The sequence below is a fragment of the Salvelinus namaycush genome, chromosome 12 (genome assembly GCF_016432855.1).
Source record: "Salvelinus namaycush isolate Seneca chromosome 12, SaNama_1.0, whole genome shotgun sequence".
In the NCBI taxonomy this organism is placed as follows: domain Eukaryota; kingdom Metazoa; phylum Chordata; class Actinopteri; order Salmoniformes; family Salmonidae; genus Salvelinus; species Salvelinus namaycush.
The window spans coordinates 14615435-14687523 of record NC_052318.1 but is presented as its reverse complement, the minus strand read 5'-3'; the positions used below and the strand labels follow the sequence as shown (position 1 = coordinate 14687523).

The window sequence follows — 72089 nt, the reverse complement described above, 5'->3', positions numbered from 1 at the left end:
TTTCCCCACTGTTCCGTAAGGTGTATTTTTCCCCACTGTTCCATAAGGTGTATTTTTCCCCACTGTTCCGTAAGGTGTATTTTTCCCCACTGTTCCGTAAGGTGTATTTTTCCCCACTGTTCCGTAAGGTGTATTTTTCCCCACTGTTCCATAAGGTGTATTTTTCCCCACTGTTCCATAAGGTGTATTTTTCCCCACTGTTCCATAAGGTGTATTTTTCCCCACTGTTCCGTAAGGTGTATTTTTCCCCACTGTTCCATAAGGTGTATTTTTCCCCACTGTTCCGTAAGGTGTATTTTTCCCCACTGTTCCATAAGGTGTATTTTCCCCCACTGTTCCGTAAGGTGTATTTTTCCCCACTGTTCCATAAGGTGTATTTTTCCCCACTGTTCCGTAAGGTGTATTTTTCCCCACTGTTCCGTAAGGTGTATTTTTCCCCACTGTTCCGTAAGGTGTATTTTTCCCCGCACACCTATTTAGGGGAGATGCTGGCTAGCGGAATAGAATGATTCATGACCAAAGCCCTCTTTAATAGTTACTGTACCTAGAACAATAGTTACTGTTTGTATGTCACAACCCACTTGGCACAGACGTTAATTCACCATCTATTCCAGTTGGTTTATTGAAATTACGTGGAAACAACGTTGATTCAACCAGTGGGAATGGTGCTTTGATTTGATACTTTTAAACTCGGACAAAACAGAGATGCTAGTTCTAGATCCCAAGAAACAAAGAGACCTTCTGTTGAATCTGACAATTAATCTTGATGGTTGTACAGTTGTCTCAAATAAAACTGTGAAGGACCTCGGCGTTACTCTGGACCCTGAACTCTCTTTTGACGAACATATCAAGACTGTTTCAAGGACAGCTTTTTTCCCCCATCTACGTCACATTGCAAAAATCAGAAACTCTCTGTCCAGAAATTATGCGGAAAAATGTATCCATACTTTTGTCACTTCTAGGTTAGACTACTGCAGTACTCTACTTTCCGGCTACCCGGATAAAGCACTAAATAAACTTCAGTTAGCGCTAAACGGCTGCTAGAATCTTGACTAGAACCCCAAAATTGTATCATACTACTCCAGTGCTAGCCTCTCTACACTGGCTTCCTGTTAAAGCTAAGCTAACCTACAAAGCATTACATGGGCTTGCTCCTACCTATCTTTCCGATTTGGTCCTGCCGTACATACCTACACGTACGCTACGGTCACAAGATGCAGGCCTCCTTACTGTCCCTAGAATTTCTAAGCAAAAAGCTGGAGGCATGGCTTTCTCTTATAGAGCTCCATTTTTATGGAATGGTCTGCCTATTCATGTGAGAGACGCAGACTCGGTCTCAACCTTTAAGTCTTTATTGAAGACTCATCTCTTCAGTAGGTCCTATGATTGAGTGTAGTCTGGCCCAGGAGTGTGAAGGTGAACGAAAGGCACTGGAGCTGTCTCTGCCTGGCTGGTTCCCCTCTCTCCACTGGGATACTCTGCCTCAAACCCTATTACAGGGGCTGAGTCACTGGCTTACTGGTGCTCTTCCATGCCGTCCCTAGGAGGGGTGCGTCACTTGAGTGGGTTGAGTCATTGACGTGATCTTCCTGTCCGGGTTGGCGCACCCCCTTGGGTTCGTGCCGTAAGGGAGATATACGTGGGCTATACTCAGCCTTGTCTCAGGATAGTAAGTTGGTGGTTTGAAGATATCCCTCTAGTGATGTGGGGGCTGTGCTTCGGCAAAGTGGGTGGGGTTATACCCTGCCTGTTTGGCCCTGTCTGGGGGTATCGTCGGACGGGGCCACAGTGTCTCCCGACCCCTCCTGTCTCAGCCTCCATTATTTATGCTGCAATAGTTTGTGTGTCGGGGGGCTTGGGTCAGTCTGTTATATCTGGACTATTTCTCCTGTCTTATCCGGTGTCCTGTGTGAATTTAAATATGCTCTCTCTAATTTGCTCTCTCTCTCTCTCTCTCTCTCTCTCTCTCTCTCTCTCTCTCTCTCTCTCTCTCTCTCTCGGAGGAGGACCTGAGCCCTAGCACCATGCCTCAGGACTACCTGGCCTGATGACTCCTTGCTGTCCCCAGTCCACCTGGTTGTGCTGCTGCTCCAGTTTCAACTGTTCTGCCTGCGGGTATGGAACCCTGATCTGTTTTCAACTGCTGTTTTCAACTCTCTAGAGACAGCAGGAGCGGTAGAGATACTCTGGATGATCGGCTATGAAAAGCCAACTTGAGGTGTTGACCTGTTGCACCCTCTACAACCACTGTTATTATTATTATTTGACCCTGCTGGTCATCTATGAACATTTGAACATCTTGGCCATGTTCTGTTATAATCTCCACCCGGCACAGCCAGAAGAGGACTGGCCACCCCTCATAGCCTGGTTCCTCTCTAGGTTTTTTCCTAGGTTCTGGCCTTTCTAGGGAGTTCTTCCTAGCCACTGTGCTTCTACACCTGCATTGCTTGCTGTGTGTGGTTTAGGCTGGGTTTCTGTACAGCACTTTGTGACATCAGCTGATGTAAGAAGGACTTTATAAATACATTTGATTTATTGTAATGAGCTGTTTTTACCAACACCTTAGCTCCTACCGTGGCTACCTGCTCATCGTCTATGACTCAGTATGAGCCCCTGACCACAAAATTTGCCTTCCGGACTGACAATCTATAGAGAGGACCTGACTACTTTCATAAACAAGAGTTTAACCCACATTTTTCTCCCTGACCCATGTCCCACATCCTGGGGGCTGCTGTCTGTCTGTGGTTTACACTGGAACATTTCCTCCAGCTCACATTTTTGTGACATCCATTGTGTCTTGAATGTCCATCACCTTGAATCCTGGGTTGTCAATACCCAGCTTCTTGTGGTGGTTGTTTTGGTTATTGTTGCTGTTGCATTGGCCTAAATTACTCTGAAAGTAGTGGACAGTGTGGGGTAGTCATCGGCACGGTTCTGGAGAAGTTGGAAAAGTCTGCGCGGTACTTGCCCATCTTGTTGCGGGAGATAATGGGCAGGAAGCTCTATCCCCACTGGACCTCCTGGGGGATGAAGGACGTCCGTACCTGGCAGGCGGAGCTGGTGGACTCGGCCGTCCCGTCCAGAAAGACCACCAGCTCAAAGTTCTGCTGCTGGAGGGTGTCTGCTGTCATGTCGTAGAATGGACTGGCCTTGTCAATGACATGGTACAATGTCAACAGGCAGACAAAAAACAGGTTGTCCTTGCCAGCGTCCACTGCAAAGTCAATGCCTACCTGGTCCAGAATTATAGTTTCGCTGTCCGGCGTGACAGTTGTCCTAAGCAGCTTGCCGTAGATTTGGCTCCCGATGAGTAAGGTCTTACGGAGGTTGGCCACTCGAATCACCAGGCACAGGCGGCCCTTGTTCAGGCAGATGACTACTGTATCACTGAAAGTCACTGTCTTTGCCCTCTTCTTGGGAAGGGAGATCTTGGCCAGGATCACACCACACATGAAGCAGTTGATAAAGACCCCAATAAGGGATTGGATGACGATGATGGCCACGGTGCCAGGGCAGTGCCCGGTGAGTGCCCGTACACCAACTTCTTATGGCTGGGGGCAGTATTGAGTAGCTTGGATGAATAAGGTGCCCAGAGTAAACTGCCTGCTACTCAGGCCCAGAAGCTAAGATATGCATATTATTATAAAACTGTTTGAATTATGTCTGTGAGTATAACAGAACTCATATGGCTGGCAAAAACCTGAGAAGAAATCCAACCAGGAAGTGGGAAATCTGAGGTTTGTAGGTTTGCCTATCCAATATAGAGTGTCTATGAGGTTATATTGCACTTCCTAAGGCTTCCACTAGATGTCAACAGTCTTTAGAACCTTGTTTCAGGCTTCTACTGTGAAGGATGAGGGAATGAGAGCTGTTTCAACCAGGTGTCTGGCAGAGTGCCATGAGCTCAATCAGGCGCGCCCCCGTGAAAGGTAGCTGCGTTCCTTTTCGTTTCTAAAGACAAAGGAATTCTCCGGTTGAAACAGTATTGAAGATTTATGTTAAAAACATCCTAAATATTGATTCTATACATCGTTTGACATGTTTCTACAAACTGTAATGGAATTTTTTGACTTTTTTCATCTGGCCTGCGCGTCATGAATTTGGATTTTTTAACTAAACGCGAACAAAAAGAAGGTATTTGGACATAAATTATGGACTTTATCGAACAAAACAAACATTTATTGTCGAACTGGGATTCCTGGGAGTGCATTCTGATGAAGATCATCAAAGGTAAGTGAATATTTATAATGCTATTTCTGACTTCTGTTGACTCCACAACATGGCGGGTACCTGTATGGCTTGTTTTTGTGTCTGAGCGCCGTACTCAGATTATTGCATGGTGTGCTTTTTCGAAATCTGACACAGCAGTTGCATTAAGGAGAAGTTTATCTGAAGTTCCATGTGTAACACTTGTATCTTTTATCAATGTTTATTATGAGTATTTCTGTAAATTGATGTGGCTCTCTGCAAAATCCCCGGATGTTTTGGAGGCAAAACATTACTGAACATAACACGCCAATGTAAACTAAGATTTTGGGATGTAAATATGAACTTTATCGAACAAAACATACATGTATTGTGTAAGATGAAGTCCTATGAGTGTCATCTGATGAAGATCATCAAAGGTTAGTGACTCATTTTATCTCTATTTCTGCTTTTTGTGACTCCTCTCTTTGGCTAGAAAAATGGCTGTTTTTCTGTGACTAGGTACTGACCTAACATAATCAGATGGTGTGCTTTCGTCGTAAAGCCTTTTTGAAATCGGACACTGTGGTGGGATTAAGAACAAGTTTATCTTTAAAATGGTGTAAAATACTTGTATGTTTGAGGAATTTTAATGATGAGATTTCTGTTGTTTGAATTTGGCGCCCTGCACTTTCACTGGCTGTTGTCAAGTCGATCCCATTAACGGGATCTCAGCCGATCTCAGCCTTAAGAAGATAACCAATGGTGGTCTCGGTCTCTAAGGAGTACAGGAAAGCCGTGGTGAGATCATTAACATTGACTATACAGTGGGCATGGCTGGCTGTGAAGTTCTGTCCAATTAGTTCCCCATTGCTCTTGGCGATCCAGTGCCATAGAAGGCTGAAGATGAACCAGCTGACTGTGAAGGAGGCAATGAAGAGGAGGAGGACGAAATAACAGTGGATCTCCACAATCGTCGTAAAGAAGTCCAACAGGAAAGCAAAGTGGTTGTGGTACTTGATGTTGCCAAACTCAATGTTGCAGCGGCCATCTTTGGTCACCAACCGGGTCCGGCGGATTCTGCTCTCTGTCAGGTAGTCATGGATGGGCCTCTGGACGAACTGAAACATCCTGGAGCTTTGGGGAAAAAACAATAACAATTGTGTAAGGCCAGGATAAACCGCAATGGAGGAACCACTAAGTGGTCAATTAGCTGGCAGACTAGTTTTATTTGGTTATACAAAATGAACATCAATAAAATGAATATAGATAGATAATCAGATAATCTTTTGAAAAAACTCATCCCCCATTTATATTGTTCACTAACCTTGTTCATAAAACAGCTCGTCAGCAATAGATTTGAAATGTGTCTTTGATATTCCACAAATGTTTCTTCCCGTAACAGGACATATTTTATTTGCCTTAGATACAGGAGATAAAACACAACATTTTGTGTTCTATTATGTTTTCAGTGCCTTAGGAGATTAAATAGTTGATCAAAGTTACATTTGATATTTCACAGTTACCCACCCTACAAAGTGGCATGAGTACATTTGTGGTTCTCATTGTTCCCCTGTTATGTAATTGACTAAACAAATCCCTGGCAGCAGTTCCACTGAAGGGAAACCGGACAATAGTGATGCCCTTGCACTTTACGATCTCTGTCTTAAATAACTATGGCAACCTCTCCCCAAGTAACCGTTCAACATAAGTCACTCGTCCTCTAATAAAACTCAATGAGGCAACACTATTTCTGCCCTTAAAAAGACAACAGCCTTTTTTCACAATTTCCTATTCAGCAAACATACACACAAAACTTTGCACTTATAAAAATGTCAATAGCACTAAAGAAATAGATCACTGTCACACTGTTGGTCTGTCTATCTAAACAGTGGAAAATACACTTCACATACCTGCTAAGTGAAACCATGGGCCAAACTGCAGAGACAGGATCAATTCGGGAACTCCTTCTCTGAGCAAGTTGCCATGAAGGCGTTGCAAAGGTTTTAATCTACAGTGAAATGTCCTAATCCCAGTCACATGACATGGTGTACACAGCCCTCAAACAGACAGACAAGAGAGGCAGGTTGGAATGTTCCGACAGTGCATCACTATTTTAGCCTTACTAGACCCCTGTCAACACCCCACCACACTCCTCCGGAGTCCCTAGTACAGCCACTCACTCCATCCCCAGCCAGGGTGTCGTGGTTGGCTGTGGCTCTCCCTGACATGGTGGCCCATTGCACATGGTCTCCACCACCACCATATGTGAAGCCTCAATTCCAGAAATGGAATATTCTGGATTCAGTCGCCGCACAGTTTGCCAGAAAGCACACAATAACTATGACAGGCAGAAGGTGCACCTATTGAAGATGGGACAACGTGACCACTGCAGCATCCATGCTGGTTTTATTTTCAACTGAAACCATTAGTCAATGAAATAGGGAGAAAAAAATACAAAGACATGACTCATTGATGTCTTTTCTTCTCAATTGTTCTTTAAATACAGCAGATGCTTCTAGGAAGGTGCAGTATCATTGGTTTTAGGGACCCTATTCAATCCAACGCTTGTTTCCTATGATTGTTGCTGTACCATCAAGTGTATGGTACTGTCTTATATAATTTTGATGTCAATTTTTAGATCTGTGTTTAAATACACGTTCAAAACACTTTCATTTTCATAAAATTGGGGCACGTAACCTCAGTTCGCAGATTTACTCAACTATTTAGTCTGACCACACGCACCTGTTTCTTTGGTTTATGTAATATTTGTGTTGTGGAGAAATGACCAGGCAGGAGACGGAGTACAGTTAGTTTTCGTTTAGTCAAAACCTCTCGTGCTCTACAGTTTTTCCTGGGCACACTAGTGCGCATGTGCATTTCCTATTAGGTGTAGTAACGTAACACTGTCGTAATAATCACTGCTTAGTAACAGCATAGTAACTAATATAAACAGATGTAGATCCCAGATACTACACTCCTCCCCCCATAGTTTTTAACTCCCAGAGAACAAGGTAAATATGTTAGGGAACTACTAATGCAATATTTGAACAATGCATTCTTAACATTTTTCAACTACTGGGTTGAAGCAGACTTTTCAGAGCCCAGCACAAATCCAGGGGATTATTCTGCCCCGAAGATGGAGTTTGTGTCCTAATAACTAACCCAGGTAATGTCCGTTTTCTTTCCTTTTATCTAGGACATATTAAAGTGTTTGTTTGTTTTACTGTCTGTTACCTTAAACAGTTCAACTCACAGGTCAAGCTTTTGAGGTGCCCTTCGCTGTCGAATAGGATATCTCCGCTCCTCCTGGGCTTCCGGTAGTGGGCCAGGTTCGGGTGGAAGGTCAGGCTCTGTCTCTCCCGTACGTCCACAGTCAGGAGAATAGTCCTGGGGGTCGTTATTGTTCTCTCGGCGTGTCTCTGCTGGGGCGTTGGACCGTAGCAGATGATCCACATGAACGTTGACCTGGCGATGACCAATTTGGACTTGGTAAGTCAAAGGTCCTTTGCGTTGCAAGATCACACCTGAGTTCCACAGGCTCTTGGGGTGTCTGAAATCACGTACCATCACCCTCTCTCCCTCTTTGAATCCTCTGACAGTCTTTGAGTGTCTGTCATGAGCTTTCTTCTGCTGTAGCTGGTGCTTTGCCACAGTGCTTGACAAGTCTGGTTTCAACAATGTCAGGCGGGTACGTGGTTGGCGTCTCAGAAACAGTTCAGCTGGTGTACATTCCGTTACTGTGTGTGGTGTGTTGCGGTAAGTAAACAGGAACCGGGGAAGCCTTAGGTGGGTGGGCACAGACTGAACCTCGAGTTTAGTCCAGGCCTTCTTAAAGGTTTGCACGGATCTTTCCGCTGCTCCGTTTGATGCCGGATGGTAAGGTGGTGACCGGATGTGCCTTACCCCATTGTTCTTGAGAAACATTTCAAAATCGTTTGACGTGAAAGGAGGGCCATTGTCCGATACGAGCTCCTTGACTAGTCCAAAGGATGCGAACAGGTGTCTGAGAAGATTGATGGTCTTCTCAGCTGTGGTCAGTTGAGTAGGGAACACTTCCATCCACTTGGAATGGACATCGACGACAACAAGGAAATGTTGCTTGTCAATCTCGGCGTAATCCACATGGATGCGTTCCCAAGGTGTAGCAGCCCAGGACCATGGATGAAGAGGTGCAGCAGCAGGCTTGTTGCGAACAGCTTCACAAGGTGAGCAGTGGCCTACATGCTGTTGAATGTCCTGATCCAGTCCAGGCCACCACAGATAACTGCGAGCGAGTGCTTTCATTCGAGTGATCCCTGGATGTCCCTCATGCAGGTCAGATAGCAGTCTCCTCTGGAATTTGTGAGGTACCACCACCCTTGATCCCCACAGAACACATCCTTGATCAGTGGACAACTGGTCTTTCTTGTCGATGAATGGACGAAGGTTATCGTCATTTACGAAGTTTGGCCAACCTCCTAATGTTAAGTCCAAGACTTTGGAAAGCACTGGATCTTTCCTTGTTTCCTCTGCTATGTCTGAAGCAGATATGGGCAGTTCGTCAATGAGAGAGATCTGGAAGACTGCTCTATCATCTTCACTGTCGGAGTCACTATTGCATGGTAGTCTTGATAGTGCATCTGCATTTGCGTGATCACTGGATCGTCTGTACTCAATCTCGTAGTCGTAGGCTAACAATATCAGAGCCCAACGTTGCATTCGAAGTGCAGCAAGGGTTGGTATAGCTGATTTTGGTCCAAGGATGGCCAACAGAGGCTTGTGATCTGTCAGCAGTTGGAACTTCCTTCCGTACAGGTATTTGTGAAACTTCTTCACTCCGAATATTATGCTCAGGGCTTCCTTCTCAATTTGAGCATAATTTCTCTCACTTGGTGACAGAGTCCGTGATGCAAATGCAATAGGGTGTTCTTCACCTGACGATAGAACATGTGAGATGACGGCTCCTACTCCGTATGGAGATGCATCACACGCGAGTCTCAGCTTCATCTCTGTGTTGTAGTGGGCAAGCCACTTGCTCTTTAGCAGACGCTGTTTGCAAGTCTTGAATGCTTCTTCGCATTGTGGGGACCAATTCCACTTTGTATCGGCCTGCAGCAGTTGGTGAAGCGGATGCAACAATGTGGACAAGTTTGCCACAAACTTTCCGTAATAGTTCAGGAGCCCCAAAAATGACCTCAGCTCTGAGATATTTGTGGGTGCTGGTGCGTTTACGATTGCTTCCACCTTGCTGTTGGTTGGGTGCAGGCCTTGTGCATCAATCTTGTATCCGAGATACTCCACTGAGTCCTGGAGGAACTCACACTTGCTGCGTTTCATTCTCACTCCGTATTTCTCCAGTCTTGACATCACTTTGTCCAGCACTACAAGGTGCTCTCCAATGGTTGGTGCTGACACGAGGATGTCGTCCATGAAGCACACAACGTTGTCTATACCGTCCAAGATCTGATCCATTGTGTGTTGGAATATCGCTGGAGCTGTCGAGATTCCATAGGCCAAGCGATTGAATCTGAATAGCCCCTTGTGTGTATTGATGGTCAGATACTGTTCTGACTCCGGATCCAGCTTCAGTTGCTGATAAGCGAATGCCAGGTCCAGCTTACTGAAAACCTTCCCACCAGCTAGAGTGGCAAACAGATCTTCAGCGTTTGGTAGTGGATATTCCTCTGGTAGTATGCAGCGATTTACTGTGACCTTGTAGTCACCACACATTCTGACGGTCTTGTCTTTCTTTGGGACTACAACAATCGGAGCGGCCCAGTCGCTCCTCGCTACTTTCGTGATTATGTTATTCTTCTGTAGGCGGTCCAGTTCCTTCTCTACTGCTTCCTTAAGAGCATAGGGAACTGGACGTGGTTTGTGAAAGATAGGCTTGGTTCCTTCTTGCACTCTGACTTTTGCTGTGAAGTCTTGTATTTCGCCGTAGCCATCTTTGAAAAGTTCTTTGTGCTTCTCCAGCATGTTAGTGAGTGTAGCTTGACTCACTGGTTTGTCCTTTCTCAGACTGAAGATTTCTCCCCAGTTCAACTTGATCTTTTGTAGCCAGTTTCTGCCTAGCAAGGCTGATTTTTCTCCTTTAACAATGACAAGCGGTAGCGTCCACTCCTTCCCCTCATACCGGACTGGTACCTGGATCTGCCCTAACACAGGAATAGTGTCACCAGTGTATGAAGAAAGGCGGATGGACGCTGGCTGAAGAGGGCACTCTTTCAGTTTTTCTTTGTAGAGTCTCTCTGGAACCAGAGATACAGACGCTCCGGTGTCCAGCTGCATTTTTACCGGTTTTCCCGCTAACTCCATGTTGAGATAGATTCCATCTTTTTGTTGTTGAGCTGTGTACACTGTGGACAGTACTTTGTGCGCTCTTGCTGTGCGTTTTGAGGCTTTACACACTTTCTGTAAATGTCCAACCTTTCCACAATTGTGGCACTTTACATTTTGGAATCGACATTCACTGTGCTGATGATTATCTCCCCCACATCTGTAGCAACTTGGCTTAGACCTTTGAGATGTGGGCTGCTTTGTTCTTGTGTAACCTTGAGGACGGGACTGAGAAAAGTGTGACTTTTGTGAGCCTTTTTCACCACGTGCATCACTGACCTTGTGAACACCTTTTTGACGTTCTGCATATCCCGATAGCTCAATAGTATCCCTGTGGGCAAGCTCGAGTCCAAGTGCAATATCACAGGCTTTCCGAAAGGTCAGGTCCTTCTCTGACAGAAGCCTTCTGTGATATGCTTCACCTGTGAGACCACATACAAACTTGTCTCGAAGAGCATCATCAAGAAATTGTGCAAACTCACATGTACTAGCCAGCCTTTTCAAAGCAAGGATGTAGTCAGCCACGGTTTCCCCTTGACTCTGGTGACGTTGGTAAAATCTGAAACGTTCTGCAATGAGAATTGGCTTAGGCTTGAAATGCCTTGAAAGAGTATCAGTCAGTTCTGCATAGGTCAACTCCACTGCTTTTATTGGTTCAATGAGACCTTTCAGCAATCCATACTCAGTTGGACCCAAAACACTGAGAAATACGTCTGCTTTCTTTTCATCTTTGATTTCATTTGCAGCCAGCCAACGCTCAAAACGCTCCAAATAGGAATCAAAATCCTCTTTTGTAGCCTCAAACTCTGGTACTCGACCAATGGTTGCCATTTTCACAGTTAATTGTTCAGTTTCCTTATTCCTTGTATTCCTTAATTTGCATCTAATTCTTCACTTCAGAAGTTTCTGCAATTTCTTCGTTCACTGCACTCATTTGTAATAATGTACACACCGTGTTACGTTCCTTCTTCCTTTTTTTTCTTTCTTGATAATATTTCTCCACTGAGATCGCCTAATTTCAATGGGTTCAATGACAGTTTTTTTTTATTTAACCACCAGAGGGCAGTGTCGCTATTCTGGACTCCAATAGTCTTGCTACTTGGCAGCTCCTGAACACTGTACCTGCTAGCAGTGCTTAGCCTTTTTTTTACTGGCGAAAGAAAATAAAAAATAACTGACGAATTACGTAATTATTTTGAGTTTCATTACTCACGCAACATTCTTCCCTTCAAGCAATGTCCGTTAAAGAAGTTCAATCACCTCGTCGCCACTGTAATATTTGTGTTGTGGAGAAATGACCAGGCAGGAGACGGAGTACAGTTAGTTTTCGTTTAGTCAAAACCTCTCGTGCTCTACAGTTTTTCCTGGGCACACTAGTGCGCATGTGCATTTCCTATTAGGTGTAGTAACGTAACACTGTCGTAATAATCACTGCTTAGTAACAGCATAGTAACTAATATAAACAGATGTAGATCCCAGATACTACAGTTTACATAACTATTACTGAGAAATGCCCTAGATAATTTATTTCTTTGCTTTTACCAAATAGATATAAACATGATACTGCCCTGTAAAAGTCTGTATTTTGCAAACAGATTTGAGTGTACATTAAATATAATGTCTTACAATTACACCATGCTTGTATTGGCAATATCAGAGGTAGGCTTGTTATGTAAATCAAATGATACAAACCCCCCAAAAAAGTATTTTAAATCAAGGTTGTAAGGCAACAAAATAGGAAAAATGCCAAGTGGGTGACTACTTTCGCAAGCGTCACGTTCTGACCTTAGTTCCTTTTTTATGTCTTTATTTTAGTTTGGTCAAGGTGTGAGTTGGGGTGGGCATTCTATGTTGTTGTTTCTATGTTTTGTTCTGTGGTTATATTTCTATGTGTTTGGCCTAGTATGGTTCTCATTCAGAGGCAGGTGTCGATCGTTGTCTCTTCATTGAGAATCATACTTAGGTAACCTGTTTTCCCACTATGGGTTGTGGGTAGTTGTTTTCCATTTTAGTGTTTGCACCATTCGGGACTGTTTCGGTTTTCATTTTGATTCTCTTGTTTTTTTTGTATTTTGTATTCATTCTCATTAAAAGTTATTATGGATACGTACCACGCTGCATTTTGGTCCTCCTCTCCTTCCACCAACGAAATCCGTTACAGCAACACGCATAACCACCAAACCAGACAGGCAAATTCAGTGCAGCTAAGACAAATCGCCTTAAATCTCCAGTTTTATATAGAGCCAATGCTGAATGGAACTCTTTACCAATCCATATTTCTCAGGCAAAAAGTAACTACACCTTCAAGAAAAAAAGAAAAGAATGTGAAAGACCATATGATTGGACAGCAAATAGAAAGCATCAACTGAATGTTAAATGTGTTTCCTGTCAGGTATTTTAATTATCTGTATTGTCTACTTGTTGAATGTTTGTGAAGTCTTGATTGTGGTTGTTTATAATGTCTTGATAATTGGTGTTGGACCCCAGGAAGATTAGCTAGCGTTACAGGGTTAGCTAATGGGGATCCTAATAAAAGTTACACATTGAAATAGTGCACCAGGAATCATTTTCTTCTGTATAACATTTTCATTTAAACAAATGTCATTTCCATCCCTTCATATGCTAGAAACGTGCTACTTTGATGTTTGCTGAATGTCATGAACATACAAATGTCACTATATTATTAAAACCTGGGGGGGCGGGGAATGGAGAAACAAGATGTCTCAAGCTGAAACCATTAGAGTCAATGGGGTAGAGAGAAAAAAATACAAAAACATGACTTATCGATGTCTTTTCTTCTGTTCTTCAAATACTTCTAGGAAGGTACAGTATCATTGGGTTTAGTGACCATATTCAATCCAACTCTTGTTTCCTATGATTGTAGCTGTACCATCCAGTGCAGGGTACTGTAGATTTTTAGATCAGTGTTCAAAATACTTTAATTTTCATAAAATTGGGGCATGTAACCTCGCGCATTCGCAGATTTACTCAACACTTTAGCCTGACCACATATTCCTTTTTGTTGGGGTTTACAGAAGCATTACTGAGAAATGCCCTAGATAATTTATTTATTTGCTTTTACCAAATAGATTTAAACATGATACTGCCCTGTAAAAGTCTGTATTTTGCAAACAGATTTGAGTGTACATTAAATAAAATGTCTTACAATTACACCATAGTTCATATTGAAATAGTTCACCAGGAATCTTTTTCTTCTGTATCACATTTTCATTTAAACAAATTTGATTACCATCCCTTCATATGATAGAAACTTGATAATTTAATGTTTGCTGAATGTCATGAACATACACGTTTCATTATGCTATTAAAACCTGTCTGCCTGTGTTAAGTCTATTTTAATTTAACTATTATTTTTACGAGCCGTTATAAGCTATAATGCCGACTACATCTCAAGGACAGTTTTGCTACATAAATAAAATGACTTATGTTAATATATGAAATACAATTCTGATTGAATGTGCCATGATAAACAATGACATCATAAGTATATAATAACTTACTCTTAAAATTTAGTTAGGCAACACAAAATGGCCACACTGAATTATTGGCCGACGATGTCGACGAAATTCTCAAATTATTTTTCTGTAATTAATAATAACTCAATTGGGACAACCAAATTATGAACTTACCTCTTTCTGACTAAGAACTTTTTGAAACTACCGAGAACAAGGCAGCTCTGCACATAGATATACATTACCAGTCAAAAGTTTGGACACACCTACTCATTCAAGGGTTTTATTTATTTTTACTATTGTCTACATTGTAGAAAAATTGTGAAGACTTCAAACTATGAAATAACACATATGGAATCATGTGAGGACTTGTGAGGTGTCACTCTGCGGTCCAACTCATCCCAAACCATCTCAATTGAGTTGAGGTTGGATGATTGTGGAGGCCAGGTCATCTGATGCAGCACTCTCCACTCTTCTTCTTGGTCAAATCGCCCTTACACAGCCTGTAGGTGTATTGCGTCATTGTCCTGTTGAAAAACAAATTATAGTCCCACTAAGCGCAAACCAGATGGGATGGCATATCGCTGCAGAATGCTGTGGTAGACATGCTGGTTAAGTGTGCCTTGAATTCTAAATAAATGACAGTGTCACCAGCAAAGCACTCCCACACCATCACCTCCTCCTCCATGCTTCATGGTGGGAACCACACATGCAGAGTTCATCCGTTCACCTACTCTGTGGTTTGCAAACCAGTATTTCTACTTGCATATCCTCATCTGCACATCTATCACTCCAGTGTTAATTGCTAAATTGTAATTACTATGGCCTATTTATTGCCTTACCTCCTTCATTTGCACACACTGTATACAGATTTTTCTATTGTGTTATTGACTGTACGTTTGTTTATCCCATGCGTAACTCTGTGTTGTTGTTTTGTCGCACTGCTTTGCTTTATCTTGGTCAGGTCGCAGTTGTAAATGAGAACTTGTTCTCAACTGGCCTACCTGGTTAAATAAAGGTGAAATTAAAAAAATACAAATATGTATCTATTGTAATTCCTAGGATACAACAGTGAATAATGTAGAACAAATAAATACCATCAAAGGGCACCTTACAACTTACAATAATGAACACCTTGTAAAACAGCTTTGAAAACCAACCTGGCAATGTTTAAGATCGTTAATACAACTTTAATATTTTTTTGGTACAGTTGTGTCATTCATTTATTTTCACAGATGTTTTGTACACTCACATGACAATCAGACTAAAATACTGAATTCTGGCATGTGGAATATTCCGGAGGTGGTTGTTCTGTGGTTGGGAGGTTCTACCTGTCATTTGTTCTCAACAGCTAGCCAGTCTCGGAAGGGGAACTTGAAGAGGTAGACTGCTCTCTTTGTTCTGAGTGTTTGCAGTGCTAGTGTTTTTAGTTAATCTGGGTATGTCACATATTATGTGCCCAGTATGATAGAGAAATACAAGTTTCTTAGCAGATAATGACAACATGTCAATAACAGTAGCTGTAGATGATGTAATGAAAAGTTGGAGGGTGGTTGGTAATTGAGAACATCAGTTGGACCCACGTCTAGGTGTTGGGCAGAACCCCTAGGTTCTGGAGAACAGGAGCAGAGTTAAAGGGAACAGGGTAGGCGACAGAGATGTAAATAAGCAAACACGCAGGTTACACTTTACTGTGAGACATTTTGAGTGCAGTGTTATAAATGTGAGATATGTACGTTTCAACACTTGTGGAAGGTATAGCCTACCTATAGCTGGTCCCCCTCCGACTCAGAGCACAAAGAATCAGACTGATCCGAACTCACTGGTTCTGGTAGATGGGGTACCTCCTGGGGGGCTCGGACAGTCGATGGTCCTAAAGTCATGTGGAGAGGTAAATTGAAGAGGTACATTTTTAGAAGCTCAGCATAACTACCATTTCTTGCTTTCTCAAATGTCAACCAAAGCCTAACATACTTTGTCTATTGGGCTTCGCCGCAGTGTAGGGTGTCAGTGCTTTCAGTGGTCGACCGTCCAACTGCTCCAACTGGAGAAGATTGTTGGCTTCCACCAAGGTAACCCTAGGAAGACAAATAGAAAAATATCAGTGCTAGGGAAACTAACACTAGCTTCAGGTTATTTTGTGTGCACATTGTGTGCTCTCTGATATGACATTCATTGAAATCATAATAATTTCAGATATACTGTAATAGAATGTGATTGATAAACAGAAGGTTATTTCACTTGCCCAGCTGTCCAACTCCTTGACAATTCCCCGTCAGAAGAAGTGTAGGTTGATTTTGGCAATCATGCGCTTCACTCCGAAATGGCCAGCACGGCCTCCTTCTCCTCCTTAGTAAAAATCACCCTCCCTCCTCACAAGTTGGAAGAGAAGAGTTGCTGAAATACTCAAGTCTAAGTACATTTGCACTGCTGTCTTTCTCTCTCTGTTTCTCTCTGTCTGTCTTCCACTCTCTTCCCACCTCTCTCACTTTCATCCTTTCTTTCTTACTCCCTCCCCTCTGTCTGTCTAGCGAAGACACCTAGTTAATGGCATTTGAAATTACCATAATTGCTTACACCTATCCATTTGATTTATCAGGTTTAACTTAAAGCTAGATACCTCAATATGACATGTATAACTAGCAACATGTAGATGACCAACTAGCTAGATGGAAAATGGTTGTTGAAAAATGGTTGTACATGGTTAAATCCGTCCAGTTATCTAATAGAAGTTAATTGCTTAACATTACTCTGAATGTCTCTGAATGTTGTTGCGCCTCTACTGTAGCTGGCTATCTGACTAGGCAAGCTGAGGTAAATAAATAATACACTAGCTAGCAACGTCAATCTAAAAACAGCTTAAATTATTTCCTCCTATTTAACAATATTTTCTTATATAAAAACAATGATATGGTAAAGAAAGTGTTCTCTTTCCAGTCTTTTCACTCCTTTGAGGCAGCAGGTTGTCACTGTCAAAAACACCATCCTTGGAGAGCAATTCTGAGGTAATACATTTGCACGGACTGAGCGAGTGTTTTGAGGTGAAATAGAACAAGAACTGCCCGCGTCCTCCTTCCTTCGTGACCGCTACAAGGTAAAATAGAGCCATGAACCAGCATAGCAACAGATGCTTTGGTTCATTACGTAATCCGGTCAAAATTTTGCAAGTTCTAGCAACAGCCCTAGCAATAGAAGCTAGAACTCATCGAATCCCATTTTGACGCAGGGGGGGAACACTTTTTGGCAGGGGGACATTATTTGGCATGACATGCCCTAGGTGAGATCTTGCTTGAGGGAAATAAAAATAAATTCAATTGGGCTCCCGAGTGGCACAGCGGTCTAAGGCACTGCATCTCAGTGCAAGAGGCGGCAGGTAGCCTAGTGGTTAGAGCGTTGGACGAGTAACCGAAAGGTTGTAAGATCGAATCTCTGAGCTGACAAGACAAAAATCTGTCGTTCTGCCCCTGAACAAAGCAGTTTACCACACTGTTCCTAGGCCGTCATTGAAAGTAATACAGTGTTCTTAACTGACTTGCCTAGTTAAATAAATAAAATAAAAAGAGGCATCACTACAGTCCCTGGTTTGAATCCAGGCTGTATCACATTTGGCTGTGATTGGGAGTCCTATAGGGTGGTGCACAATTGGCCCAGCATCATCCTGGTTTGGGCGGGGTAGGCCATCATTAGTAAATAAGAATTTGTTCTTAACTGACTTGCCTAGTTAAATTAAGGTTAAAAAATGTTTTTAAAACACACCTCCTCAGAGATGCTGCAGGATGCCATGCTTTCAACAGGAGAAAGGCACTTCCATTTTATTTTTCTCATTGGGTACATCATGGGCTATACAATAGGGTACATCATATGCTATACAATAAATATGTTATCAGACTGTCATCTGATGAAGTTGTTTCTTGGTTAGTGACTATTTATATCTTTATTTAGTCGAATGTGTGATAGCTACCTATGCGGTAAAAAAATGGTGAAAATATGCGGTTGAGTCTTTTGCTATCGTGGTTAGCTAATAGAAATACATAGTGTTTTCGCTGTAAAACATTTTAAAAATCAGAAATGATGGCTGGATTCACAAGATGTGTATCTTTCATCTGGTGTCTTGGACTTGTGATTTCATGATATTTAGATGCTAGTATTTACTTGTGGCGCTATGCTAGGCTATGCTAGTCAGCTTTTTTACTGATGAGGGTGCTCCCGGATCCGGGATTGTGACCAAGTAGAAGTTAAGCTGCCATGCTCTGTTGAATGTAATTTGAGAAACACAATAGCTAACTAGTTCAATGTATGCATTTGTGGCTTTTATAATGTGTGTATTTCAAATTCTTCACTAGAGTGAATCACAAACTAATACTAAAATTGATGTACATCTGCAAATGGTCCACATTGTTGAATGGCCTCCAAAGAAATCAAATTCAAATGTGTTGTAAAAGGAAGGAAGGCATTGTGACAATCCTTGTTAGCCTAGAATAAACCAACATGGTATTGTTTTAATGCTATTCAGTTCCTCAATCAACCTGGTTACAGATTTTGTGCAATGGCCAGACACAAGCACTGAGCTCTGATTTGTTTGAGTGATATCCAGGGCCACAAGCCTACATTGTTATAGAAATGTAACATATACAAATGATTGCCTTTAGGAGCTGGTTTTCCGGACACATACTGTATTAAAACAACTCCTGTCTCCTGACTAAAAAGACATTTCAATGGAGATTCTCCATTGAGCATGGGTTTTTCGTCCAGGAGTAGGCTTAACTTCTAACAAAAATCCAATGTTATGAATTACATACATACAGTGCATTCAGAAAGTATTTAGACCCCCTGACTTTTTCCACGTTTTGTGACGTTACACCCTTATTCTAAAATGGATTTAAAAAATAATACATTTCATCAATCTACACACAATACTCCATAATTAAAAAGCTAAAACAGGTTTTTCGAGTTTTTGGGAAAAAACAGAAATACCTTTTTTACATAAGTATTCAGACCCTTTGCTATTTGAGTCGATATTGAGCTCAGGTGCATCCTGTTTCCATTGATCATCCTTGAGATGTGTCTACAACTTTATTGGAGTCCCCCGGTGGTAAATTCAATTGATTGGACATGATTTGGAAAGGCACACACCTGTCTATATAAGGTCCCACAGTTGACAGTGCATGTCAGAGCAAAAAACAAGCCATGAGTTCGAAGGAATTGTCCGTAGAGCGCCGAGACAAGGTTGTGTCAAGGCACAGATCTGGGGAATATTACTCAAAAGATTCTGCAGCATTGAGGGTCCCCAACAACACAGTGGCCTACATCATTATTAAATGGAAGAAGTTAAGAATCACCAAGACTCTTTCTAGAGCTGACCGCCCGGCCAAACTGAGCAAGTGGCTGTCATCAATGTGACAGTCACTTTTCAGCTATGGTGTATTTTCTCAAATTAATATCTTATATTGTCGCATAATTTCTCTACTATACTTTCTCTACCATGTGAAGTAATGAATTAATGGCTCTATTCAATCTGTAGCACTGAAAATCCGCTTTATAGAGCGATTGAGAATTAAAGGCAATGTTTCTGTGGTCCGGGAGACTGCATTCACGGTAAAAGCTGAATATATGTTGGCTCAATCGGAAAATTAGTCTACCTTTACATTTTAACACGGATCTTCGGCGATAGGTCATTGAATCCAGCCCTAAATAAATGTTCTTTAATTGCAAAATAGGACAAAGGTTTCCAGAGTGAAAAGCAATAAGATGCTATGTGCAAAGGTCACCTACAGGACAGGGAGGAATGTGTTGGAAATCTGTAGCAGTTTTATGAGAACATGGCAAGTGTCTAGTTTTTTGTGGGTTAGGTAAATATTCCATCAACATCCCACCAAACATACACAGAACATGGTTGCCATGTTATCAGAATATAAGATAATGTTCTAGACATTTTAGTACTGGCCAATGATTATAAAGGTGAATCTGATCCAACCATAAATTCATACATTGTGCATCTGGCCTGAGAGGATGGAAGTTCAATATGTAGCTAGGTAGGCAAATGTTAATTAGCTGGCTAATCGTTGCCCATGAACGGAAGTTAGGCTAGCGAGCAAGCATTTTAGCCAGGTAGCCTAGGATAACAAAACTAAAAGTGTGTACTGTACAGAGTCATAGACCGTTTTGGCAACATGAAGAGAGGAGGATGGCATTGGCATTTCTCTACAAGTAGGGTGTCAACATGTTTTTTCAACTTACAGTGGGGCAAAAAAGTATTTAGTCAGCCACAATTTGTGCAAGTTCTCCCACTTAAAAAGATGAGAGGCCTGTAATTTTCATCATAGGTACACTTCAACTATGACAGACAAAATGAGAAGAAAGAAATCCAGAAAATCACATTGTAGGATTTTTTATGAATTTATTTGCAAATTATGGTGGAAAATAAGTATTTGGTCAATAACAAAAGTTTATCTCAATACTTTGTTATATACCCTTTGTTGGCAATGACAGAGGTCAAACGTTTTCTGTAAGTCTTCACAAGGTTTTCACACACTGTTGCTGGTATTTTGGCCCATTCCTCCATACAGATCTCTTCTAGAGCAGTAATGTTTTGGGGCTGTTGCTGGGCAACACGGACTTTCAACTCCCTCCAAAGATTTTCTATGGGGTTGAGATCTGGAGACTGGCTAGGCCACTCCAGGACCTTGAAATGCTTCTTACGAAGCCACTCCTTCGTTGCCCGGGCGGTGTGTTTGGGATCATTGTCATGCTGAAAGACCCAGCCACGTTTCATCTTCAATGCCCTTGCTGATGGAAGGAGGTTTTCACTCAAAATCTCACGATACATGGCCCCATTCATTCTTTCCTTTACATGGATCAGTCGTCCTGGTCCCTTTGCAGAAAAACAGCCCCAAAGCATGATGTTTCCACCCCCATGCTTCACAGTAGGTATGGTGTTCTTTGGATGCAACTCAGCATTCTTTGTCCTCCAAACACGACGAGTTGAGTTTTTACCAAAAAGTTATATTTTGGTTTCATCTGACCATATGACATTCTCCCAATCTTCTTCTGGATCATCCAAATGCTCTCTAGCAAACTTCAGACGGGCCTGGACATGTACTGGCTTAAGCAGGGGGACACATCTGGCACTGCAGAATTTGAGTCCCTGGCGACGTAGTGTGTTACTGATGGTAGGCTTTGTTACTTTGGTCCCAGCTCTCTGCAGGTCATTCACTAGGTCCCGCCGTGTGGTTCTGGGATTTTTGCTCACCGTTCTTGTGATCATTTTGACCCCACGGGGTGAGATCTTGCGTGGAGCCCCAGATCGAGGGAGATTATCAGTGGTCTTGTATGTCTTCCATTTCCTAATAATTGCTCCCACAGTTGATTTCTTCAAACCAAGCTGCTTACCTATTGCACATTCAGTCTTCCCAGCCTGGTGCAGGTCTACAATTTTGTTTCTGGTGTCCTTTGACAGCTCTTTGGTCTTGGCCATAGTGGAGTTTGGAGTGTGACTGTTTGAGGTTGTGGACAGGTGTCTTTTATACTGATAACAAGTTCAAACAGGTGCCATTAATACAGGTAACGAGTGGAGGACAGAGGAGCCTCTTAAAGAAGAAGTTACAGGTCTGTGAAAGCCAGAAATCTTGCTTGTAGGTGACTAAATACTTATTTTACACCATAATTTGCAAATACATTCATTAAAAATCCTACAATGTGATTTTCTGGATTTTCTTTTCTCATTTTGTCTGTCATAGTTGAAGTATACCTATGATGAAAATTACAGGCCTCTCTCATCTTTTTAAGTGGGAAAACTTGCACAATTGGTGGCTGACTAAATACTTTTTTGCCCCACTGTACACACACAAAAATCAGTACCATGGACAACCACATGATATTTATCTTATGTTGATTGGACGAAATAGTTTTTGGAATCTTTTAGTTGGCACTGTACTTTAACTTTCCGGTGTTCTAAATCAATAGCTTTTTAGTAGTCCGAAAATGTCGGAAGCATTAACTTGACTGACCATGCTGTAGGTCATGTAACAGTTTGTTACATGCAATATGCTTTGTGTACTTCACCAGACAGTTGTTGCTCTCTGGTTTTGTGATGAAACAAAAATGTGGTTGAATTTATTCTGCCACTGTCTTCTTATTGTCTCGGCCTTAGGCCTAATATATATATATATATCACAGTAGCAAGGCAAATGAACTTACACTTTATAGAGACAACACCGCAATTACAACAACACACAAGTCGGAAGTTTACATACACTTAGGTTAGAGTCATTAAAACTAGTTTTTCAACCAATCCACAAATTTCTTGTTCACAAACTATAGTTTTGGCAAGTCGGTTAGGAAATCTACTTTGTGCATGACACAAGACATTTTTCCACTTATAATTCATTGTATCACAATTCCAGTGGGTCAGAAGTTTACATACACTAAGTTGACTGTGCCTTTAAACAGCTTGGAAAATTCCAGAAAATGATATCATGGCTTTAGAAGCTTCTGATAGGCTAATTGACATAATTTGAGTCAATTGGAGGTGTACCTGTGGATGTATTTCAAGGCCTACCTTCAAACTCAGTGCCTCTTTGCTTGACCTCATGGGAAAATCAAAAGAAATCAGCCAAGACATCAGAAAAAGAATTATAGACCTCCACAAGTCTGGTTCATCCTTGGGAGCAATTTCCAAACACCTGAAGGTACCACGTTCAACTTGACCACGCAGCCGTCATACCACTCAGGAAGGAGACGCATTCTGTCTCCTAGAGATGAACGTACTTTGGTGCGAAAAGTGCAAATCAATCCCAGAACAACAGCAAAGGACCTTGTGAAGATGCTGGAGGAAACAGGTACAAAAGTATCTGTATCCACAGTAAAACGAGTCCTATATCGACATAACCTGAAAGGCTGCTCAGCAAGGAAGAAGCCACTGCTCCAAAACCGCCATAAGAAAGTTACGGTTTGCAACTGCACATGGGGACAAAGATTGTACTTTTTGGAGAAATGTCCTCTGGTCTGATAAAACATAAATAGAACTGTTTGGCCATAATGACCATCGTTATGTTTGGAGGAAAAAGGGGGAGGCTTGCAAGCCGAAGAACACTATCCCAACCGTGAAGCACAGGGGTGGCAGCATCATGTTGGGGGGGGGGGGTGCTTTGCTGCAGGAGGGACTGGTGCACTTCACAAAATAGATGGCATCATGAGGGGGGGAAATTATGTGGATATTTTGAAGCAACATCTCAAGACATCAGTCAGGAAGTTAAAGCTTGGTTGCAAATGGGTCTTCCAAATGGACAATGACCCCAAGCATACTTCCAAAGTTGTGGAAAAAATGGCTTAAGGACAACAAAGTCACGGAATTGGAGTGGCCATCACAAAGCCCTGACCTCAATCCTATAGAAAATTTGTGGGCAGAACTGAAAAAGCGTATGCGAGCAAGGAGGCCTAGAAACCTGACTCAGTTACACCAGCTCTGTCAGGAGGAATGGGCCAAAATTCACCCAACGTATTGTGGGAAGCTTGTGGAAGGCTACCCAAAACGTTTGACCCAAGTTAAACAATTTAAAGGCAATGCTACCAAATACTAATTGAGCTTCTGACCCGCTGAAATAAATCATTCTCTCTCCTATTATTCTGACATTTCACATTCTTAAAATGAAGTGGTGATCCTAACTGACCTAAAACAGGGAACTTTTACTCAGATTAAATCTCAGGAATTGTGAAAAACTGAGTTTAAATGTATTTGGCTAAGGTGTATGTAAACTTCCGACTATGTAATATGGCTTTTTTCTCCTGCCTTGGCTTCCCAAGTGATTTTCCCCACCCACCGCTACTGTGTGAAGAGTGCTCCTGGGACAGTCCCGAGATCCCGGATACCCATGTTAATCCCTAAAACACACTGGATGTTTATCAGATTGTGATAAAGGCGTGTAGGCAAGGGAAGTCCTTTTTCAGCGTCCCAACTGTCTTCCTTCACTGTGGTCCTGTGTAGCTCAGTTGGTACAGTAGTCTGGATCGTGGGTTTGATTCCCGCTGGGGCCACCCATATGGAAATGTATGCGAATGTTATACCACGGCTGTCAGCCAATCAGCATTCAGGGCTCGAACCACCCAGTTTATAATATATGATATATAATTGTATCATTCACTTGTGCACTACTCTTAGTGTTTTTTTTTTTTTTTTTTTTTTTTTTGGGGGTGGATCAGCTTAATATTGCGGAAAGAATGTTGCTTCCAATGTAATTGTCTGCATCATTTCCAATCCCCCATATTTTTTTGGGTAAATATATATATCCATTCACGTATGCATACATATACATACACATACCTACATAGACATACATACTTTTTTTAAAGAGTATACCTTTATTATTATTCCCCGCAAACCCTACCACTGATCCCCCAATTGGAGTAAACTGATAAACATTTCTGTTTTTACCTTCAATTTATACATCTTATACACATTTTACAGACACAGTCTACTTTATAATAGTTCTCTCTTGTTTGTTCTTAGTCCTTCCTCTATTTCTGTTGTCCATCCAGTTTGATTTCCACTTGTAACTGTGCTATTTCACAATAGCTCCGCACCTATACACATTTCACAGATCCCGTATGCCCTACATTGTTTATCTTGTTATTAGTCCCACCCTTCAGCTCCACTCAACCTTTCCCATCTATCTTCCAACATCATCCATTTCGGATTTTTATTTGCCATATATTTTTCAACTGTGCTGTGATGCTTCACAAAAGATTTGAATCTTCCTATTCTCATAGCTTCCACGGATTGTAAATTAAAAATAAACATTTTTGCTAAAATAATTATTATATTATTGATTGATTGACTATGGCTTTTCAAATCCCCCAGTATTGCTATCTGTAGCGTTAGTTCTACGCAAATGTTGCAATTCTTCAACCATTCCTGGACCTGTGACCAAAAACAAGCTACATGCGGACAATACCAAAATAAATGGTCTAATGACTCTGCCTCCTCACAGCAGAATCTGCAGAGCTGGGAAGATTGTATCCCCCATATATATAACATTCTATTAGTTGCAAGAATTTTGTACAATAATTTAAATTGAAAAATTCGAAGTTTTGAATCCGGCGTTGTTTTGCGTATCAATTCATAAACCATGTGCCATGGAATGGGTACATCGAAAATCTCTTCCCAACTATTTTGCAATTTATATGGCACAGCTGTCAGTTTTTTGGTCCTTAAATTAAATTGGTATATGTTTTTATTTATCACACTTTTCTTTAACCATTTATGTTCTTTAATATAAGGCCGACATACAAGTTCCTTACTTTTATCCCCTTCTACCTGCCTCTTCCATTTTTGTGGTAATGCTGCAATTAATTGGTTGTAATTTTGGGTAGAGCAGACATTTCCATATGTCTGTGTTAGCTGCATGTGTGACATTACTCCACCAGTCCTATTTATGATATCATTCACAAAAATTATACCTTTTTTAAACATTTCTTCGATAAATACAGTTTTTTTATCAATTACTATATTTGAATTTAACCACAAGATTTGTTGTACTATTTGTTCCGTCCTTTCAGGTGGATTAAACTGAAATTGCAACCAACTTTCTAAGGCTTGTTTAAAAAATAAAGATATTTTGGAGATTATTTCCTTTTCAAACAACCGAAAGTGAGCAGGTGTAATCTGAATAAAGGGAAAAAGGCCCTTCTTGAACATAGGATGAGACATTCGTACCAATCTACTAGAGAACCAGTTTGGATTTAAGTATAACTTTTGTATGACTGATGCCTTTAGTGAGAGGTCTAATGCTTTAATATTTAATAATTTCTGCCCTCCGAATTCATATTCGTTATATAAATAGGCCCTTTTAATTTTATCTGGCTTGCCGTTCCAAATAAAATTGAATATTTTTTGTTCATATAATTTAAAAAGCAGGTCACTAGGTGTAGGCAAAACCATAAGCAAATAGGTAAACTGTGATATGATTAAAGAGTTAATCAGGGTGATTTTCCCACAAATAGACAGGTATTTTCCTTTCCATGGTAGCAAGATCTTATCTATTTTTGCTAACTTTCTATAAAAATTTATTGGAGTGAGATCATTTCTTTCTTTTGGGATTTGTATACCGAGTATGTCCACATCTCCGTCAGACCATTTAATTGGTAAACTACATGGCAATGTAAAATGTGTATTTTTTAGTGATCCAATACGTAATATGGTACATTTATCATAATTTGGTTTTAATCCAGAGAGGATAGCAAATGTATCTAGATCCTCTAAGAGGCCGTGGAGAGATTCTAGTTGTGGTTTTAAAAGAAAACATGAATCATCAGCGTACAATGACACCTTAGTTTTTAGGCCCTGGATTTCTAATCCCTTAATATTAATGTTTGATCTAATTTTAACAGCTAACATTTCGATGGCAATAATAAATAGATATGCCGATAGTGGACAACCTTGTTTTACTCCTCTAGATAGTTTAAAACTTTCTGAGATGTAGCCATTATTTACTATTTTACACCTAGGGTTACTATACATAATTTTAACCCATTTTATAAGAGATTCCCCAAAATTGAAATATTCTAGGCATTTATATATAAACTCCAGTCGTACTTTATCAAAAGCCTTTTCAAAATCAGCTATGAAAACCAGGCCTGGTGTCCCCGATATTTCATAGTGTTCTATTGTTTCCAGTACTTGCCTTATATTATCTCCAATGTATCGTCCATGTAAAAAACCTGTCTGATTAGGATGAATAATATCTGACAAAACTTTTTTTATTCTATGCGTCAAGCATTTTGCTAGGATTTTTGCATCACAACACTGAAGTGTAAGAGGTCTCCAATTTTTTAAATGGACTGGATCTTTATATATACCACTTGGGTCCTGTTTCAGTAATAATGATATCACACCTTCTTGTTGCGTGTCTGATAATCTATCATTTATATAGGAGTGGTTAAAACAAGCTAATAATGGTCCTTTGAGTATATCAAAAAAATGTTTGTATACTTCCACTGGTATGCCATCCAGTCCTGGAGTTTTCCCATCCTTAAAGGCCCCAATTGCATCAAGTAGTTCCTCCTCTGTAATTAGGCCTTCACATGAGTCTTTCTGTACAGATGTTAATTTTACATTATTATTAGGGAAAAAATCCATACAATTAGTTTCAGTTAGTGGAGATGGAGGAGCCTGAAACGAAAACATATTCTTAAAGTACTTTACTTCCTCTTTCAAAATATCATTTGGTGAATCATGCGTGACTCCATCATTTGTAACAAGTTTTAATACGTTTTTTTTGGTAGCATTTCTATATTGAAGATTGAAAAAGAATTTGGTGCATTTTTCCCCATATTCCATCCAGTTCGCTTTATTTTTATAATATATTACACTGGATCTTTCTTGAATAAGTTCCTCCATTTCTTTTTGTTTTTCCTCTAACTTATTCTGTGCCTCTATGGTACCGTTTTTATTGTTATCTAACTGTACTGTTAGTCCTTCAATTTCCTTTGTTAATATGGACTCTTTTGATCGAAATTGCTTTTGTTTTATAGATGAGTACTGAATTGCATGGCCTCTAAAGGCACACTTAAAAGTGCCCCATACAATATGGGGATCTGCTGTACCTATGTTATGTCTAAAAAAGTCAGTTATAAATTCTTCTGTCCTAGTTCTAAACAATTTATCATCTAGTAGGCTTTGATTAAATTTCCAATATCCTCGCCCACGTGGAAATTCTGTAAGAGTAATATATATGCCAATTATGTGATGGTCCGACCGCATTCTGTCCCCTATCAAACACTTTTTAACTTTTGGTGCCAGAGAGAATGATATAAGAAAGTAGTCAAGGCGACTAGCTTGATTAAGCCTCCGCCATGTATATCTCACTAGGTCAGGGTATTTAAGTCTCCATATATCCACTAATTCCAATATATCCATGACATTCCTGATTTCCTTAAGTGCCTGAGGGTGATAGTTTGTAGTGTGATTTCCTTTCCGGTCCATAGAGGTATTTAAGACCGTATTAAAATCTCCCACTATAATAATAGAGTCTAGTGTTGCTTGTAGAGTTAATACATTCTTATATATATTGTCAAAGAAGCTTGGATCATCATTATTCGGACCGTATAGGTTAATAAGCCATATATGTTTATTGTCCAATAACATATTTAAAATAATCCATCTACCTTGAGGATCTGTTTGGACAAGTTGCACATTTGGATCAAAGTTATTATTAATTAAAACCATCACCCCTTTTGAATTTCTTTGCCCATGGGAGAAATATATTTCGCCCCCCCAGTTCTTTTTCCACAAAACTTCATCTAAAACTGTCGAATGGGTTTCCTGTAAACAATAGATATTATAATCCTTCTCTTTTAGCCAGGTAAATACTGATCGTCTTTTCTTATTATCTGCTAAGCCATTACAATTGTAACTGGCTATACTTATTTCACCACTTACCATAATGAGACACACCTTTCAATTATTTTTATCAAAATATATGTTTGTAAACATCCTATTAAAAAGTAACATAATGATTGAGTGTCTATATAGTTGTACCATGACATTTGCATCTCCACTAAGCAAACCTCCAATTGGTCCCCACTATTCCACCCGCCAAAAGCCCCCATCTCGAGTTGGGTTGTCATCCCAATGCCCGGCAGACCACCCCCGACCCCCCGCATCGCACAGCCCCGGACCGACTGGGATCCATCCTTCGAAAAGTGCACACAGCGCCATCCACCGAACCGAAGCAGATCCACCGCCAAATGCATTTCCATCGCCCTCACCTCGATTTGTATTATATATTGCTGTGGATCATCCTCTATAGTCCCTAACATCTTTTACTTCTTCCTTCGCAACAGTTGTGGGATACACACATACACCCACACACATTCAGCCCTTACCCCCACACAACCATAAGCTCACCCTCTCAACAATTGCACCATCCCAGAGCCCAACTCAAGATGGGTCATGATTTACAAATGTACTTGCAGTTGCAGCTGCATGAGAAGGCCTGCAAGACCGCGCAAAAAATGAGCATAAATGTAGAGATTTATTTACCATTGTCACATCCTAGATGATGGAGGTCAAATGTACACCTTCTTCCTGAAACACCCACAATATGGTCATCCGTTTTGACCATGTTCCCAAGCATCTCCATGCAGTCCGACTTTGATTTCGTGCCACCAGGGCCACAATAATATACCCCCTCTCTGAATGTCCGAGTGTGACCCCCTCCCCATGGGTTACTGCAGCTAGTGTTGCCAGCACTGCCACTGCCTGGGTGGGGGCACCCCACCGGAATCCCCACCGGCTAGGTACAAGGTCGTCAAGGTTCTCATTAGCAGCTTTGAGAATTTCCTTGTTTATTATGCTCTCCCTTTAGGGGGCTTTGGCTTTGCAGGACCAACCCTGCCAAGCAGGCTCAGAATCTTGAGGGGGCAGTGCTGCTCTTGGTCCCTGACCTCATTTTGGCTGCATACAGACCGCTTACAGCATGCACATAAAACAGTTAGGGACTTCTCCTTAGTATCTGGGCCATTCATGTGGGTGTCTAGGGTATAGGGCCATGGACCGTACCATTAAAATAGGATAATAAATAATTAGATATAATTTATTTTAAAAATGTAGTTCCCCATGATAGGACAATAAATAAATAAGACGTATAATTCATTATAAAAGTATATCCATCATCTGAACAACATTGAAAGCCCTCTCATACCCGGCTCACAGCAATACATTGGCTCTGGGATATGCAACCATTTCATTACTCACTCACTCAACTTTCCAAACATAACAAATAAAAATAAACACACATCACACCATCCACACATACTGTGCCTTCTGTTTACTTAGTTTTTATCTTCACTATGTAGAAATAGTGCTTGTGTTCAATTAGTTATATGTGAAGATTTATAGAAAAGCTATATTTTGTATTGTATTGTTGCAATCAATAACCGGGCTTGAATTGTGTTTATTTTCCTCATCTATGAGAACTTTGTAATTTTTAAAATAACCATGGAGTAGTCTTTGTGTCTCTGAACAACTGGTTATCAATATATAGTTTATCAACGACGAGAGCTACTCGTTTCGCTTTTAATCTATTTTCTTTGAAAATTGGATACAGAACTTTGCGCCGTTCTGCAATTTCTTTCGGAAATTGATCATTCATGCCAATTTTGGTCCCAGCAAGTCTTTTACCCAGGCTTTTAACCATTATTTTATCTTTAAATGAAGCAAATTTGGCAACGATTGGGCGTTCGTACCTCTGCCCTCTCTGTCCGAGGCGGTGTACACGTTCAAGTTGGATCTTGTCGATAACTTCGCGTGGAATCTGAAGCGCTGCAAAAAGGAACTCTCTAACTACAGATTCAGGAACCTCTCCTTCTTTCTCTTGGATATTTGTAAGTACCAAATTCTCTCTCATGGATCTAGTTTGTGTGTCCAGTAAGCATTCCTTCAGAACGGTGTTCTCCTTTTTAATTTCATTCATTTCGGTTTCAATCTTATTGACTGTCCCTTTTAGCGCGTGTGTTTCCTTCTCCAATGCCGCAGCTTTTTCATCACTCATCTCTAGGCTTGCCTTCAACTCTTTTATATCCTTACTAACTAATTCAAGTATACCCAGTTTGTCATTTATTGATTTTAACAGATCGGTTTCGACCTTTACCATTGCCGGTGGTGAGAATATTAGATCATCAGTGTCTGTTGAAGAGTCACGTTTTCGTTTTTGAATTGGTTCCCCTGTCTTACTCTCCGTCATGTTTGGGTGTTGCTTGTTTCGTAATATTTGTCGATAAATGTCTCTAGTCTTAGGATTTGTTTTGTGTTATTATCCAGATTGAAGGTTATCACCCACCAGATTATTTAGTGCTAATATTTTAGTCTAATTTAGCAGATATTTCGAATATTATGTTTTATCTTGAGGTGCTCTACATAACTTCGTTCAGTCCGCCATTACCTTTACGTTACCTTTACGTCCGCCGTCTACGTCTACGCCCTTCCCTTCCCTAACTACTCTTAGTGTTGCATTGGTCAGGAGTGAGGGTGTAGGTATACAACAGCACCAGAGTCCTCTAGTCGCTTCAGAGCTTTCACCTCATGGGACAGGTTGTGGTACGAATTCTGTCAGGAAGAGGAGAAATTAAAAAATCTATTGATTTTCAAATATGTTAACACACCATGCAAAGTGGTTTGAAATTGTTCATGACAGCAGAACACCAAAGTCACTCCTCTGTATCAATACATTTCATTTGATGTGTCTCCACATATCATATTCAATGTTATTCATATGTGACTTTGCATAGTGTTTTAGACAAGACAACTGATTGTTGATAGTCCAAGGGCTACATCCCAATTACCTTTCCGTCCTCCCAAAGTGTACTCTCTTTCACTTGCTTTCACTGATTTGAAAGGAAATGACTGGTTTACAGAATGTGGTGGAAACTCCCTCTGGCCCATGCCTCCACCAATCCAATGCTTTTAGATTTGTGGGAAGTAGTGAATGAGTGTACACTTCAGAAGAACGTAGATATTGTTGGGACGCACCCCATTTCAATTTCCTCCCTCACCTTCATAGACTTCATGGTGTCATAGCCATAGTAGTGAATGGGGTGCTTCAGGTCTTTAGACTCTGGGTAGCCAAATCCAGCGATGTGGATCACGTCACAGTAGTTAAGGGCCACGTAGATGGCCAGAATGCCAGTTGTAGGGTGCGCTGGGATCTGTGAGGACAAGCGTAAGAGACACATTAGACATATTATATTTTATTTCACCAGGAGGTGGCAGCACTAGTGTGTAAAAATTACAATGAAAGACGATCAGTCTTCTCCATCACTACAACATCAGTTTTAATATAATAATAATAATAATAATAATAAGACATGCCATTTAGAAACGCTTTTACCCAAAGTGATTTACAGTCATGGGTGCGCACATTTTACATATGGGTGGCCCCGGGTATCGAATCCACAATCCTGGCATTGCAAGCGCCATAGTCTACCAACTGAGCCATAATCCCTAAACACTGTACATACTTACGGCCGGTTTCACACACACAGGTGAAGGCTAGTCCTGGATTTAAAAAATTCCCCATTGAAAATACTTTTTAGTCCAGAACTACACTTAAAATGGACCATAGTGTACATACCTTACTATACAGTACCATATTTATTTTATTTATTTCACCTTTATTTAACCAGGTAGGCAAGTTGAGAACAAGTTCTCATTTACAATTGCAACCTGGCCAAGATAAAGCAAAGAATTTCGACACATACAACACAGAGTTACACATGGAGTAAAACAAACATATAGTCAATAATACAGTAGAAACATAAGTCTATATACAATGTGAGCAAATGAGGTGAGATACGGGAGGTAAAGGCAAAAAAGGCCATGGTGGCGAAGTAAATACAATATAGCAAGTAAAACACTGGAATGGTAGATTTGCAGTGGAAGAATGTGCAAAGTAGAAATAGAAATAATGGGGTGCAAAGGAGCAAAACAAATAAATAAATACAGTAGGGGAAGAGGTAGTTGTTTGGGCTAAATTATAGATGGGCTATGTACAGGTGCAGTAATCTGTGAGCTGCTCTGACAGCTGGTGCTTAAAGCTAGTGAGGGAGATAAGTGTTTCCAGTTTCAGAGATTTTTGTAGTTCGTTCCAGTCCTTGGCAGCAGAGAACTGGAAGGAGAGGCGGCCAAAGGAGGAATTGGCTTTGGGGGTGACCAGAGAGATATACCTGCTGGAGCGCGTGCTACAGGTGGGTGCTGCTATGGTGACCAGCGAGCTGAGATAAGGGGGCACTTTACCTAGCAGGGTCTTGTAGATGACCTGGAGCCAGTGGGTTTGGCGATGAGTATGAAGCGAGGGACAGCCAACGAGAGCGTACACGTCGCAGTGGTGGGTAGAATATGGGGCTTTGGTGACAAAACGGATGGCACTGTGATAGACTGCATCCAATTTATTGAGTAGGGTATTGGAGGCTATTTTCTAAATGACATCGCCGAAGTCGAGGATCGGTAGGATGGTCAGTTTTATGAGGGTATGTTTGGCAGCATGAGTGAAGGATGCTTTGTTTTGCGAAATAGGAAGCCAATTCTAGATTAAACTTTGGATTGGAGATGCTTAATGTGAGTCTGGAAGGAGAATTCACAGTCTAACCAGACACCTAGGTATTTGTAGTTGTCCACATATTCTAAGTCAGAACCGTCCAGAGTAGTGATGCTGGACGGGCGGGCTGGTGCAGGCAGCGATCGATTGAAGAGCATGCATTTAGTTTTACTTGTATTTAAGAGCAGTTGGAGGCCATGGAAGGAGAGTTGTATGGCATTGAAGCTCGTCTGGAGGGTTGTTAACACAGTGACCAAAGAAGGGCCAGAAGTATAGAGAATGGTGTCGTCTGCGTAGCGGTGGATCAGAGACCCACCAGCAGCAAGAGCGACATCATTGATGTATACAGAGAAGAGAGTCGGCCCAAGAATTGAACCCGGTGGCACCCCCATAGAGACTGCCAGAGGCCCGGAAAACAGGCCCTCCGATTTGACACACTGAACTCTCAGAGAAGTAGTTGGTGAACCAGGGGAGGCAATAATTTGAGAAACCAAGGCTATCGAGTCTGCCGATGAGGATGTGGTGATTGACAGAGTCGAAAGCCTTGGCCAGGTCAATGAATACGGCTGCACAGTATTGTTTCTTATCGATAGCGGTTAAGATATCATTTAGGACCTTGAGCGTGGCTGAGGTGCACCCATGACCAGCTCTGAAACCAGATTGCATAGCGGAGAAGGTGCGGTGGGATTCGAAATGGTCGGTAATCTGTTTGTTGACTTGGCTTTCGAAGACCTTAGAAAGGAAGGGTAGGATAGATATAGGTCTGTAGCAGTTTGGGTCAAGAGTGTCCCCCCCTTTGAAGATGGGGATGACCGCAGCTGCTTTCTAATCTTTGGGAATCTCAGACGACACGAAAGAGAGGTTGAACAGTCTAGTAATAGGGGTTGCAACAATTTTGGCAGATAATTTTAGAAAGAAAGGGTCCAGATTGTCTAGCCCGGCTGATTTTTAGGGGTACAGATTTTGCAGCTCTTTCAGAACATCAGCTGACTGGATTTGGGAGAAGGAGAAACGGGGAAGGCTTGGGCGAGTTGCTGTGGGGGGTGCAGTGCTGTTGACCGGGGTAGGGGTAGCCAGGTGGAAAGCATGGCCAGCCGTAGAATAATGCTTATTGAAATTCTCAATTATAGTGGATTTATCGGTGGTGACAGAGTTTCCTATCCTCAGTGCAGTGGGCAGCTGGGAGGATGTGTTCTTATTCTCCATGGACTTTAGTGTCCCAGAACTTTTTTGAGTTTGTGTTGCAGGAAGCAAATTTCTGCTTGAAAAAGCTAGCCTTGGCTTTTCTAACTGCCTGTGTATATTGATTTCTAACTTCCCTGAAAAGTTGCATATCACGGGGGCTGTTCGATGCTAATGCATATGAGTTACCATCTAACTCATTAGGTACCATCTAACTCACTGTTACCATCTAAATCATTGTGTACCATCTAACTCACTGTTACCATCTAAATCATTGTCACCTAACTCATTTGGTACCATCTAACAAATGTTCTTTTTTTTTGGGGGGGGGGGGGGGGGGGGGGTTGGTAGATCAGCTTTAATATTGCATATATATTGTAGGTTCTATGAATTTAATTGTTTTGCATAATTTCTAATTCCCCTTATTTTAATTTTCTTTATACTTTTTCCCAATTACCCTACCATCCTTATCCTGATTGGAGTAAACTAACGGACAACAATACTTTTACTGCTACTTACAGCTATTTTCGCTCACATCTACGGTACCTGTAGTTAAATACTTATACGTATATTCCTAATTTTCTCTTTCTTCAAGTGCTGGATTTAATCCCACAATGGCCAATCCACCAATTTAACTCAATCCCTCCGATGTCCACAGATTAACCCATCTTTCCAAGTATAATGCTATTTCCTTTTGCAATACATCCCTCCATTTTACTATGATGTCTTATGAGGGTCCAGAACCTCCCTATTTATTAAATTTCTACTGATATTGTCCTAAAAATAAATACTTTACCCCAGAGTATAATGATATTTCCCATTGACTGATCGTGGTTTTTCAGATCCCCTAACAATGTTTGCAGGTCCATCTAAACCCTGATATTTTGACATAACCATTCCTGGACCTGACTCCAAAAGCGAGCCACCGATGGACAGTACCAGAAAATATGTTCAATTGACTGTTTCCTCATTGCAAAGACTGCACAAGACTGACTGTTCAATGCCTTATATATTGAGCATTATTTTTGTAGCAAGTATTTTATATAATAGGTTTAAATTGAAACAAACGGATTGTTTGTTTTATACTGTATGTCAGTTCATAGACCCGATGCCAAGGTATTGGGAAATCAAGAACGGTATTGCTATCAAAAATGTTGACTTTAAGCCAAACTGATCATTTTTGGTGGATTTATAGTAATCATTTTAAGCCATTTATGGTTCAATGGTGGTGCTGGTTGGTGGTTTGAAGATATCCCTCTAGTGGTGTGGGGGCTGTGCTTTGGCAAAGTGGGTGGGGTTATATCCTGCCTGGTTGGCCCTGTCCAGGGGTATCGTTGGACGGGGCCACAGTGTTTCCCGACCCCTCCCAGCCTCCAGTATTTATGCTGCAATAGTTTGTGTCGGGGGGCTAGGGTCAGTCTGTTATATCTGGAGTATTTCTCCTGTCTTATCCGGTGTCCTGTGTGAATTTAAGTATGCTCTCTCTATTTCTCTTTCTTTCTTACTCTCTCCCTCTCCTCCCGGAGAACCTGAGCCCTAGGACCAAGCCTCAGGACTACCTGGCCTGATGACTCCTTGCTGTCCCCAGTCCACCTGGTTGTGCTGCGGCTCCAGTTTCAACTGTTCTGCCTGCGGCTATGGAACCCTGACCTGTTCACCAGACGTGCTACCTTGTCCCGGACCTGCTGTTTTCGACTCTCTCTACCGCACCTGTGCGCGCTAACTCTGACTGCTCGGCTATGAAAAGCCAACTGACATTTACTCCTGAGGCGCTGACCTGTTACACCCTCCACAACCTCTGTGATTATTATTATCATTATTATTATTATTTGACCCTGCTGGTCATCTATGAACGTTTGAACATCTTGGCCATGTTCTGTTATAATCTCAACCCGACACAGCCAGAAGAGGACTGGCCACCCCTCAGAGCCTGGTTCCGCTCTAGCATCCTTCCAGGTTCCTGCCTTTCTAGGGAGTTTTTCCTAGCCATCTTGCTTCTACATCTGCATTTCTTGCCGTTTGGGGTTTTAGGCTGGCTTCCTGTATAGCACTTTGTGACATCTGCTGATGTAAAAAAGGCTTAACAAATACATTTGATTGATTGATTGAATGGGTGGCAGACAGACCAATTCTTTAATTTCTTATTTAAGTCATTGTCTAATTTTGTATTGAGCATACACCTCCATACACTGTTGTTAATTGCTTGTGTGACAATGTTACCGTTCTTGTTTACAATGTCCTTCATAAATATTATACCCTTCTTGTAGTTTTTCAAATATTTTTTTTTTTTTCTCTATCAGTACATTGTGGACTTTAGACATTATTTGATCTTCCTTTTCTGGAGGATGAAATTGAAATTGTAGCCAACTCTGTAAGACTTAATTTAAAAAGGAAGATACTTTAACCTCTCTTGTGCACGTGAGACGGTAGCGTCCCACCTCTTCAACAGCCAGTGAAACTGCTGGGCGCCAAATTCAAATACAGAAATACTCATTATAAAAATTCAGAAAACAAAACATATTTTACATAGGTTTAAAGATTAACTTCTTGTTAATCCAACCACGGTGTCAGATTTTTAAAATGCTTTACGGCGAAAGCATACATTACGATTATGAGAACATAGCCCACAAGACAAATCATTACAAACAGTAGCCAGCCAGATAGAACAGTTACACAATTTAGAAATAGAGATAAAATTAATCCCTTACCTTTGATGATATTCATATGGTTGCACTCAGCAGACATTAATTTACTCAATAAATGTTCCTCTTGTTCGATAAAGTCTCTTTATACCCAAAAACCTCAGTTTTGTTTGCGCGTTTTCTTCAGTAATCCACAGGCTCAAACGCAGTCAAAACAGGAAGACAAAAAAATCCAAATTGTATCCGTAAAGTTCATAGAAACATGTCAAACGATGTTAATATTCAAACCTCAGGTTGTTTTTAGCCTAAATAAATCGATACTATTTCAACCGGACAATAACTTTGTCAATATAAAATGTAAACAAGAAACGCACTCTCTCGGTTGTGCGCAAGAAAAAGCTCCGTGAAACTTTAGGGTCCACTCATTCAGACTGCTCTTACTTCCTCATTTTTCAAAATACAAGACTGAAACACTTTCTTAAGACTTGACATCTAGTGGAAGGCATAGAAACTGAAAGTTGAGTCCTAAGTCAAGGGATACTGTAATGGCATTGAATAGAAAACTACAAACCAAAAAGAAAAACTCCTTCCTGAATGGATTTTTCTCAGGTTTTCACCTGCCAAATCAGTTCTGTTAAACTCAGACACTATTGTAACAGTTTTGGAAACTTTAGAGTGTTTTCTATCCAAATCTACCAGTTATATGCATATGATATCTTCTGGGCCCGAGAAACATGTCGTTTAATTTGGGCATGCATTTCATCCAAAATTCCAAATGCTGCCCCCTACCCTAGAGAAGTTTTAAAGAGGGACCCATTTTCAAGGTATTAATCTGCAAAAAGGCAGAGTCCACTCTTAAACATAGGATGGGGCTCTCTTAGTAGCTTGCTAGAAAAACAGTTTGGATTTAGATACAATTTCAGTAAAATGGAGGCTTTAAGGGAGAGGTTTTATGCCTTAATATTTAATTGTTTTAAACCTCCAAACTCAAATATGCTTGTGTAAAGTTAAGTTTTTCTTCGCATGATTTGAAAAAGGATTCTCCTGGAATCGGTAGAGCAATGAATAAATACACTATATATACAAAAGTATGTGTGGATTCTGCAAAAAACTTGTGGATTCTGCTATTTCAGCCACACCCGTGGCTGACAGGTGTATACAATTCAGCACACAGCCATGCAATGTCCATAGACAAACATTGGCAGTAGAATGTCCTTACTGAAGAGCTCAGTGACTTTCAACGTGGCACCGTCATTTTGTTATTTCACCTTCATTTAACCAGGTAGGCTAGTTGAGAACAAGTTCTCATTTACAACTGCGACCTGGCCAAGATAAAGCAAAGCAGTTCGACACATACAACAACACAGAGTTACACATGGAATAAACAAACATACAGTCAATAATACAGTAGAAAAAGTCTATATACAGTGTGTGCAAATGAGGTAAGATGAGGTAAGGCAATAAATAGGCCATGGTGGCGAAGTAATTACAATATACCAATTAAACACTGGAGTGATAGATGTGCAGAAGATGAATGTGCAATTAGAGATACTGGGGTGCAAAGGAGCAAGATCAAATAAATAAATACAGTATGGGGATGCCACCTGTCATAGGATGCCACCTTTCCAACAAGTCAGTTTGTAAAATTTCTACCCTGCTAGAGCTGCCCCTGTCAACTGTAAGTGCTGTTATTGTGAAGTGGAAATGTCTAGGAGCAACAGTGGCGAAGTGGTAGGTCACACAAGCTCACAGAAAAGGACTGTGCTGAAACACGTAGGGAGAAAAAAAAGGGTCTGTTCTCGGTTAAAACATTCACTACCGAGTTCCAAACTGCCTCTGGAAGCAACATCAGCACAATAACTATTAGTCGGGAGCTTCATGAAATGGGTTTCCATGGCCGAGCAGCCGTACACAATCCTAAGATCACCATGTGCAATGCCAAGCGTCGGCTGGAGTGGTGTAAAGCTCGGCGCCATTGGACTCTGGAGCAGCGGAAACGCGTTCTCTGGAGTGATGAATCACACTTCACCATCTGTCAGTCCGATGGATGAATCTGGGTTTGGAGGATGCAAGGCCAGGAGAACGCTATATACCCAAATGCATAGTGCCAACGGGAAAGTTTGGTGGAGGAGGAATAATGGTCTGGGGCTGCTTTTCATTGTTCGGGCTAGGCCCCATAGTTCCAGTAAAGGGAAACCTTAACGCTACAATTACATTCTAGATGATTCTGTGCTTCCAACTTTGTGGCAACAGTTTGGGGAAGGACCTTTCCTGTTTCAGCATGACAATGTCCCCATGCACAAAGCGAGGTCCCTACATAAATGGTTTGTTGAGATTGGTGTGGAAGAACTTGACTGGCCTGCACAGAGCCCTGACCTCAACCCAATTGAACACCTTTACGATGAATTGGAACGCTGACTGCGAGCAAGGCCTAATATCAGTGCCCGACCTCACTAATGCTCGTGGCGGAATGGAAGTAAGTCCCAGCAGCAATGTCCAACAGCTAGTGGAAATCTTCCCAGAAGAGTGGAGGCTGTTATAGCAGAAAAGGGGGGACCAACTCCATATTAATGCCCATGATTTTGGAATGAGCTGTTCGACAAGCAGGTGTCCACATACTTTTGGTCATGTGGTCATGTATGTAATAGAAAATTAATCAGGGTAATCTTCTCGTAAATGGAAAGGTGTTCTCAGAGAAGAAACGTATTTATTATTTTACATAAAAGGTTTTTGAACAATACTTGTACCCATCTTAAGTTGAAAAAAAACAGGCACTTAAACAGATTCTAGACATATTGTATCAAATGCTTTCTCAAGATCTGCTATAACGGTTATACATGGTTTACCTGCATTCTCATAGTTTTCCATTATTTGTAGTAGTTGTCTAATGTTGTCTCCAATATATCTTCCCTCTAAGAATCCCGTCTGATTGTGATGAATAACGTCCAGAAATACCTTTTTTAGTCTATGAGCAATACATTTGGCCAATATTTTTGCATCACAACACTGAAGGGTCTAACTCATTGTTACCATCTAACTCATTGGTTACAAAGGAAAACTAGTAACCCCAAGGACCAAAGTTCAGACACCAAGGTCTGTAGGTTTCGAAACATAGATGACTCTCCACCCTTTCAGTCATTTCCCTTACAAAACAAGGTTTGTTTTCTTAGTCACTCCTTCCAGAGAAAGGAGACGAAAGAGGAAGGATAGCATCAGTGACCCAACTCCTAGCTGTGACTAATGGGAGGAGCGCCATTCCCTAAAGTGACCTCATCAAGATCGGCCATGTCACAGTCATTAAATAATTTAATCAAGTTTACAAGACACAGGCTAAGCTCTACTATTTTTTTTATATTGAACAGATAGAACAGTAGAGAGAAGACAGGAAAGATAGAGCCAAAGGGCAGTGGGCGAATTCAAACCCATGCCAACTCTGGCACCAGTGCAGTGGGGTCAGTGGCAAAACCACTGGCCCACACAGAAAACGCATCCTCCTGTCTTCCCTTCTTTGAGCTAGTCATTGATCAGTATGTGATTGTATAGTTGAAAGCAAAGGTCCCATAACATACCTTTCACCAATCCGGCAAGCGGTACGAGAGCGCCAATTCTAGGTCCAAGAGGCTTCTAAACAGCTTCTACCCCCAAGACATAAGAATCCTGAACAGCTAATCAAATGGCTACCCAGACTATTTGCATTGCCCCCCCCCCCCCCCCCCCCCCTTACGCTGCTGCTACTCTCTGTTATTATCTATGCATAGTCACCTTAATAACTAAACCTACATGTACATATTACCTCAACTACCTCGACACTGGTGCCCCTGCACATTGACTCTGTACTGGTACCCCCTGTATATAGCCCTGCTATTGTTATTTACTACTGCTCTTTAATTATTTGTTATTCTTATCTTACTTTTTTTTAAGGTATTTTCTTAAAACTGCATTGTTGGTTAAGGCCTTGTACGTAAGCATTTCACTGTAACCTGTTGTATTCGGCGCATGTGACAAATACAATTTGACTTGATTACTTCAAGGAAGACAGGAAGGAAGGCTGTATTAGGCTCCTGAGTGCGCAGCGATCTAAGGCACTGCATATCAGTGCTAAAGGCGTCACTACAGACCCTGGTATGATTCCGAGATCACAACCGGCCGTGATCGGGAGTCCCATAGGGCAGCACACAATTGGCCCAGCATCGTCCGAGTTAGGGGAGTGTTTGGCCGGGGTAGGCCGTCATCGTAAAATAAGAATTTGTTCTTAACTGACCTGCCTAGTTAAATAAAGGTTAAATAAATAAAAATATTTGGAAAGTATTGAAACCAAGCCCTAGTTTCAGGACCGATGACAGAGAGGGCAGAGTCCCTGGGATTAAACTAGTGATCGTCTACAAACACACATCACCGCACGCTTAAATTATTAAAACAAATACTATTTGAACCTAGGTCTGGTGCCTGGATACATACTTATTCAGGGTGGATAACCAGTCAGGTTCAGTAAAAACCTGAGAGAAGTACCCGGCGACAAAATAAACCACATCATCTCACGGGCATCACCATAACCTTGAACATTCACTCCATAATTCCTCTTTTGTCACACATTTCCATTTCAAAAGAGTTGTTTTAAGCTTCCAGCCCATCCTTTGAGAGCCAAGGTATGCCACAGTTTGAACTTGAAGAGCCCTTTAACAGTGAGAGTGGGAACAAAGCACCATTGTAAGAGTCTGGACTTTTCACTCAGGGCTGAATTGAACCCCTACGCACAGAGGAAGAAGAGGAGGGCACCTTAAGAAAGGAGGAGTGGGCAAACTCCAAGGTCAGACAAAAATAAATACGTCAATGTGTGATTTTTGCCAATGACATTCTAAGTAATGACATTCTTAGCTTTGCCGTGAACAGCCAAGGCTCCAAAGTAATACTTATAGTTTCAAATTAACCCAATGTTTTCTATGAAACCATAGTCACTCATGAAACTGCATGGACATTAAAACAGCACTAATACCATCTTCCCCATTACATAATAGTTTATCTACTTCGTGTGACCACTAATATTGATACAACGACGTTGAATAATTATAGATTACTACACAGACATTCATTGAAGATTTATCTTGACCCTAAACTCTCTTGACCCCTAATTGACTGTGGTGATGGGAGAGAGTTTTGACTGGTGATTTTCTGAAAAGCAATTATTTTCACACCCAAACAAAGCGGAAGTGGCGACATTCATAGCCTTCTTATCACTACAGTAACTTGTCTGCAAGCTTCAGACATTTTCAAACCGTTCCAAGAAGCTCCCTAAATATAACCACTAAAATCTTAAAAGTGACTCAAATTACAAGAACAAGATTGAAATGGTGGTTAAATGACCAGAACGCCATCCTATTACACTACCATTTTTTCTACAAACTAGCTTTTCATGTCTGTGAAAGACATGGTGGAATGCATTTAACAACTGTGTTACAATAGCATTTGCCAAAATGTAATAATTGTACTTCCAACACACTTTAAACATGTACATTTCTGTTAGGGTGAGCAGCTATTCTGAGCAGCTCTCACCTGGTTGGTCTTTGGAGGTGTGTTGAGAGGCAAGTGGAGCATGCGGCTGGCCGTTTGCTGCAGGAAGTAGGGGTCCAGGATTCGGATGTGGCTGGTTTTACCCAACCAGATCTCAGGAGGGGGTTTCCAGAAGCCCTTTCTGATCTGAAGCCACAGATCGAGTGAATAGAGTGAGTCTAGTTAGAAAGAGCCCTGGGTGGTCCGTATGTATCAAGCGTCTCAGATTAAGTGTGCTGATCTAGGATCAGGTCCCCTTGTCCATCTATTCTTATTCATTATGAAGGCAAAACTGATCCTAGATCAGCACTCCTACTCTGAGACGCTTGATAAATACGGCCCCTGGTTAAAACAGCTTCACCAGTAGGGCTACGTTCCACACCAGCACACTACATAGTAGGGCCAATATCCACACCAGCACACTACTTAGAATCAGACCTGGGTTCAAGTACTATTTTAAATAATTTCAAATACTTTCGCTCGGTTTGATTGAGCTAGCAAGGCGCAATGGAATTGTTGCAAAAGTGCAAAGCCTACCCATCTAGGACTGCAGGCAGACTACACCAAACACTAAAAGTTTTTGAAAAACGTAAAATTGTATTTGAACCCAGGTTTGCTTAGGATACATTCCCAATACATTGCTTAATTTTACAGTGCCGTAAAAAAGTATTTGCCCCCTTTCTGATTTTCTCTATTTTTGATATTGACTATTATCAGATCTTCAACCAAAACCTAATATTAGATAAAAGCAATCTGAGTTTACAAATAACAAAACAAATTACACTTATTTAATTTCTTTCATTAGCAAAGTTATGCAGCACCCAATTCCCCCGTGTGAAAAAGTTATTGCCCCCTTACTCTTATTAACTGGTTGTGCCACCTTTAGCTGCAATGACTGTAACCAAATGCTTCCTGTAGTTGAATTGGGTGTTGGATAACTTTTAAATAAATAAAATAAGTATCATTTTTTGGGGTTATTTGCAAACTCAGGTTCCCTTTATCTAATATTAGGTTTTGGTTGAAGATCTAATAACATTCAGTATGAAAAATAAGAAATTTTGAAAATCAGAAAGGGGGCAAATACTTTTTCACGGCACTATGTGCTAAACTAGCGTGGAAATTACAACAGAGCCTAGATCTAAGTATTAACTCCTGCCCAGTCATTGGTTGATCACACGTGCCTTCTCGTCCCTCTTAGAATTAGACTACTGTGTAAATGAGGGTGGCATGACCCTACACCCCAAGACCGTTCCTTTCAACATTATTATTAGACACTGCTCCAACACAACCTACTAACAGAGCCTCAGGGTAGGGAGATAGGGTGGAAAATACAATGTTCCAGCAGGTGAGGGTGATCATGTTTAAATGAATAAGGTGTTTTAATGTGGCATTGGGGAGAGAAGAGTGTGTATGGATGTGTGTGTGTGAATGAAACAGAAAGAGACTAGACTAACTAGAAAGAGAGAGAGAGAGTGTAATCAGTAATCAGTTGTATAATCCCCTGTCCTCCATTCATGTTCTTTACCTAATATATGATACTGTATGTCCTGTAATCAGTTTTAAAGTTGCAAGACTTTAAAACCTTACTTCATCTCATCATATATTTTCTTAAAGGTAGATGGGGAGTAATGGGCATCCCTGTCTTTGTGTCTTTGTGTTGAAAATATCACATCCAGTATAGTACCCTCTTCTCATTGTACAGGATCTCTTTGAGCCAGCGCACGTCCTGCTGCTTGAAAGGCACAAGGACCATGAGTGTGTCAGGGTCATTGTGGATGCTGGGGTTGTAGGAAGCCGACTCAGGGTAGAAGAGGCGCATGGTAGTCTTGTTCCCCACGTCGGCCTCATACCCCCGAACTGGGGCATCGTTCAACCTGGGTATGACCAATAAGACATTGCATGAACCATAGTCACACAGCCTGCATACTGCTGTTATAACCATGACAGAATGTGAAATAAATGTGACATAGCAAGACATAAAGCACTCAGTCTCTTACCTGATCACTATGTCATACTTGTTAATGGCACTTCCTAACGAGGTGTTCTTGATCGCGAACCCATTTCCAACCACCATGCAGGTTTTGCAAGGCAAACTGAGGGCAGGAAGAGGACAAAACAGTACAGCTCAACCAAGGTATCATGGTAGACCTTTTAAAAAAATGAATTGTCCATCAGGAATGTGTCAACTGTCAGCTGAATAAAATATTAACTTCAATAGATTCATAAACTAGATTGTAATCTTATGCAAACAATGACTGATTTCTACAGTAGCGTCATTGTCAGGGATATACTTTGACCTAACTGTTTTATCCTCTCAGGCATGTCATAGCTAGCCATGGCTGCCAATGCTTTCACGAGAAAAAGCTCTGGAAAACAGAAAATTAACTTAAGCATCTCATACAAGAAATGTAAACATGAGACAGACATGGTTAATGCAGATAACACTAGTAACATTGATGCTTGCTATTACATGTTAGTAATAACACTGTCATAAGAATAAAAAAAGCATAATTCAAATAAAAACACACTGAAAAGCACCTTTAACAGAATATGCATTTTGTATGAAGTACCCAGAGGAGGCTTGTGAAGGGGAGGGCGGCTCATAGAAATGGATTGAATGGAATGGTGTCAAACACGTGTTTGATACCGTTCAATGAATTCCATGCCAGCCATTACAATAAGCCTGCCATTCTATTTAAACTTCCACCAGCCACCACTGGAAATACTCTTTGAAGTGGAGGATGGTGACAACATACCACTGCCCTTAACACCATAAGGCAAGGCTAACGTGGACAAGTAGCGTCGCCAGAAGAAATCCTCCAGCTTCAAGAAAAGTTGAGCATTCCTGCTCACACTGGTAGGATAAAACACAGGTAGAAATACATACACCTGCTGATAAGAAATATTAAATCAATGTGGCATAGACTTACTTAAATGCCATCAATGTGGCATAGACTTACATACTCACTTAAAATAGCTATGATTGTGGAAGGAAGTTTGATGTTATATACTTTCTTCGAAGCCTGATGTGTTAAGAATTACACTTGTGTTGAGAAACAAACCCAAACTCATTGTATCATTGCAAAACCAAACTCGTTTGTTAACGGTCGGAAAAAATAAAAAACTTCTGTTACCATGGCAAAACATGACACACCTAACTGGTCACATTTCCAAGAAACCACAAAGTTAGAAAAACAGAAGAGAAACATGCAAATGTTTTTCTTTTTGAATGGCCATTTGTGATATTGTTGTCACTACCAAAGTTACAGATGTATTTCTTTTCCTTCTATGCTATATTTACATTAACTTTTCAAATAGAGCCTATAACCCAAATATAGGGTGAGAGAGGAAGAAAGGGATAAAGAATGAGAGAATGAGAGTGAAAGAAAGAGGGAGAAAGAAAGAGTAAAAACAAAACTCCTCCATGTTTCTCATCAAGTAGACTTTATTACTCACTTGAAGTTGAGTCTCTCCCACTTCTGAGAGATATTCCAGCTGTCACAGAGGGCCTTACTGAAAGCCCCTTCACTACTGAAAAACACAGAACATGGAAATGAAACAGAAACACACAATTGAAATAGAAACTCAACTGAAACACACAGTATGTGGTCTCTGGGATGGTTAAAGGTCTCAACTGGGAACCAACCGCTGGGGACATAACGTCGGTTTCCACTGTGGATACCTGTGGTAGAAATTAGCCACCTGTGGTAATTTCTGTGGGGTGTTGGATTGAGCGTGCAGAGATTGACACAGAGACAGAGAGGCTTTAGTCCGCAAAAACAACTTTACTTAGACAGAAAATAAATATATCAAAGAAATAACTTAGGTTTTGCTCGGTCTTCCTTCTCTCTCTTAACTGGTGTCCGTCTCTCTCCCTTTTCTCCCACGGTGTGCCATCGTGCTCCTTTTATTTAGCCTCAATGGCTGGTTGGCACTTTCCTCTAATTACCTCCACTTAGCTGTCCGTGTCGGGGTGCCCAGCTCCCGTATTCCCAGCAGAGGGAGCCAATGTCGACTCACGTACCTCCCCTCTATTACCATCCAGGGTAGACCTCCTGGGATACCACACACCACTTTGCCCAAGGTTATGCCACACTCAGGGTTTCAAAGGGGTTCTTCATCTGTCCCCATAGTAAAACTATTTTTGGTTCCAGGTAGAACTACAGTACCAGTCAAAAGTTTGGACACACCTACTCATTCAAGAGTTTTTCTTTATTTTTTAGATTCTCCAAAGTAGCCACCCTTTGCCTTGATGACAGCTTTGCACACTCTTGGCATTCTCTCATCCAGCTTCACTTGGCACTACTTCCAACAAGGAGTTTCCACATATGCTGAGCACTTGTTGGCTGCATTTTCTTCACTCTGCGATCCAACTAATCCCAAACCATCTCAATTGGTTTTAGGCCGGAGGAATGTGGACTCCAGATCCTCTGATGCAGCACTCCATCACTCTCCTTCTTGGTCAATTACCCCTTACAAAGCATGGAGGTGTGTTGGGTCATTGTCCTGTTGAAAAACAAATGATAGTCCCACTAAGCGCAAACCAGATGGGATGGCGTATCGCTGCAGACTGCTGTGGAAGCCATGTGGGTTAAGTGTGCCTTGAATTCTAAATAAATCACTGACAGTGTCACCAGCAAAGCACCCCCACAATCACACCTCCTCTTCCATGCTTCATGGTGGGAACCACATAAGCAGAGATCATCCATTCACCTACTCTACATCTCACAAAGACACAGCGGTTGGAACCAAAAATCTCAAATTTGGACTCATCAGACCAAAGGGCAGATTTCCACCGGTCTAATGTCCATTGCTCGTGTTTCTTGGCCCAAGCAAGTCTCTTATTCTTATTAGTGTCCTTTAGTGGTGGTTTCTTTGCAGCAATTCTACCATGAAGGCCTGAATCACGCAGTCTCCTCCGAACAGTTGATGGTGAAATGTGTCTGTTACTTGAACTCTGTGAAGCATTTATTTGCACCACAATTTCTGAGGCTGGTAACTCTAGTGAACTTATCCTTTGCAGCAAAGATAACTCTGGGTCTTCCTTTTCTGTGGCGGTCCTCATGAGAGACAGTTTTATCATAGCGCTTGAAGGTTTTTGCGATTGCACTTGAAGAAACTTTCAAAGTTCTTGAAAATGTCCGGATTGACTGACCTTCATGTCTAAAAGTAATGATGGACTGTCGTTTCTCTTTGCTTATTTGAGCTGTTCTTGCCATAATATGGACCTGGTCTTTTACCAAATAGGGCTATCTTCTGTATACCACCCCTACCTTATCACAACACAACTGATTGAATCAAATGCATTAAGAAGGAAAGAAACTCCACAAATTAACTTTTAACAAGGCACACCTGTTAATTGAAATGCATTCCATGTGACTACCTCATGAAGCTGGTTGAGAGAATGCCAAGCGTGTGCAAAGCTGTTATCAAGGCAAAGGGTGGATACTTCGAAGAATCTGAAATATATTTTGATATATTTAACACTTTTTTGGTTACTACATGAGTCCATCTGTGTTATTTCATAGTTTTGATGTCTTCACTATTATTCCACAATGTAAAAATAAAGAAAAACCCTGAAATGAGTAGATGTGTACAAACCTTTGACTGGTACTGTACCTGGAACCAAAAAGGGTTATTCAAAGGGTTCTCCTATAGGGACAGCCGTGTACAACAGCATATACTGTGGTGAAAGTGAACAAGACTCCCTAATTATGAGTAACTCAAGTGTTCTTGAGAAGCGCTATATACTGTCAGTAGAATAAAAATCCTTATTTCTATCAAATTGCTATCAAATGAAAACATGCTACGGTGATGAAATTTCACTTCCTTATGTTATAAAATACATTTTACCAAGACAAATATGAATATTCATGTCATGAATCATTCAGTGGGCTCTTTCTCTAACATATAATTACATTACATAAACAAAAAAAATCCGATTTCACAACCTAATGAATGCAATAAGAAGCACTGAACTCTGTTGACATAGTGGTGCAGGTTTCTCATAACTTTTGAGGATTTTACATTTTGTTGTTCTCGTCTTCAAAGTTGTTTCCGCAGGTAGCTAAAACCTAAATTATCATGACACGAGCTGAATTAAATGTAAAAGACTTTGAAAATAAGCTTGTTTTTGTGAGAAAAGTTTGAAAAAGAACAGGAATTTCTAATTAATATGAAAAGCATACACTAAAATATGAAAATACTACATGTCATGTCTCTATGTTGTTTTATGTCCTGCGGATTTGAGACGAAAGATGACAAGTTCAATGGGAAAGTCAGCCTATCAGGTAGCCAGTAGCCTTAATTCTGGCACAGAATCCAGCCTAGCTGACGCAGTGCAATTTTCCTTTTTTTTTCCTTTTTTTTCTCTGGCCTCCATTGATTTAGTCACCCTAATTCTGCTATCATACAAGGGTAAAAACTCAAATAACCTTTGAACGGATAATGACAGACGTGGTTTGGACTACTGGTTTTCTTAGACGATTATCTAGACAATTAACATATTATTTTACCATTGGTCAAAAGATGCAAATCCTGAACTTGATGGGATGGTCTGGTCGAAGGTATCTGTCATCGGTACAGCTCTATTTTTCTCTTATACGTACAATTTGTAATGTTCTGTAATTTTTCTGTTTAGATAGCTATATTGAATAAAAAGTGCCACTTATCAGAGTCTAGCAGACCCACTTATCTGACATTTTGGCCAAAAAGATAACGTGCAACGAACGTTGTGTTTGCATTTGGCCAACACCCCATGCAAAGAGACTTTGAGCTTCTACTCTGTCTTTCTCTAAAATCCCTGGTCATGGCAGCCCTAAACCAAGCTTAATCTCTCCCCCCCGGGGGCTAAAGAGTACATGGGTACGTCACAAATGGCACCCTATTCCCTATATAGTGCACTACATTTGACCAGGGCCCATAGGCACTATTTTTGACCGGAGCCCTATGGGCCCTGGTCAAAAAGTAGCACACTATATAGGGAATAGTGTGCCATTTGAGACACAGCCTGTATCTCTCTTACAAGCCACTCCGTGCTTACATAAACTCTGCCACCCTCTGTAGCACTCAAATCCTGTCAAATGCAGAAGGATCTTGAGGAGGACCAGGTGGCTGAATGAAGACAAAGGGGAGCTTTACCTCTGAAGGAAGAAATGTGAATAGTAGTAGGACACACAGCACAGCAGCAGCACAGGTACAAGTACTCTGGACCATGCTGCAAATTAACACAAGAAGGCGATTTTAATGTACAGATACCTTTTGCACGCTTCACAGCACAGTATGCCATACTCGCCTGGGTCAAAATCCATAAGAGAAAGGCAGACACAAAATCATTTCCCTGGTGATGTTGAAGACACAAGGGCATTTGTTATTTCAATTGAATGCAATAAAATATTTTTCACTAGCTGATTTTGACCCAGGCGAGTGCAACATGCCGTGCTATGCTGTGACACAAATAACAAAAAAGACTGGTCAAACTCAAGCTCTGGGGGCTGTATATATCAATCTAGGATCAGTTTATCCTTTCAGATAATAATATATGAGTCATTGAAAATGTGAACTTTAAGTGAACTTAACTTGAACTTCAAGACAGTGAAAACGTCCTGGAATTTGACTAATGGTAACGGGACTGTTTTTCAAAACATTACACATAGCAGAGTAGCAACAAGACAACGTCTGGGTTGCTTATTAACAATAAGGCGTTACAAGCAACACATTTCAATATATTCACAAAGAAAAGGCCTTTTTTTTACTAACCTCCCCTCACATTTGAACTGACTAAGGTTAAGGAAAACCCTAGCAGCAGAATATACAATAACATAATACCATGACTGGTTTAGTCATGACTGACTAAATTACCTGGCATTAGGTTACCTGAAATCTGAAGCATCTGTCAATTCTCAAACTGATAGAATTGGATATAATGCATTGAAATACTGGTTTAAATCACTTACTTTTGGTGTTCTTCAGAGACATCTTCACCTGCTCCTTTCTCATGTCTGGAGTGTTTGTGTTGATGATGTCACCCTGAGAGAGAGATAGAGAGAATGAGAGAAACATCCCATTTAATATATCGCCCAATCAGCTAGCCACCAGTCAGCTGTAACCACTCCTTTTCCTCCCTCCCTTCATAGGTTGGTCTACACACACACAAAAAAAGCTCTCTCTCTCACACACACACACACAAGCTAGGAATTGCCAGGGTCCTCACGATACAACATTATCACAATACTTAGGTGCCGATACGATATGTATTGCGATTCTACATGCATTGCCATTAAATAATGTGATTTTATTGAGATTCCATAGTCCAAACATATTGCTCACCATATGTCTGCTGCAAAGGGACACAAGAGAGCCATGATAAAATGTTTTGGTCAGTCATGGAAATAAAAGTGCTGAAAACAAATTGGCTCCTTATTTAAAAAGAAGATGGAGAACAAGCTATGAAGGAAAAATACTGGAGTTTTGGTGCTGGTACAGCCAATTAGTGCAAAAATAATACTGCGATATTGTCAAAAAGATAAGATATCTTGTCAAAAATAATATACCGATATGTAAAAACAATTCAGCATCACTAACACACACAAATCAAATTTTATTTGTCAAATGTGCCGAATACAACAAGTGTAGACCTTACCGTGAAATGCTTACTTACAAGCCCTTAACCATCAATGTAGATTTTTTTTTAAGTAAGAAAATATTTGCAAAAATAAATAAACACAAAATAAAATAAGCTAAAGTAAGAAATAAAGTAACAAATTAACAGTAACGAGGCTATATACAGGTGGTACCAGTACCTAGTCAATGTGAGGGGGTCAGAGCATGTGAGCGGAGTTGAGCAGTTGGAAATCTCGCTCATGGAGCTGTGCTTGCAGACAGGTGATTGTTACCACCAAGTGCTAACAATCAGTATCTGGATAACATGTGTAAAATGCTTGATAATGTATGTGATATCAACAGAGAGGTATATTTTCTGGGTGATTTAAATATTGACTGGGTTTCATCAAGCTGCCCACCCAAGAAAAAGCTTCAAACTGTTACCAGTGCCTGCAACCTGGTTCAGGTTATCAGTCAACATACCAGGGTAGTTACAAAAAGCACAGGAATGAAATAATGAACATGTATTGATCACATCTTTACTAATGCTGCAGAAATGTGCTTAAAAGCAGTATCCAGATCCATCGGATGTAGTGATCACAATATAGTAGTCATATATAGGAAAACCAAAGTTACAAAGGCTGGGTCTAATATAGTGTATAAGAGGACATATAATTTGTTTTGTAGTGATTCCTATGTTGTTGATGTAAAGAATATTTGTTGGTCCGTGGTGTGTCATGAGATGCAAACAAACGCTGCACTTAACACATTTACAAAATTGCTTATCCCAATTACTAATAGGCATGCACCCAATAAGAAAATGACTGTAAAAACTGTTAAATCACCGTGATTGATGAGGAACTGAAAAATGATGGTTGAGGGATGAGGCAAAAGTAATGGCAAATAAGTCTGACTGCACAACCGACTGGCAAACATATTGCAAGTTGAGAAATCATGTCACTAAACTGAATAAAAATAAGAAACTACACGATGAAACAAAGATAAATAACATAAAGAATGATAGTACAAAGCCTTGGAGCACCTTCAATGAATAAAAAAAAAAAAAAGGCAAACTCAGCTCCATCATTCATTGAGTCAGATGGCTTATTCATCACAAAACCGACTGATATTGCCAACTACTTTAAGGATTTTTTCATTGGCAAGATTAGCAAATGTAGGCATGACATGCCAACAACAACCGCTGATACGACAAATCCAAGTATATCTGAACAAATTATGAAAGACAAACCTGTTACCAACCCTAAGTAAAGTTTTGAAAAAAATTGTGTTTGACCAGATACAATGCTATTTTACAGTAAACAATTTGACAACAGACTTTCATCACGCTTATAGGGAATGTTTTTCTGTGTTGTTACCTACCCTCAACAAGCACAGCACTTACACAAATGACTGATGATTGGCTGAGAGAAATTGATGATAAAAAGATTGTGGGGGATGTTTTGTTAGACTTCAGTGCAGCTTTTGACATTATCCATTATAGTCTGCTGCTGGAAAAACGTATGTGTTATGGCTTTACATCCCCTGCTATATTGTGGATAAAGAGTTACCTGTCTAACAGAATACAGAAGGTGTTCATTAATGGAAGCCTCTCCAACATAATCCAGGTAGAATCAGGAATTCCCCAGGGCTGCCTAGGCTCCTTACTTTTATTTATTTTTACTAACGACATGCCACTGGCTTTGAGTAAAGTCAGTGTGTCTATGTATGCGGATGACTCAACACTATACACGTCATCTACTACATCGACTGAAATGCTAAGGACCCTGGGACTAAACACCTCCCTCTGCAACTGGATCCTGGACTTCCTGACGGGCCGCCCCCAGGTGGTAAGGGTAGGTAACAACACAGTTAAGCAGTCCTCCAGGACTGTTTCCAGACATGGGCGTTTAGATTCGTGTTTAGTGGACATATTCCCCACAAAGTGGAGTGGTCGTTCGCAATGACGTGATGTGCCATTTCTGTTCAAGGTGAAAGCAGATCGACTTTTCAGATTTTGAGTGGGCTTGGCTTTAACGAAGCATTTGGCCTTTTTCTTCGCAACCTTTGTATCAGAGTCTATAGACAACGCCTGTGGTCTTGTTTCTTGATCAAGCGGGCCCTGGATATGGTCTCGAGTGAGAGCGGGATAAATTTGAATTTGAAACGTACCAAGAAATCTCACATCTGCATTCACTGCCAAAGGTGATTCTAACATGTATTGACTCAGGGTATGTACATGAGATATTATCAATAAATTAGCAAAAAAATGTTTAAAAAAAAACATGTTTTCACTTTGTCATTATAATCTATTGTGTGTAGATGGGTGAGAATTGGTTTTCTCCATTTTGAATTCAACCTGTAACACTAAAATGTGGAATAAGTCAAGGGGTATGAATACTTTCTGAAGGCACTATCTGGCTAAATCATTAGAAAAAATAATTGCATCTACATTTTCTTTAAAACTGATTTTTGGTTTGTAAGTGAATTTCAAAGTGACGGACATTTGTGGACTTTTCTCATTTGGGAAAAAGTCTGTCCTCCACCCTCTCTCCTCCATGACCAGGAACCCGATAAATGGTCGAGGAGATGTCAATTTGTTAATAGGCGAACAGAAGAGTGTCCTCCCCTCCTCGATAGCCACCTTTCATTGAGGATAAACATGCAAGTCCTTCGTGGAAGAGTTTTAAAATCTACCAAACCCACTTTGAATCAGCTTTAGTTTTTTCTGAGGAGAAAAACATGCACACGTTGAAAAACATATAATTGTATCTGTAAAATGTCTAGCACAACTAACTTAATATGTTTTTATCCCTTTACACATTTATTTTGGGATCTACCCCTGTAACCCCTGTAAACGTCATTCATGCGACATGCGAGTGGAGAAGTAGAGTAATTTCATACAAGCATATTTTCGGCCACATTACCTCACCTCGCTGCCACTCCACGATTACTTTTGGCCTTTTTCAAAAGGAGGCGAGAGAGGACGGAGGAGAGGACACAGGATTTTAGCAAATTCAACTGCGAAAAGGCCAGAGTACCAAACCACCACCATTCCCAACGTGTTCCTCCCTCTGAGGTCCTACCGTAGTAGTGTTGTCGTGTTTGGGAGTCTAGACACTACAGCTTGCCGGCATCCTTGAACTTGCTGAGCAGGCATTGGTCAATTAACTTAGTTCCGCCCGAAGTTTGCGCTAGTGAACTTGCAACATTGTATAAAATATTCTGGGCCCTCAGAGTTTCCTGCACCAGTGAGCTTGGGACAGACACAGCTGTGGGCTATTTACGCAAGGGATAAGAAGCAGTGCTTGACTTGGGCAGGAGTTCACCAGAGCTGAGTACCAGCACCTCAAATGTTCTACTGCTTGAGCTCCTGTTCCTCCTATAGAAAATTAGCTCAAAGGTAATGTGGAGCTCCTGCACCTACATATAAAGAGTACCAGCACCCAAAATGAGTACCGGAACCTATTTCAGTCCAAGTCAAGCACTGATAAGAAGTAATCAGGTATGCCTATTTTATGACGTTTCCACTGGATCAGAACATTACATTTTTACCTTTCACGCTGAGTGGTTATCGAGTCGTTATCGAAAGGGAGAGAGGTGGAAAGATTTTTCAAATACATTGAGGAACTATTGTAATTCTAAATAATGTTAAAACATACATTGTTTGCTTGCTGTTTGAGGTGAAGAAAACATTACTTTGAGAAGCTCCACAGGTCATTAGTGGTGGTGCCTTAAGCCAATCCGAAATACTATCAGATCCCCAAATGGGCACATTTATATGCCTACATTTGCGCACAGGTCAGGTAACCTGTAGGCCTACCTCTATGCTTGCGCGTTCTTACTCAACATTGACAGGAGCGCTCCAAACATAAGACAATTACTAAATCGACAAAACCTAAACTTGAGTGAGCTAGGACGGAAATAGTTAATATAACTATTTGTTCAGCACTTTTGAAATGTACAGCGACAGAATTCAGAACATGGGCCAGTCTTACAGTATTCTCCCTGTACACCAAGTCAGAACCATAACATAAATAAAGGGGGCATATAGGCAGACAATGAAAGCTCTTACAATGTTCAATGATTACATTTCTCTAAAACAGGCTATAGGCTACATGTGCACCACTAAATCAGAACAGTAAGTTAAGTTATGAGGGGGAAAAGGACCAAATTATTAGGGTGAGGCACATGGGCTACTAACAGCTTACTACACACTTAGTATTACTTTCTTAGCTACAGTATACATATCTCCCTGTCATATTACATCATTTATGCAGCAGCATACAATATTTTTTTGGACTCACCTTGTTGTGCTGTCCTCACTTGAAAAGGAAGGTGGCGCGGCCGTCCTTCTTGCAGGCAAATTTTGGCATCAAAGAGACCCTTAAACCTAGATTTGGACCACACATCCACTCCACTGAATAGCAGGCTAGTGATTACTTTCCAACTTATGCAGTTAGCCACTGATTTCTTCCAAACCACTCATTTTTGAATTTGCCATTTCCAAATTGTTGTGTAAGATTTATGTACAATGAGCACCAATACGTTTTTTCTATAATTTCTCTTCATATGACAAGGATTTAAAAGGATTTGCCAGTAGATTGTGGACTTGATTCATGATGATGACTGCTTGTCTATCTTGCTAGCTAAGATTTTAAAAGTATGTTGACATCAGTCCAATCAAAGCTACGGTAGATATGACGTGATTTGACGTCATTTTATCTGTGACCTTGAGCCTTCTTGGATGGGCACGTTGAATGTAACTCTACGGTAGCACCCAAGGGGCTTGGAATTTTCGAGCTTTCCCCGTAGATTTTGTGGTGACATAGTGTCCCCATGAGTGACATAACACTGAGCCAATCACGGCGCAACTAGAGATCATTACCAACCCCTACACTCTGTATATTCCCGCTGGCTAACTTACCACCACAGAAAGCAATGAGCTAGGCTAACACACCTGCATGTTGGAGGTGCCTTACTCAAGAAAGCAAAATGGTGGCAACTACGAAGAATCTCAATTATAAAATAAATATTTATTTGTTTAACACTTTTTTTGTTGCTACATGATTCCATATGTGTTATTTCATTGTGTTAATGTCTTCACTAATTATTCTACAATGTAGAAAATAGTACAAATAAAGAAAAACCCTGGAATGAGTGGGTGTGTCCAAACTTTTGACTGGTACTGTATATATTTGTTACTGCTCGACTAAAACAATTTCAGTCGACTAACAGCATAACAACCAACCAAACAATCTACTAGTCGACTAATTGGGGTTAGCCTTATAAAAATCAACCATGATTTTGTGCTTTCTATAATTTGTGATCGTTTACCTCGAGCTTTGATCATTACTAAACCAGTGAGTTTCCAATTATTTACGCAAAGAAAGATTCTACAAGAGAACATTGTGAGAGCTATTGGTTTAATGGTTCTGCCAACCGTCCTAAGCATATATATATATATATATATATATTTTTTTTTTTACCTTTATTTAACTAGGTAAGTCAGTCAATAAGAACAATGCTTTGCGGGTCCAATGCTTTGCGTTTCTGCTTCGGACGGCCTATGTTAAGATCGAAGATTAGTTGGGATTAATAGTGTCATTGACGTCACACGTGGCAGTTGGTATCGTACAGAATACTGTTTGGTATTGAATATTAGGCTATGTCGTCCGTTCACTGTAATTTCTACAGACAGTATGGCACAAAGCCAATACAACAACAACAAAAAACACAAAAACAAAGCAAAATAGAAAGAATGTTGTGTGGTACTCTAAATTAACACAACTGTTGTACTTGTCTTTATTGCACTTAATAGCACCACTGCCAATTTCGCTAATAACTGCTGCTTTTTAGGAAGGTTTTACTTGCAATAACTGTGATATGTAGTTGTTTTACCTACCTTATCTGAATGCACTGACTGTAAATCACTCTGGTATAAACTAAATGACCAAAATGGAAATTAATGTCACACTGCTGAAAATAACAAATGACTCGTATAAGAAGAAAGAAACACAAGAAACTATCGCTGTGTCAGGTGGATGTGAAACATTGACTAAACCGGAAATCACACAGAGGAGGAAACAGCACTAAGACCACACTTGACTCTCTGTAAAAACAGCATTTTTGATAAGTTCTCTATCTCGCTAAATCACCCATTAAGGTCAGGGGTTGAGCTTTCCAAAATAATTTTCATACCATTGATTGAAATATGGTCATTACTGTGGATCTGTATTTGTTCCACTCACAAGGCAGTGAAACTCTCACAAGGTAGTGAAACTCTCACAAGGGAGTGAATTTGAGAGTGGTTACATTACATACATACTTTTCCAGCCCCACCACTCAGCTTTCTACCAAACAGAAAACATTGGTTAACTGCTTGCGATGGTGGCAGAGGTGGTAAGAGATGCCAAAGCAAATTCTCGGTAAAGATGTAGTCCCAGCCCGCTCATCTGAAAGTGGCACTTCCTACATTGTTTGTGACACATTTGTAAAAAAAAAAATTAAAAAAAAATGACCCCAATCTTAATGGTGTCTGTAGAATGAAGTCCCACTGCAATTTGAAATATATTTGAGAGTACGCACGTACACACACACAGACATGCCTAAATTAGAGTAATGGTGAAGCAATTCAAGGTTGCAGTAGGAAAGATGTGCTACCATTGGCTGTATAATACACCAATTGCCATTATACAAACTCACCACTCATTGCCCAGACTAGCACAATCTTAGCAGGATCTACATCATAATTATGAAACTTTCCCAGACATTACTGTGTAACCAATAGACCTGCCTCAACAGGACGGAAACTGACCATTTTAGTGAACAATGCTTTCATTTTAGTGAACAATGCTTTTTTTTTCAGAACCCGGCATCAAGCACATGGCTCCCAACTGGAAAACTGGGTTCATTTCCTGTCTCCACCCATCCTCCCGTGTCTCCCTCATTTCTATCTCCCCATATGTGTCCATGCCTGTCTTTAACAAAGCATGAAAAAATACCTTAAAGTAGAGTGGATATCCACTCTCTTTAAAAAACAAAGGTCACTTAAACGTAAAGTAAAAGACGCAAAAACGAAACTTAAGAACAGGAAGCATATAAATAACGCACATAGAACAGATCTACCACTTCTTAGACTTGCTTTCAATGAGAATGACAGATCTATAACTAAACATTTCTATTTGAAATTGATCAGGTTGATTGTATTTCACAGAGAAGACAAACACTGCACCTTGAATTTGTATCTCTACATCAGATAAGCATTTTGAAATAGTAGCCTGTAGTCACTCCCGATCAGTTTCTTGAGAAGCACCTGCATCAAGGATAAGATGATTTCAATGTGACTGTTCACAAACAGCCTAAAAAATGTTGTCACTTAGTTGACTGAAATTCACCCCAGTTGACGAGTCAGAATTGCTCAGTCTCACTTTATGTGATTAGTCACATTTCTACATTCATAACATCTTTAGGATTATGAAAAAATATGTGATTCCTCAGGATATATTCCTCAGGATATAAGGTTATGGTGTTCATTATTGTTTTGAAAAATTAAGCACATTAAAAGGGGTCTTCTTTTAAGGTCTCACATTTCTCTCTGGGCTGATACCAAAACAATGACTCTACACCAAGACTCTCCAACCCTGTTCTGGGAGAGCTACCGTTTACTCTAACTCTAATCTAGCGCACCTGATTCTAATAATTAGCTGGTTGTGTAGCTGAATAAGGATGGTTACACCTGGAGTTGGAGCGAAAACCCACAGGAGGGTAGCTCTCCATGGACAGGATTGGGGAGCACTGCAGAGAGATAAACTGACACAGGACTTAACATACACCTGCTTACAAACTAAAAAACAACAGCCTTAATGTGACATTTAATTTTTGAACTATCACAACACAGTTAAAACGGTATGTGTGTGTTAAATGTGGGTGAGAGAGTCTGTATGTCCTGTGAGAAAGTGAAGGGATGTGAGGGAGACTAATCTTGTGGTGAATGTGTGAGAAGAAATGTTTCCACCACCACTACTATAGGCACACTACTGTGTGCACAACAAAAGGGTTTGAAATTAGTATTATTGAGTTGTCTGTTGACTGAGCCACACAGGAGCTCCCAAATACCTATAAATTGTAGTGAGATGTTGGTCCTAGATGCTGATCTTGGGTCAGTTTAGCATTTTTCACACGAAAGGTTAAGGTTAGGATTGAGGGAGGGGAAGCTGATCCTAGAGCTGTACCTAGGGAAACTTCACCTCAGAAACCAATAGCAGCAGACCCGATGTCTGTAGCAGTGAACTCCTGGATGAAGACCTATAAAGTTTACGGCATGGAACTAGCCCATTGTGACGGAGCACCTATTACATCAACAAGATTAGGCTTTAAGGCCTGCTCTGCGATCACTTATTTTGACCAAGGCCCAGTGCACTAATTTATAGGGAATAGGCAATTTGGGACAGAGTTGATGTATCATTTCAAAAGAAAATGAATACAATACAATGTAGCAAAAGTAACCTCTTTAGCCTCTATCTGGCTGCTATAGGCCTACACACCATATTTAATGTTTCCCCAATTAGCACCAGCTAATTACATGTCTGTAATAGGTTGGTGAGTTTGCAATGAATCAAACTACTATTCACCATCCCTTCTTTTATCTAGCATGTCACATTTGAGTTTGTGTAAAAAGAAAGTCAAATTAATACTCTTAAATCCTTCACCAGTCTGATAAATGTAGCCTATTCTTAAAATCAATGTTATCTCATATTGTTTGAGAACTTTAAGTCCCCAGTTCAATTTATATAATTTTTTATGAATATGAAATCATATGGCATGATCATATTCCTTAATCCAAACATCATCATTATAAATTAGTGTAGGCTACATTAGTTAAAATGTAATGCTGCAATGTTGGTAGCCTAACAAAAATTGCATGAATTCGATAAATTATACACACTGTTCAGTGATGCCATCCCAGCTAGCGCAGTGGATCTGGGCCGATCCCCGGCTGAGTCGGGGCACTTGGCTGAAAGTCAGACTCGGCCGACGTCAAGTGGCCATATGCAGTATTACTTATGGCTAGTATGCGGGGATTGGGCTTGGGCCAATTCCGGTGTGAGTTATCTGGCCCAACTGTATTACTTGGGGCTTGGGCCGATTGGGGCTACTCTCCGGCAGATGATTACACGGGCTGCTTTATATAAATAACATTTGAATATTTATTTTTCCTTATTTTCTTATTGTTTCTGTGATCAAAAAATACAATTAACATTTAAATGAAATTCTTAAAGAGTCCTCTGTAGTATTTTTGTATTTTGATACTTTGTGCAAGCCAATTGATAAGCATTAAAAATGTTGTGGATCGAGCCTCCCTCTAACACCATACCCAAACCGGACTCACGCATGCGGCATCTTGCGCAAATTGATTTTGACCCCGCACACCAAACGCGATCACGACAAGCAGGTTGAAATATCAAAACAAACTCTAAACCAATTATATTAATTTAGGGACATGTCAAAAAGCATGAACACACCGCTCGCATCGTAAACATAAATGTTATTCAATTATTGCACCCATACCGCTTGCGCACACCAACGAGCGTCTGCGTTGCCAGGCGCTAAAATAGAAGTTGCTTCAATTTGTGGCGCAGAACGCACAGCAAGTCCTGCCTCTCCCATCTCCTCATTGGCTTTTAGAAGCATATGTCCACGTGCCATCTCCTCATTGGTTATACCCACGTGGGTGATTTAAAGATGAACTGAGTTCGGTCGGTTGTGTGGTAACTATGACAGTTAGATGCCAGTCGCCATATAAAGTCCAAAGAAAAATCCTGAAAGGAGGAGAGATGACTAGAAACGATTCGGTTGACCGTTTTATGTGTGGATTAATTGTCATAGTAGAGGACCTTGTGAATTTCAGGTAAAATAACAACTCAAAGTTTATATCCCAGGACAAATTAGCTAGCAACAGCAAGCTAGCTAAAACAGACAAATTAGCTAGCAACTGCAAGCTAGCTAGCTAAATTGCCATAAATGTTTAATGCTATTCGACCTGTCCCCAAATTAATATAATTGGTTCAGAGATTGTTTTGATATTAAAACCTGCATGTGTCGTGATCGCGTTTGGTGTGGGGGGACAAAATCAATTTGCGCACAATGGCGCACGCACGCCGCCGGTTTGGGTACGGTGTTAGACACTGCATCACAGTGCAAACTGCTTGCTACAGATGCTGGTTCGAGACCCGTGCCGGCCGAGCCATGTGGCAACGCACAATTAGCCCAGCGCCGTTGGAGGGTTTGGCCGGCCGGGATGTCCTTGTCCCAACATGCTGTAGCGACTCTTGTGGCGGGCCAGGCGCATGCAAGCTGACACGGTCATCATGTGTATGGCGTTTCCTCCAACACATTTTTTTTTTTGTGGATGGGTCTAATTTGTATGTATAAAATGTATAATAGTCATATATAAAATAATTAAAATCAGGTTATTTTGTATACATTTATTTAAATTTGCATCAGCTGGGGGGATTCTGGTAAGATTCCGGCAAAGTTGGCTGAATTCCGGTAGACAGAAACGCCCGATGTACTTGGGCCGATTCTGGGCAGTCATTCATTTTGATTCCGGGCCGATTCAATCAGTTCTGGCCCCCCGGAGGAGGGCCGCTTCGGGCCGATTCCTCATTGCTAACTGTGATGTGTTTTTTGCGACACACATTGCCAAAGATTCAGAATTTTACCAGCAGTCCACAACTTGTTACATATAATAAAACATGTATTATAACTCATGTCTTACCGTAAATAGATTTAGAAAACCGAAGAAAAGCATAGAACTTACCGTGGAGAACCACAAATATTGTTCCCTGTAGCTGTCAGCTGAAGGTAAGTCTATACAGTGGGTAAATGCATACAAGACTGGGGATACGTCTATGCGTCGCACTATTCTTTAGGGTCAATTCTGACAATTCAGAAAGATCACAATATTTGAAGACGATGTAGCCAAAAGTACACACCCCGAAACGCTGTTGTCAAGCAACTGCTTTCATGCACGATTGACATTCCTGACGTCTTCTAAGCTACACTTAAACGCATGCGCCATGCACTGGAAAATGGTCATACAGGAGAATCGTTCGGTTATTACCAACTGTACTAGGTCGAGTCGGTCCATCCCTTCTAAATACCCGTTATTTAGAAATGTTTCCGAAATATGCTATTCAGGTATTAAAATGTTTTCTCTAAAACGGATTGTTTTTCCTCCCAAAATGTTTGTTAGTGTAGTCAGTGGCACACTATCATATTCCACCTAACCAGTGGTGTAAAGTAACTAAGTAAAAATACTTTGAAGTACTAATTAAGTCGTTTTTTGGTGTATCTGTACAGTCATGGCCAAAAGTTGAGAATGACACATTTTAATTTTCACCGTCTGCTGCTTCAGTGTCTTCAGATATTTTTGTCAGATGTTACTATGGAATACTGAAGTATAATTTTATTGACAATTACATGAAGTTGATGCAAAGAGTCAATATTTGCAGTGTTGACCCTTATTTTTCAAGACCTCTGCAATCCGCCCTGGCATGCTGTCAATGAACTTCTGGGCCACATCCTGACTGATGGCAGCCCATTCTTGTATAATCAATGCTTGGAGTTTGTCAGAACTTGTGGGTTTTTGTTTGTCCACCCACCTCTTGAGGATTGACCACAAGTTCTCAATGGGATTAAGGTGTGGGGAGTTTCCTGGCCATGGACCCAAAATATCGATGTTTTGTTCCCCGAGCCACTTAGTTATCACTTTTGCCTTATGGCAAGGTGCTCCATCGTGCTGGAAAAGGCATTGTTTATCACCAAACTGTTCCTGGATGGTTGGGAGAAGTTGCTCTCGGAGGATGTGTTGGTACCATTCTTTATTCATGGCTGTGTTCTTAGGCAAAATTGTGAGTGAGCCCACTCCCTTGGCTGAGAAGCAACCCCACACATGAATGGTCTCAGGATGCTTTACTGTTGGCATGACACAGGACTGATGGTAGCGCTCACCTTGTCTTCTCTGGACAAGCTTTTTTCCGGATACCCCAAACAATTGGAAAGGGGATTCATCAGAGAAAATGACTTTACCCCAGTCCTCAGCAGTCCAATCCCTGTACCTTTTGCAGAATATCAGTCTGTCCCAGATGTTTTTCCTGGAGAGAAGTGGCTTCTTTGCTGCCCTTCTTGACACCAGGCCATTCTCCAAAAGTCTTCGCCTCACTGTGCGTGCAGATGCACTCACACCTGCCTGCTGCCATTCCTGAGCAAGCTCTGTACTGGTGGTGCCCCGATCCCACAGCTGAATCAACATTAGGAGACGGTCCTGGCGCTTGCTGGACTTTCTTGGGCGCCCTGAAGCCTTCTTCACAACAATTGAACCGCTCTCCTTGAAGTTCTTGATGATCCGATAAATGGTTGATTTAGGTGCAATCTTACTGGCAGCAATATGCTTGCCTGTGAAGCCCTTTTTGTGCAAAGCAATGATGACGGCATGTGTTTCCTTACAGGTAACCATGATTGACAGAGGAAGAACAATGATTCCAAGCACCACCCTCCTTTTGAAGCTTCCAGTCTGTTATTCGAACTCAATCAGCATGACAGAGTGATCTCCAGCCTTGTCCTCGTCAAAACTCACACCTGTGTTAACGAGAGAATCACTGACATGATGTCAGCTGGTCCTTTTGTGGCAGGGCTGAAATGCAGTGGAAATGTTTTTGGGGGATTCAGTTCATTTGCATGGCAAAGGGGAACTTTGCAATTAATTGCAATTCATCTGATCACTCTTCATAACATTCTGGGGTATATGCAAATTGCCATCATACAAACTGATTCAGCAGACTTTGAAAACGAATATTTGTGTCATTCTCAAAACTTTTGGCCACGACTGTACTTTACTATTTATATTTACGACAATTTAGTACTTTTTGCAATACTGTACTTAAGTACATTTAAAACCAGATACTTTTACTCATGTAGTATTTTACTGGGTGACTCCCTTGAGTCATTTTCTATTATGGTACCTTTACTGAAGTATGACAATTCAGTTATTTTTCTACCACTTCACCTAACACACTTGTCCAAATACATCAAGCATCTTCAGATAAGTCACAACTGGCAAACAAAAATGGTTGTACAATTCTTTATTTCTGTTCAACAAATATATTTTAAAAGTTTAACAAAAAATTAGCAATTCTGAATCCACCAAGGCAATACAGTACAACTACAGTTGAACCTCAATCCTCAGGACTTGTATTAAAAACAAAATAATCTATAGGCTACAGAGAAACAGATACAGTGCTTTCAGAAAGACTTTTTCAACATTGTGTTACAGCCTGAATTTAAAACGTATTAAATATATTTTTTGGGTCACTGGCCTATACACAATAACCCATAACGTCAAAGTGGAATTTTGTTTTTTGAAATGTTTACAAATTAATTAAAAATGAAAAGCTCATGTCTTGAGTCAATAAGTATTCAACTCCTTTGTTATGGGAAGCCTAAAGTTCAGGAGTAAAACAAATTGCTTAAGTCACAGAAGTTTCATGGACTCACTCTGTGCAATAAATGTTTAACATGATGTTTGAATGACTACATCTCTGTACCCCACACATACAAGTATCTGTAAGATCCCTCAGTCGAGCAGTGAATTTCAAACACAGATTCAACCACAAAGACCTGAGAGGTTTTCCAATGCCTCACAAAGAAGGGAACCTATTGGTAGATGGGTAAAAAAAAAAGACATCAAATATCACTTTGAGCATAGTGAAGTTATTAATTACACTTTGGATGGTGTATCAACACACCCAGTCACTAAAGTTACAGGTGTCCTTCCTAACTCAGTTGCCGGAGAGGAAGGAAACCGCTCAGGGATTTCACCATGAGGCCAATAGTGACTTTAAAACAGTTACAGAGTTGGATGGGTGTGATAAGAGAAAAGGGAGGATGGATCAACAACATTGTATTTACTCCACAATACTAACCTAATTGATAGTGTGAAAAGGAAGCCTGTACAGAATGAAAACTATCCAAAAACATACATACTGTTTGCAACAAGGCACTAAAGTAATAGTGCCAAAAATTCATAGTGCCAAAAATTCATTTTTTGTCCAGAATATAAAGTGTTGTATTGGATTTGCCCCAAACGTATTACTGAGTACCACTCTCCATATTTTCAAGCATATTGGTGGCTGCATCATGTTATGGGTATTCTTGTAATCGATAAGGACTGGGGAGTTTTTCAGGATAAAAAAATAAAAACATCATGGAGCTAAGCACAGGCAAAATCCTAGAGGAATACCTGGTTGTCTGCTTTCCACCAGACTGGGAGGTGAATTCCCCTTTCAGCAGGACAATAACCTAAAACACAAGGCCAAGTCTACACTGCAGTTGCTTACCAAGAAAACACTGAATGTTTGAGTGGCTGAGTTAGTTTTCACTTAAATCTGCTTGAAAATCTATGGCAAGACTTGAAAATGGTTGTCAAGCAATGATCAACAACCAACTTGACAGAGCTTGAAGAATTCTGAAAAGAATAATGGGCAAATATTGTACGATCCAAGTGTGCAAAGTTCTTAGAAACGTACCCAGAAAGACTCGCAGCTGTAATCCCTGCCAATGGTCATTCTAACATGTATCGACTCAGCGGTGTGATTACGTATATAAATGAGATGCATTTCATTTGAAAAACATTTGCAAAAATGTTTTTTTTTTTTTTTTTTACTTTTCACTTTGTCATTATGGGCTATTGTGTGTAGATGGGTGAGACTTTTTTTCTCCATTTTGATTTCAGGCTGTAACAAAATGTGGAATAAGTCAAGGGGTATGAATACTTTCTGAAGGCACTGTATGTACAGTATCTGGCTAAATTATTAGAAAACAAAATCTGCATGAATATTTTCTAATACTGATTTTTGGTTTGTAAGTGAATGTCAAAGTGACGGACAATTGTGGCCTTTTCTCATTTGGGAAAAAGTCTGTCCTCCACCCTCTCTCCTCCATGACCAGGAACCCGATAAGTGGTTGAGGAGATGTCAATTCGTTAATAGGCGAACAGAAGAGTGTCCTCCCCTTCTCGATAGCCACCTTTCATCGAGGATAAACATGCAAGTCTTCCGTGGAAGAGTTTTGAAATCTGCCAAACCCTCTTTGAATCAGCTTTAGTTTTTTCTGAGGAGAAAAGCATGCACACGTTGAAAATCAATATGCTACTTATCGTTTTATCTATAAAATGTCCGGCACAACTAACTTAATTTGTTTTTATCACTTAACACATTTATTTTTTGATTTACCCCTGTAAACGTCATTCATGCAACACGCGAGTGGAGGAGTAATTTCATACAAGCATATTTTCATCCACATTACCTCTCCTCGCTGCCTCTCCATGACCTTTTTAAAAAGGAGGCGAGAGAGGACGGAGAAGAGAAGACACAGGATTTTAGCAAATTCAATTGCGAAAAGGCCAGAGTTCCAAACCACCACCATTCCCAACGTGTTCATCCCTCTGAGGTCCTACCGTAGTAGTGTTGTCGTGTTTGGGAGTCTAGACACTACAGCTTGCCGGCATCCTTGAACTTGCTGAGCAGGCCTTGGTCAGCCCGCAAGGGAAAGGAGAGGGAGCGACTGTGGTAGTACTGGGAGTCTGCCTGGAGGTTCTGGATGACGTCCGAAAGCAGGTGGGCATGCTCCACCCCGCAGCCCGGGGCCTCGTAGCTCAGGGCGTTGAAGTGGATGTGGAGGTGGTAGTAGGACGGCTGGTAGTGGAGGTACACCTTCAGCTTACTGGCTGCCACACCGTACCGCTTCAGAATGCTCTCCTGTGATAGGGGAAAGCACCATGAAAAACAAGCACAACTATTTGACAGAGTAAGGAGTAGTTGCCCCAAGACACATCAAACATCAAACAATCGCAATAAGCTCAACAAGCAAATTTAATTTGTATGTATGTATTATCGGATCCTTCTCACCTCTCCCCTCTTGCGGATGTTAGACAGCAATGGCAGATGCAGCGCTGTCAGGTCTCGTAAACTTTTGATGTCCCTTTGATGAACGATGGCAATCAAATGCAAGTCATCCAACTAGGGGGGGGGGGGGGGGGGGGTGAAAGTAACCATGTGCTCAATAGGAGGCTCGAATGGCATCTCCATTGTCCACTTTGGCCCTATGTATAAAGTGTCTCAAAGTTGAAGTTCTGATTTAGGATAGGTTTAGACTTTTAGATCACAATGAATAAGATTACTTGGACAGGATCATACAAGGTACAGTGGGGAAACAAGTATTTGATACACTGCTGATTTTGCAGGTTTTCCTACTTACAAAGCATGTAGAGGTCTGTAATTTTTATCATAGGTACACTTCAACTGTGAGAGACGGAATCTAAAACAAAAATCCAGAAAATCACCTGCTTTTGGTCCCACTTGAAGTCTGGGAGCAGGACAAAGCCGACGTCCTGGTCTGGGTCCTCATAAACGATGCGCTCTGCCTCCGCTTTCTTCTCCAAGATGTTGTACACCCACTGGAGGGGAAAAACACAGCGACAAGAAAATCATTGCCACATAAATCATAGAAGTGCATGTTTACAAATCACAATCTTTCAATATTGGCAACCATTAATTGGATATTTGAGTGATATAAAAGTAAACTATACCTGACAAGTATGAGAAGTTTAGGTTAATTTCCCCATCCTTTGTGGGCTCTGCCTGTCAAGCAGCAGAAGGGCGAATTTGCCGATGTACTGTTACTGTACACTGTTTCAAATACCTGCCATTCGTTGAAAATTGCCCACTCGTGTTCTATGTGGTGATGCAAAGACCTTTATTAGTGAAAGGCATTTCAAGTCTTTTCAGTTAGCCTTTTCATTCCACTTTGTCCACCTAAAAGAGCCGGCTCCAAACACATCTTTGTTCAGTAGCCATGATTGTGTTAAATAAACATGGGTGGGGCCTCAGACTGGCCTCTAACGGAGGCCTCCAAATCACTAGTCCGCCCCTGACCGAGGCATCACGTTAACCCTTTAAGATCGGAGGAGAGGAAAGCCCTTACTAATACCTCTCAAGCATCCGTGACGCATTGCCCAATCTGGCTCTTCTATATGGATGGTATTGTAATCCCTGATTGAGGATGATCCCCTGTAAGAACCGTGCATTTACTGAGTCGACAATCAAGGCCTCCGGATGTGGAGTGGGAGACTGTGTAGTGGGATACTGTGGGACTAATATTTTCACCTTGAAAGCATTGGGACTAATATTTTCACCTTGAAAGCAATGAAATGCTACCTGTACACTGAAGCTCTGACTCTGAATGTAAGGTAGGGTGATAGAGCGGTAGTCCTCCCCAGTCTCCTGCACCAAGTAGGTCTCCTGGCGCAGGTATTTCTTCACATGCTTCTCTGTGGCCGGACACACCACTGTGGTCTTCATCTCTTTGGAACCAAGGAACAAGACAAGGATCAATATCACATCAGATTTCAGTCAGAGATTTGAATTCCATTAGGAAATAATAATGGTGCCACTTCGCATTGCAGAATTATTCGATTTGGTCCAATGTATTGAATCTACAGCTGTCCCCGACTAAAGAAAATCTTGGTCGGCCGAGAGTCGTTCTGTTCCAATCGATTGGTCAAGATGTTTAAACTTGTTTTTCCATATATTGACAGACAGACCTTATGTGTTTGAATAAAACCAACTACCTTATGCACTGAGCTTGTCTGATGCTTTAAGCACACTGTTTGATTAAATAATTAGGACACACACGACTCAAGAAAGAGCCTGATGGTCACAGGCAGTTTAAAGAAATGACAGCGAGTGCCTGTGTGACTGGCGCACGTTTTCTCGCTCTCCTCCTTACTGCAGCAAAAAATGCACAACAGCACAGCAAGTGTTTATTGCGCTGTCTGTGTTGAAGCTGCAACAATTTCAGCCATTTAGTTTCTTACTTGTTTTTGAATTATTATTTTTTTCAGAAATCCCTCATTTGTTTAGGAAAAAACATTCCCTATTCCCTCAACCCTTGCTGTCTTTCCTCGAAACATGTGAGCATTACATGCATGTGACCAATAGGGCCTGACCTATAGCCAATCAATCACATCAATAAAATGGTTATAACAAACTCTGAACACAGTAATGTCGCAGCAAAATGGATGCGGAGGATGTGAAAAAGAAACTTGAAATGGGCAAATGTTTACAGGTTGCTCAGGAGGGAAAGGGGAAGTCAGATCTGTGGAAGACATTTGACTTAGTTGTGGAAACTACTGGAGATCTAGAAAAAGGAGGGTATAGGAGCAAGCGTTGCATGAGTATTGTGTGCCAAACAGTTGCTGTTAGATTACAATATTATTTTTTCTGACCGTTTGGAACAGTGTAAATGGTAAATACATTTGTGTACCAGAGAGTCTGTTCTAAAGAGAATTGTTTTTATATCTAAAGCCTATATTACAGCAGGCTACAGTTGAATGCATTCGTGAATTGCAGATTATTTATTGTTTAGGCTAATCATTCAAAGCTCCCTTTGTTATTGCATTTTAAAACTAAAACGCTTGATTGCATTTCAAAGCATGAATGTCTCGTTTGCTGTGTAATGGTATGAACGAATGAATGATTGGTTGATACAGTACCCTATATATTGAAATATAGGCTACGGTATTAAGACTAAATAGGACGCGTTCTTAGGCCTACAGCTCGATGGTGTTATACAAGGCTACTATACAAAACCTACTAATGATAACGACATTACTTATTATTATGATCATAATAATTGTAATGATAAACAATAAGAAGATCAAGAAAAATGACAGTATAGGAGAGCTGCGTGCATATTATGTGTGACAAACAGGTGCTATTAGATTACAATATTATTTCTCTGCCTGTTTGCAACAGTATAAACCCCACTAAATAAATAAGTAATACTAGTCTGTTCTAACAAAATTGTAAAGCCTTTATTACAGCTTAGCAAATATTATTATTATTATTATTTTTAATTTTGAACAGCCAAATCTGTGAAATTGCTTTATCTGACATTTTGCCGTTGCATGAGGATTGGTGCTCACGGAATCAGTAGGCTATTAAACAAACACTCAAACAGGCAACATCTGTCTTATTTCTGTAGATATACATGGGTGATTTATAAAGCCAGGCACATTTAAGGGCTTGTAAGTAAGCATTTCACTGTATGTCTACACCTGTTGTATTCGGCGCATGTAACATAACAGATTTTAATAAGATATCAAATGTTCATATACATCCCCAGGAATATTGACACCTTTTTTACATTTTCTGCCAAGCGAGCACTTAGATATGGTAATTTTCACATTCATATGTTTGGGAATTACTTATAGTAAGGATTTGTGAAAATTTGATAGCAATATAGAGTGGGAAAGCGGCCGTGCATATGGACAATTAATTGACACTGCAGTAAATAATACATTTGTCTTGTCCAGGCCCGTATTCTACACAGACCAGTGAGCCATAGCCAATCAGAGATACAACAGGACCTATATGCAAATAAGCTCCCTCTCAAGGGAATCACGAATTTTCATATCATAAATGTTCATGTCATTTTGGAGCAGATCTAGCCTATGTATCCTGGGGCATACCATTCAAATGAGCAGGGGGTTGGAGTTGATACGTGCTGTAGATATCATTCCTCATGTCCAACTTCATTCTGGAGCCATTGAAAATCTCCAACAGGGTGTCTTCCCTGATAGGGGTCTTCTCCAAAATGATGACCGCATCCTGGTCGTTCAACTGATAGGGAATAGGGAAATAATACATTGTTGTTTGAGATTCAATGGACTGTCCACCTTGTTAACTAGCTACCTAGACAATCGAACGTTAACAAGGTTAAGTATTTAACTACATGTATTGTTGTCATATAGTTGGACAGGACATACATGATACAAATAAACACTTTAATTCAACAAACGACACCTCGCGGCCGTAGGCAGCCATCGCTAAATTGGTTCGTACACTGACGACTGGTCACTTTGACAACAGGCAAGCAAGACGAATTATGCGATGCGAGCTTCTACCATTTGAAGTTTAAGTGGCTGCAACCACAGATTTCCAACCTATAAAATATAGCTATTTAACGTTACCACTTATAAACATCTATAAGCTTTTTGGTTTTAGTTTAGCTAGCTATTAGCCAATATTGACTAACTAGCTAGATACCTAGATAGCGGTAACGTTAGCCACCTTTCCGTGTATGAACATATTTTTCTCCCGTGCAGAGTCCCGCAGAACCGTTGTTGTTTTAAATCCGAACAAAGGATTTGCAGATGCTGATTCATTGTGATTATCTTGGTCACTATTCGGGTCATTCTTTAGTCGTTTGGCCTTAGCAGCATCAGTTTCATTTCTGTCCGCAAAATCAACTTCACGTTTACCAGTCTCCGCCATTTTTATTCTGAGGTACTTCTTCTTCGGTGGGGTTTTACGGCAGACTACATGCTTATTGCCTCGACCTACTGGGTGGGGTGAAAACGGAGAAACTTTAACATAGGAAATAAACGAAGGGTGAAAAAACACTCATATTCCCTCAAAACAAACAGCCCAAAATAATATATATTATTATATAAATAATAATCTCCCTCTTATTCATTACTACTCAGATCCCTACACAGGCTCTGGGGCCTGAGAGGGGAGACCTTATTTGGACAATATTCCTTGCAATATTTCAGCTTAAGTCATGTAGATCCAAAAACCTTTTAGACCCTTTCACAATGATTTCCAATTTCTGCTAGTTTGGCCAGTACAATTTATCATCCTGCTCAATGAATGCAACAAAATCCACTTTCTTCACGGTCATTAAGGCCTATATCAGGAACGCAACTGTTGAACGCAACTGTTGAACAACATTCTCAGCACACTGCCATGTCTTCCTCATCTTCATTTGGTCTAACTATGTCCACTGCCTCCGCATAGGAGACATGCTGGACAATCCTGATACTTGCTACTTCGATCCAGTAGCGGTGTGTGGGTAAAATCACTGAGGAAGCCAAGCCAGTAAAAAAGCCATATTGCAACCTGTTGTGATAATTGCATTGTTTGCTCTAT

General features: G+C 40.7%; 2 protein-coding genes, 1 long non-coding RNA gene and 1 pseudogene across 9 annotated transcripts; all 4 read right to left on the bottom strand.

The window, feature by feature from the left end:
• Positions 1-2770: 2770 nt before the first annotated feature.
• On the bottom strand, positions 2771-5315 carry LOC120056464 (annotated as a pseudogene).
• A 9676-nt stretch (positions 5316-14991) lies between these two features.
• Positions 14992-16063, bottom strand: LOC120056938. The gene is made up of 3 exons (XR_005477856.1): positions 15954-16063; positions 15746-15852; positions 14992-15591 (listed from the first exon to the last, which is right to left on the bottom strand). It is a non-coding gene; the product is annotated as an uncharacterized LOC120056938 (long non-coding RNA).
• Positions 16064-16224: 161 nt separating this feature from the next.
• On the bottom strand, positions 16225-50466 carry LOC120056936 (CMP-N-acetylneuraminate-beta-galactosamide-alpha-2,3-sialyltransferase 4-like). Of its 6 annotated transcripts, none has more exons than XM_039005233.1 (11): positions 50394-50466; positions 49579-49654; positions 45895-45969; positions 45195-45292; positions 44741-44804; positions 44436-44531; positions 44123-44312; positions 42442-42585; positions 31527-31679; positions 30917-31080; positions 16225-16351 (listed from the first exon to the last, which is right to left on the bottom strand). In XM_039005233.1, the coding sequence occupies exons 1-10, from the start codon at positions 50434-50436 to the stop codon at positions 30991-30993; spliced, it is 1029 nt and encodes a 342-aa protein (XP_038861161.1). In that variant the 5' UTR covers positions 50437-50466; the 3' UTR covers positions 16225-16351; positions 30917-30990. The 6 variants fall into 6 exon arrangements, with proteins under 6 accessions (XP_038861161.1, XP_038861162.1, XP_038861163.1 ...); XM_039005234.1 differs by having other exon boundaries at positions 30928-31080; XM_039005235.1 differs by having other exon boundaries at positions 45895-45966.
• A 3621-nt stretch (positions 50467-54087) lies between these two features.
• On the bottom strand, positions 54088-71437 carry dcps (decapping enzyme, scavenger). 2 transcript variants are annotated; one of them, XM_039005232.1, is made up of 7 exons: positions 71229-71437; positions 70628-70778; positions 68313-68458; positions 67439-67552; positions 67005-67115; positions 66606-66854; positions 54088-54174 (listed from the first exon to the last, which is right to left on the bottom strand). In XM_039005232.1, exons 1-7 carry the CDS (start codon positions 71430-71432, stop codon positions 54157-54159), a joined length of 993 nt encoding a protein of 330 aa, XP_038861160.1. In that variant the 5' UTR covers positions 71433-71437; the 3' UTR covers positions 54088-54156. The 2 variants fall into 2 exon arrangements, with proteins under 2 accessions (XP_038861160.1, XP_038861159.1); XM_039005231.1 differs by lacking the exon at positions 54088-54174 and having other exon boundaries at positions 66554-66854.
• Positions 71438-72089: the final 652 nt, after the last annotated feature.

What these genes read in the sequence shown, in the direction of transcription:
- LOC120056936 (XM_039005233.1), bottom strand. Translation starts at nt 50,436, where the DNA reads ATGAGAAAGGAGCAGGTGAAGATGTCTCTGAAGAACACCAAAA. An exon ending in GTCTCTGAAGAACACCAAAA is followed by an intron (nt 49,655 to 50,393) that starts GTAAGTGATTTA and finishes GTTAATTTGCAG; the next exon opens with CATGGTCCAGAGTACTTGTA. An exon ending in TCCTGTACAATGAGAAGAGG is followed by an intron (nt 42,586 to 44,122) that starts GTACTATACTGG and finishes CTGTGGCTTCAG; the next exon opens with ATCAGAAAGGGCTTCTGGAA.
- dcps (XM_039005232.1), bottom strand. Translation starts at nt 71,432, where the DNA reads ATGGCGGAGACTGGTAAACGTGAAGTTGATTTTGCGGACAGAAATGAA. An exon ending in ACCCCCTGCTCATTTGAATG is followed by an intron (nt 68,459 to 70,627) that starts GTATGCCCCAGG and finishes TTGGTTCCAAAG; the next exon opens with AGATGAAGACCACAGTGGTG. An exon ending in GTCAGAGCTTCAGTGTACAG is followed by an intron (nt 67,553 to 68,312) that starts GTAGCATTTCAT and finishes TTTCCCCTCCAG; the next exon opens with TGGGTGTACAACATCTTGGA.